General features: G+C 44.3%; 1 protein-coding gene and 1 long non-coding RNA gene across 3 annotated transcripts; one reads left to right on the top strand and one right to left on the bottom strand.

The window, feature by feature from the left end:
* The first annotated feature begins 21,912 nt into the window (after window positions 1–21,912).
* On the top strand, window positions 21,913–24,868 carry LOC112250629. The gene is made up of 2 exons (XR_002953549.2): window positions 21,913–22,013; window positions 24,628–24,868. It is a non-coding gene; the product is annotated as an uncharacterized LOC112250629 (long non-coding RNA).
* A 241-nt stretch (window positions 24,869–25,109) lies between these two features.
* On the bottom strand, window positions 25,110–58,546 carry ccdc50a (coiled-coil domain containing 50a). Of its 2 annotated transcripts, XM_024422517.2 has the most exons (12): window positions 58,195–58,546; window positions 50,283–50,345; window positions 43,339–43,468; window positions 39,748–39,838; window positions 38,943–39,045; window positions 34,715–35,698; window positions 33,838–33,998; window positions 33,306–33,350; window positions 31,692–31,829; window positions 31,302–31,381; window positions 28,083–28,192; window positions 25,110–27,700 (listed from the first exon to the last, which is right to left on the bottom strand). In XM_024422517.2, exons 1-12 carry the CDS (start codon window positions 58,241–58,243, stop codon window positions 27,681–27,683), a joined length of 1,974 nt encoding a protein of 657 aa, XP_024278285.2. In that variant the 5' UTR covers window positions 58,244–58,546; the 3' UTR covers window positions 25,110–27,680. The 2 variants fall into 2 exon arrangements, with proteins under 2 accessions (XP_024278285.2, XP_042177892.1); XM_042321958.1 differs by lacking the exon at window positions 34,715–35,698 and having other exon boundaries at window positions 58,195–58,518.
* Between the last annotated feature and the right edge of the window lie 12,304 nt (window positions 58,547–70,850).

Below are 70,850 nucleotides of genomic sequence, written 5' to 3'. Positions count from 1 at the left end.
GCTTGTTGGAAAGGTGGCATCCTATGACAGTGCCATGTTGAAAGTCAATGTGCTATTCAGTAAGACCATTCTACTGCTGTTTGTCTATGGAGATTGCATGGCTATGTGCTCGATTATATACACCTGTCAGCAACAGGTGTGGCTGAAATAGCAGAATCCAATCATTTGAAGGACTGTCCACATACCTTTGTATATATAGTGTATGAACTGTCCCTTGGGCTGGGCGATATACCATATTTGACAATAAATCAATTTTTTCATCAGCAGATGTCACACAGTGCTTATACAGAAACCCAGCCCAAAACCTCCAAAGAGCAAGCAATGCAGCTGTAGAAGCACAGTGGCTAGGAAACACTCCCTAGAAAGGAAAGAACCTAGGAAGAAACCTAGAGAGGAACCAGGTTCTGAGGCGTGGCCATTCCTCTTCTGACTGTGCCAGGTGGAGATTATAAGAGTACATTGTCATTAATAAGGCCAGAATGTTCTTTAAGATGTTCAAATGTTCATAGATGACCAGCAGGGTCAAAGAATAATCACAGTACTTGTAGAGGGTGCAACATGTCAGCACCTCAGGAGTAAATGTCATTTGGCTTTTCATAGCCGAGCATTCTGAGGTCGAGACAGCAGGTTCGGTAGAGAGGAAGCAGTGGCGACGCGATATTTTGCATGTTTTTTTGGAATTAATGTGTCACATATCAGTTTGCAAACAATGTAAAAAGTTAATAAAGCCGCCCGCATACCAACATGGTCTCTTTTTTGTTTTTCTTAAGTAAGGCAGCTTCAAAATGCAGGTGTTTCAGCCTATCTCAGTACTTCCTGTTTATGGTGGGGCAGCCAGCAGAAAATATGGAGCACAGGGGTTGGTAATGTTCTCTAGTTGCGCCGTGATTGGCTCAGTGTTCTGTCACTCGTGGGGACATGACATCACTGAAAAATCTACAGGAGAGCTCGAAAATTCAACCCCCTTGGGTGCTGCCATTGACTTACATCAGAAGTTGCCATCCAAGAAGGCTCAAGGTCATTGGCCACAGATAAAACAACGTCAAATCATATTATATCTACGTGGCTTTGATTGGACGAATCATGTCAACACCATACTTTCAAAATCTTAGCTAGCAAGGTAGACAAAGCAGTCATAATCATGCATCAGGTCGGCAATCTACTGGCAAATCCTTTTCGATATTTTTCATATGAAGATAAATTATAGATAAAATGTATCGGTGCTCATCGGCCATTGGACATAAACATTACATAACAAGATGAAAATCTCAAATTCAGCAATGAGTGCGAAGGTGCCACTTCAGTCCTGGGACATGTCCCCCCACATTCTTAAGTTGTACTTTTGTCCCCCCCAGTTTAGCATTGGAATGTGATACAAACCCAGGCAATGGTGTGCTTTAGGACCATGCGGATGCCTCAGAGCGGTCGATTAGGCTGTTTGGAGTGTTTATCTGACTGGATAAAAAAATATATATATAATAATTATGTCCCCCCCACTTCTAAAACCAAAGTTGCACCCTACCAAGATTACATGATTAAATCGCCACTGAGAGGGAGAAAGATTCGTCCCTCTCTCATTTCAATTTCAATTTAATTTCAATTTAAGGGGCTTTATTGGCATGGGATATGTTTACATTGCCAAAGCAAGTCAAATAGATAATAAACAAAAGTAAAATAAATAATAAACATTTACAGTAAACATTACACTCACAGAAGTTCCAAAAGAATAAAGACATTTCAAATGTCATAGTATGTCTATATACAGTGTTGTAAGGATGTGCAAATAGTTTTAGTACAAAAAGGAAAATAAATCAACATAAATATGGGGTTTGTTCTTCACTGGTTGCCCTTTTCTTGTGGCAACAGGTCACACATCTTGCTGCTGTGATGGCATACTGTGGTATTTCACCCAGTAGATATGGGAGTTTATCAAAATTAGGTTTGTTTTCAAACTCTTTGTGGATCTGTGTAATCTGATGGAAATATGTTTCTCTGATATGGTCATACATTTGGCAGGAGATTATGAAGTGCAGCTCAGTTTCCACCTCATTTTGTGGGCAGTGTGCACATAGCCTGTCTTCTCTTGAGAGCTAGTTCTGCCTACGACGGCCTTTCTCAATAGCAAGGCTATGCTCACTGAGTAGTCAAATCTTTCCTTAAGTTTGGGTCAGTCACAATGGTCAGGTATTCTGCCATAGTGTACTCTCTGTTTAGGGCCAAATAGCCTTATAGTTTGCTCAGTTTTTTTGTTAATTCTTTCCAATGTGTCAAGTAATTATCTTTTTGTTTTCACATGATTATGTTGGGTCTAATTGTGTTGCTGTCCTGGGGTTCTGTGGGGTCTGTTTGTGAACAGAGCCCCAGGACCAGCTTGCTTAGGGGACTATTCTCCAGGTTCTTCTCTCTGTAGGTGATGGCTTTGTTATGGAAGGTTTGGGAATTGCTTCCTTTTAGGTAGTTGTAGAATTGAATGTCTCTTTCTGAATTTTGATAATTAGCGGGTGTCGGCCTAATTCTGCTCTGCATGCATTATTTGGTGTTCTACATTGTACACAGCGGATATTTTTGCACAATTCTGCATGCAGAGTCTCAATTTGGTGTTTGTCCCATTTTGTGAATTCTTGGTTGGTGAGCTAATCTCAGACCTCACAACCATAAAGGGCATTGGGTTCCATAATTGATTCAAGTATTTTTATCCTTATCCTAATTGGTATGTCAAATTTTATGTTCCTTTTGATGACATAGAATGCCCTTCTTGCCTAGTCTTTCAGATCATTCACAGCTTTGTGGAAGTTACCTGTGGCGCTAATGTTTAGGCCGAGGTATGTATAGTTTTTTTGTGTGCTCTATGGCAATGGTGCCTACATGGAATTTTATTTGTGGTCCTGGCGACAGGACCTTTTTTGGAACACCATTATTTTTTGTCTTACTGAGATTTCCTGTCAGGGCCCAGGTCTGACAGAATCTGTGCAGAAGATCTAGGTGCTGCTGTAGGCCCTTCTTGGTTGGTGACAGAAGCACCAGATCATCAGCAAACAGAAGACATTTGATTTCAGATTCTAGTAGAGTGAGGCTGGGTGCTGCAGACTGTTCTAGTGCCCTCGCCAATTCGTTGATATAAAGGTTGAAGAGGGTGGGGCTTAAGCTTCCCTGTCTCACCCCACGACCCTGTGGAAAGAAATGTGTGTGTTTTTTGCCAATTTTAACCGCACACTTGCTGTTTGTGCACATGGATTTTATAATGTCGTATGTTTTTCCCCCAACAACCCTTTCCATCCATTTGTATAGCAGACCCTCATGCCAAATTGAGTTAAAGGCTTTTTTGAAATCAACAAAGCATGAGAACACTTTGCCTTTGTTTTGGTTTGTTTGTTTGTCAATTAGGGTGTGCAGGGTGAACATGTGATCTGTCATATGGTAATTTGGTAAAAAGCCAATTTTACATTTGCTCAGTACATTGTTTCCACTGAGGAAATGTACAAGTCTGCTGTTAGTGATAATGCAGAGGATTTTCCCAAGGTTGCTGTTGATGCATATCCCACTGTAGTTATTGGGGTCACATTTGTCTCCACTTTTGTGGATTGGGGTGATCAGGCCTTGGATCCAAATATTGGGGAAGATGCCAGAGCTAGGGATGATGTTAAAGAGCTTAAGTATAGCCAATTGGAATTTGTTGTCTGTATATTTTATTATTTCATTGAGGATACCATCAACACCACAGGCCTTTTTGGGTTGGAGGGTTTGTATTTTGTCCTGTAGTTCATTCAATGTAATTGGATAATCCAGTGGGTTCTGCTAGTCTTTAATAGTTGATTCTAAAATTTGTGTTTGATCATGTGTATGTGTTTGCTGTTTGTTCTTTGTGTAGGGCCAAAAAGATTGGAGAAGTGGTTTACCCATACATCTCCATTTTGGATAGATAACTCTTCGTGTTGTTGTTTGTTTAGTGTTTTCCAATTTTCCCAGAAGTGGTTAGAGTCTATGGATTCTTCAATTACACTGAGCTGATTTCAGATGTGCTGTTCCTTCTTTTTCCGTAGTGTATTTCTGTATTATTTTAGTGATTCACCATAGTGAAGGCATGGACTCAGGTTTTCTGGGTCACTATGTTTTAGGTTGGATAGGTTTCTCAAATTCATCAAACCATTTGTCAGTGTTGTTAATTTTCTTAGGTTTTCTGTTTGACCTTTTCAGATAAGATAGGGAGGCTGAGAGGTCAAATATACTGTTTAGGTTTTCTACTGCCAAGTTTACACCGTCACTATTACGGTGGAACGTTTTGTCCAGGAAGTTGTCTAAAAGGGATTGAATTTGTTGTTGCTAATTGTTTTTTTTTTGTGAGGTTTCCACACTGCATTCCTTCCATCTATAGCATTTCTTAATATTTTTCAATTCCTTTGGCTTTGATGCCTCATGATTGAGTATTGCTCTGTTCAGGTACACTGTGATTTTGCTGTGATCTGATAGGGGTGTCAGTGGGCTGACTCTGAACGCTCTAAGAGACTCTGGGTTGAGGTTAGTGACAAAGTAGTCTACAGTACTACTGCCAAGAGATGAGCTATAGGTATACCTACCATAGGAGTCCCCTTGTAGCCTACCATTGACTATGTACATACCCAGTGTGCGACAGAGCTGCAGGAGTTGTGACCCGGAGGTCTGGGAGAGTGTCTCGCTGGTCTGGTCGAGGTGTGTATTGATCTGTTGCTCCTGTGTGACTTGTTGGGGCTGCTTTTGAGGGCGATGCCCTTTAGGGTCCGGGCGAAGTTGGGCACTGCTGCCTTGTACAGGTGGACCTGGTCGTAAAGGCTGTTGAAGTCCAGGGTAGAACGGTGGGCCAGGTAAACATTTGGTTTTGAGGCACAGTCACGGGAAATACTTGCGTTTACCCGCTGCATGGTAGACGGGTGGAAGTCTTTTCGTGGTAACAAGGTGGAGATAACCGCTTGTAGAAGAAGCTCTTTCAATCACTCCCTTGAGTGCTGTGGCCACCCTTTCCCGCTGTGCTCTCAGGTCACTTGTGCCTGTGTGTATTATTATGTGGCTGGGTGACCCTACCTTGTCCATCAGACAGAAGATCTAGGTCGCGCTGGGTGTTTAGACACCAGAGTTTAGACACTGTGTGTTTGTGAAAAAGTGTATGTTCTTGTATATATTTCCCGTTTGAGTCCATAAGGAGTATCTCTCTCTCTCTCTCTCTCTCTCTCTCTCTCTCTCTCTCTCTACACGCCGCTTTCCACAGAGACCCGCCCCGCCCCCCTGTCACTCAAGGAGCTCATTTGGCTCGGTTCACGTAAAATAGCCGCATCATTTGGCTCCCAACCAGCTGTTCATTCAAAATGCTTGAAAATCTCCCGTGTAAAGCCCAGAAAGTAAGCTACCATTATGCTAGATTGTGATATACACGTTAAAAAAAAAGTACCTGATCAAATTATTAGAATGGCTGCCTAAGCTATAGCCCATGCTGATATTGTGTGTGTGGGGGTGGGTTCAGAATGTTCCCGCAGGAGAAGGACACAGTGTGGCATCTGTGCAGATCACCATGAACTTTATCTAGTTACACCAGCCAATACAGTGAGTTAACTCATTAACCTATTTCCCTGCTTACTGAAAGGCAGATGTAGAAAAAGCACAATGGTGAGGATGCTACATTAAATTGCTACAACCGTTGGCCTACTTTTCTGAATGCAAACCTAACACCTTTTCAGGGGGGCTGATGATCAGTGATATGGAGAAAGTCTGATATTACTTGATTACTGACCCCCCCCCCCCCCCACCGCTCTCTCTCCCTCTCTCTCATTCACAGTACCATTCACACATTCCAGTCACTCAGCCCTATCCAGAAGCTCTCAAGGTCCTACACTACTTCCTCCTACAACACCCTAATGAGAAGCAATACACCTGGCCCCGTGACTGTATGTTTGCATATCTCTCTAACTCTGCTGTAACCTACTGTGCTGAGACAATCTGACTCTGGAACAGTATTACACTATATTTTTTTATTGAATGCTCAACATTGATAATTCCTCTCTCTCTCTCTGCCATCCTCATAGTTCACTCACTCAGATGGTATGTAGGCCGGTTGATGGCACCTACAGGCCTGTTTGAGGGACAACTGGACAGAGCATATCGGAACGCTTGAACCTCAGCTGAGACCCTCCTCTCCTTCCCTTCCCATCTTTACAATTCCTGTTTGGCATGATGCTCTCAAGGTGTGTCTCTTTCTCATGTTGTGTGGTATCAATTATAGATGACTCCTTGACACTTTCACATAGTTTCCCGCTGAACTGGTGTCCACATCAGCCTATTTTCTTGTTTCCTGTGTGTTAGAGTACTCAATCCCCTTTCACATCATTTGAACGATCCCTCCACTGCGACCTGTTCTCTTTCTCTCCAGGTTACATTAGGGGAAGTTGTTTTGCTGTTGGCACCAATCCCACGCTGCCAGACAACATCGACGACTTTATCCCCTTCATCCTAAACTTTGCTAACTCTTTGTTCATCTTTGATTTAATCGGTTTAATTAAATGATTACGGTCGCTTCAAGTGCGATTTTTTTTTTTTTACTGAAAGTTGACAGATGACACTTGTATGGAGTTTGACATTTCAAAGGGTAACTTGAAGCACAAACCCCATTTTCCAGTTGGTTTTGGCTCAGTAAGACACATCAAATCCTGTCCTAATTTCAACAATGTGTACCACGTGGTATATCTGATATTTTTTGTAGTAAATTTAGCTCATTTTTGCCCTTAGACTGGAAAGTTCAGTATCCAAAATGTTCTGGCTGCTCCCATAGGATATAGTAATTCCAAAAGTGTACAAGGCTGAAAGTAGGGGTTAGGTATAATAGATCTAGTATGGTATTTGTCCTTAGAATTTAGATGGGCACTATGCTGGCCCAAAGGCTCCATGGCCACAAAAAAAAAGCTAGATTATGAATCAGAATGTGATGGGAATTTTCTACCACAATTCATTTGACCAGGATAACAGAGGACCTACTGCCTGACGCCTCTGGATCTGCAAATAGATACAGAGAGGATATTGGCTCAACACTCACCCTCCAATCGGTGTCGGCAACTCGATAGCATTGGAAATGACACCCTTCATGTACCGAGCAAATGTTAAAATTAACGAAATGCCCTTCATTTGCATGGCAAATGTTGCTTTGATGGTTGTGATCAACATTACGAATGTAAGAGTGGTAATGGAATGTGTTACAGTGGCAGTATTTTTATGATCCAGCAGATGGCAGTAATTCACCTTCAATAACTGAGCAGCCCAAATGAGTAAGGGCAGAGAGCAGGAGGTTTAGGCTTGAGATCCAAAGGCTTTGAGTTCACACAAAATGTGCCTATTATCCAGGGTTTCCCAAACTTGGTCCTCGGGACCCCAAGGGGTGCATGTTTTGGTTTTTGTCCTAATACTACACAGCTGATTCAAATAGTCAACTAATCATGTGGAAGACGATTGCATATGTAGCTTCTTCCAACTCACTGCAGTAAGCCAGTAAATGAGTCTAGGTTATATTTTGCTGGCATTGTTTCAAATCACTTTTAACCTGATTTGATGTTTAACTCTGTTACAGTAATAAACTGAGTCCAGCGTGATATGGAATAAGGGTTTATTCAACACATACATGATGTCACGTATACTCCCTCTCCGGCCTCTAGGTCATCAGGCTGCTGATTGTCAAGCACACCAGCGCCTCATCACCTGGACTCCATCACCTCCTTGATTATCTTCCCTATATCTCTCTCTCCCCTTGGTTCTTTCCTAAGGTGTCATTGACTCTGTTTCATATCGGCGCGTTGTTTATTTATTAAAACACTCACTCCCTGTACTTGCTTCCTGACTCTCAGCGCACTCATTACACATGAACACGTACAGTACCAGTCAAATGTTTGGACACACTTACTCATTGAAGGTTTTTTTTTTTTTAACTTTACTATTTTCTACATTGTAGAACAATAGTGAAAACATAAAAACTATAAAATAACACATATGGAACCATGTAGTAACCAAAAAAAAGTATTAAACAAATATTTGGGGGGACAAATATTTGGGGAATCTCAAATATATTTGAGATTCTTCAAAGTAGCCACCCTTTGCTTTGATGACAGTTTTGCACACTCTTGGATAGGAGCAGGAGGGCCGGGAGGTGGAAACGACAGGACCTGTTCCAAACACCTGCGGGCAGCCAGCAGGTTGTCAAGACGGATGGACATGTCGATGAGCTCATCCAGCGTGAGGGTGGTGTCCCGACACGCTAGCTCCCTGCGAACGTCCTCTCTGAGGCTACATCGGAAATGGTCTATCAAGGCCCTGTCTTTCCACCTCGCTCCTGCGGCCAAGGTCCTGAACTCCAGGGCAAAGTCCTGCGCGCTCCTCGTCTCCTGACGCAGGTGGAACAGCCGTTCACCCACCGCACGACCCTCTGGTGGGTGATCAAATACAGCTCGGAATCGGCGGGTGAACTCGGGGTAGTGATCCCTCGCCGAGTCTGGGCCATTCCACACTGCGTTTGCCCACTCTAGGGCTCGTCCAGTCAGACAGGAGACGAGGGCGCTCACGCTGTCCTCTCCGGAGGGAGTAGGATGAACGGTCGCCAGGTAAAGTTCAAGTTGTAGGAGGAACCCCTGACACCCAGCTGCCGTTCCATCATACTCCCGTGTGAACGCCAGCCGAAGAGCCCCGGAGCCAGATGCGGTAGCAGGGGCAGGAGGTGCTGGAGGAGGGGGTGCTGGAGATGAGGTGGGAAGGCCACTCCTCTCCCATCGATCCATCCTCTCCATTATTAGATCCATCGCTGAACCAATCCCGTGGAGAACACTAGTATGATGGAGGACCCTTTCCTCCATCGATGGGAGAGGAGGTGCGGCTGCTCCTGCTGATTCCATGTTGTTACGTGTGGGATTCTGTCACGCGGGACTAGGTGGGTGAAGGAATCAGGCACAGAGAGTTCCACTTGGGAAAAGTGCTCTTTAATATGGCACACAAAAATGACAAGCCCAACAACACAGGGCGCCGACAACAAAGTGACTACCCAAAAACACAGGGTGCCAAGTCCAGAAAATATAACCACCTCTACCTAAAACGCAAACATGTAACATAAAGACAATCCCGCACAAAACAAGGGCGGGTACACGTACTTAAAATAGGGAAGCTCATAAAGCCATACAATGGAACACAGGTGAAACGAATAAGACAAAACAAACAGACAAACGAAAAAGGGATCGGTGGCGGCTAGTAGGACGGTGACGACGACCGCCAAGCACCACCCGAACAGGCAGGGGAGCCAACTTCAGCGGAAGTCGTGACATCATTATTAGCTTACTTAGTCAATAAGCACCAGCCAGACATAAGATCTTGCTAGCTAAGTTACCTACAGAAAGTAATGTTTAAATCTCACCTTTCTCACCTTTCTGCAGCAGGTACTGTACCTACTGTACGCTTCATCTTAGCAGGTTGAGGGACTAACATTAACTTACTTCCACTAGCTAGTTAGCTTCTACTACTACTACTAATGTTACTAAACTCAGCAAAAAAAGAAACATCCCTTTTTCAGGACCCTGTCTTTCAAAGATAATTCATAAAAATCCAAATAACTTCACAGATCTTCATTGTAAAGGGTTTAACACTGTTTCCCATGCTTGTTCAATGAACCATAAGCAATTAATGAACATGCACCTGTGGAACGGTCGTTAAGACACTAACAGCTTACAGACAGTAGGCAATTAAGGTCACAGTTATGAAAACTTAGGACACTAAAGAGGCCTTTCTACTGACTCTGAAAAACACCAACAGAAAGATGCCCAGGGTCCCTGCTCATATGCGTGACCATGCCTTAGGCATGCTGCAAGGAGGCATGAGGACTGCAGATGTGGCCAAGGAAATAAATTGCAATGTCCGTACTGTGAGAAGCCTAAGACAGCGCTACAGGGAGACAGGATGGACAGCTGATCGTCCTCGCAGTGGCAGACCATGTGTAACAACACCTGCACAGGATCGGTACATCCAAACATCACACCTGCAGGACAGGTACAGGATGGCAACAACTGCCCGAGTTACACCAGGAACGCACAATCCCTCCATCATTGCTCAGACTGTCCGCAAATAGGCTGAGAGAGGCTGGACTGAGGGCTTGTAGGCTTGTTGTAGGGCAGGTCCTCACCAGACATCCCCAATAAAAATGTCGCCTATGGCACAAACCCACCGTCGCTGGACCAGACAGAACTGGCAAAAAGTGCTCTTCACTGATGAGTCGTGGTTTTGTCTCACCAGGGGTGATGGTCTTTTCCCCTTCATTCAGATTACAACCTTTCACTTTCGGTTATTTGAAAAGGAAATAATCTCCAAAATATCCCTATTTTTAAAACATCCAATAGAAAGATGCCGGCAATTTCAGTTTAATCCACCAGAAAAGACAGAACAAATATTAGAACAAATATTATGGTTAAACTCAAACTTACAAATTGACTAACTTTTTAAAATAAAAACAGTATAATCTTTGTAAATTATATCATAAATAGGACTGGTGGAGTTGTGTCACACATGCAGTTAACAAAAATGTAAAAGCAGACGTTAAACATGGTGAAGTTATTAATTACACTTTGGATGGTGTTTCAATACACCCAGTAACTACAAAGATGCAAGCGACGGAGAGAAAGGAAACCACTCAGGAATTTCACTATGAGGCCAATGTTGAGGCCAATGTTGACTTTAAAACTGTTCTGCCTGCGGCTATGGAACCCTGACCTGTTCACCGGACGTGCTACCTGTCCCAGACCTGTCCCAGACCTGCTGTTTTCAACTCTCTACAGACAGCAGGAGCGGTAGAGATACTCTGAATGATCGGCTATGAAAAGCCAACTGACATTTACTCCTGAGGTGCTGACCTGTAGCACCCTCGACAACGACTGTGATTATTATTATTTGACGCTGCTGGTCATCTATGAACATTTCAACATCTTGGCCATGTTCTGTTATAATCTCCACCCGGCACAGCCAGAAGAGGACTGGCCACCCCTCATAGCCTGGTTCCTCTCTAGGTTTCTTCCTAGGTTCTGGCCTTTCTTGGGAGTTTTTCCTAGCCACCGTGCTTCTACACCTGCATTGCTTGCTGTTTGGGGTTTAAGGCTGAATTTCTGTACAGCACTTTGAGATATCAGCTGATGTAAGAAGGGCTTTATAAATACATTTGATTTGATTTGATTTACAGAGTTTAATGGCTGTGATAGGAAAAACCAACATTGTAGTTACTCCACAATACTAACCTAACTGACAGAGTGAAAAGAAGGAAGCTTGTACAGAATAAAAATATTCCAAAACATCTATCCTGTTTGCAACAAGACACAAAAGTAATACTGCAAAAACATGTGGCAAATCAATTTACTTTTGTCCTGAATACAAAGTGTTATGTTTGGGGCAAATCCAACACATTACTGAGTACCACTCTCCATATTTTCAAGCCTAGTGGTGGCTGCATCATGTTATGGGTATGCTTGTATTCGTTAAGGACTGGGGAGTTTTTCAGGATAAAAAAATAAACGGAATGGAACTGACACAGACAACATTTTTAGGTAAACCTGGTTCAGTCTGCTTTCCACCAGGCACTGGGTGTCACACCCTGATTTTTTTCTCCTGTCTTGTGCTTGTCTTCAACCCTCCCACCAGGTGTATCCCATTTGTCTCCATTATCTCCTGTGTATTTATACCTGCGTTTTCTGTTTGTCTGTTACCAGGTCGTCTTGTCCCGTCAAGTCCTACCAGCATGTTCCGTGTTTCCTGTGCTCTAGTTTTAGTTTTTCTTAGTCTTCCAAGTTCTGACATTTCTGCCTGTCCTGACCCTGATCTCGCCTGCCATCCTATACCTGCCTGACTCTGATTTGGATTACGACTCTTTGCCTGCCTTGACTTACCTTTTGCCTGCCCCTTCAACTATAATAAACTTGGAGACTCATACCATCTGGCTCCTGTGTCTGCATCTGGGTCTTATCCTGAGTCCTGATAGTACGAACTGGACATGACTGACCCAGCAGACTCGGACCAGATCCGCAACGCCGTCTCCTCCCATAGAGCCACCATTGGAAGACACAAGGAGTTACTTCAAGGTCTTATGGAAGGATACCAGACCTTGGCGGAATGCCATGACCGTGCATTCAATACATTGCTGGAGCAATTCCGTGGATTGTCTGTTAGGCAGCCCGCCACTACAGTAACCCCCCAGACTTTCAGTTACCCCGCTATCAGTGGCTCTTCTCCCCAATCTACTTTGGCTTCCCAAGAACCCCGCTTACCTCCTCCGGAGCGCTATGCTGGAGATCCAGGATCCTGCTGGGCGTTTTTCTACCAGTGTTCTCTCATCTTTGAGCTGCAGCACTCTTCATTTCCCTCAGATCGCTCAAGAATAGCGTACTTGATAACGCTGATGTCTGGGATGGCTCTCGCCTGGGCTACGGCGGTGTGGAACTAACAATCCACCGTTTGCCTCAGTCTGGAGGAGTTTGTGGCATAGGTACCTAAAGTGTTAGATTCTCTGTTGTCCTGGAGAGAGGCGGCTTGTACGCTGCTCCAACTACGTCAGGACTCCCGTAGTGTGGCAGACTATGCAGTTGATTTACGCACGTTGGTGGCTGAGAGTGCCTGGAACCAGGAAGCCCAGTTCGATGTGTTTCTTCACGAATTAACGGAGGTGATTTGAAGACGAGCTCACAGCCCAGGAGTTGCCCATGGACCTCAACTCCCTCATAGCCTTGATCATCCGGATTGATGGGCGGCTACGGGAACGTAGGAGGGAGAGGGAGTCTGTTCCCTGTCGCCTTCGCTCATCCTCGATTTCCACCTCACCTCCGAAGAATCCTGGAAATCCCCGAAGTCCACATATTCGAGTGGATCCGATGTCACCCGAGTTCTCTCTGAAATCACAGAGGGCTGTCGAATCGTCTTCTCCGGAGCCCATGCAACTGGGAAGGGCTAGATTGTTTCCTGCAGAGTGCTTACGCAGACTAATCACCAAGAGTTCCCATTGAAAGACCAGGCTCATCAAGCAGGTATGAGTATGCTGGTGAGCCATACGGGGAGTTTCCCATCTTCCATTTCTCATACCCCTCTCCAAGCTATCCTGTTGTGGGGTGACCAGTCCAAATCTCTCCAAGTTCACATTGACTCTAGGACCGACAAGAGCTTTATGTACGATACACTGGTGTTGGAGCTGGAATCCCCACACAACCCGTCTCCATTCCCATGGACGTCAGAGCGCTGGATGGGCGCTCTATTGACAGTCACCCACACTACGTTTCCCATTAACCTAAGAGTGTCAGGTAATCACAGTGAGTCTTTGCAGTTCCTGTCCATTGAATCCCCTCATGCACCCGTGGTTTTGGGGTTTTCACATCTCCAGAGGCACAATCCTCTGATCGACTGGGCTAATGGGTCTATCATGGGTTGGAGCCCCTTCTGCCATGCGCATTGTCTGAAGTCAGCGCAGCCTGCCCTGGGACGTCTTCCTACGGGCTTGTGAGAAGTCTCAGATCTCTCCACCATTCCAGCGGAATACTTGGACCTCCGGGAGGTTTTCAATAAGGCCCACGCTACTGTACATATCTCCCTCGAGCATACAACTGCGCTGTCGACCTTCTCCCGGGTACTACATCACCTCGAGGGGCGGCTGTATTCCCTGTCAGGTCCGGAGACCAAGACCATGGAGAGGTACATTGAGGATTCTCTTGCTGCAAGGAGTATTCATCCATCTGCCTCCCCTCCCGAGGCAGGGTTCTTCAATGAGGAGAAGAAGGACAAAACCCTGCGTCTGTGTATCGACTACCGGAGCCTAAATTACATCACCGTTAAAAAACGTTACCCTACACCACTCATCTCCTCGGCTTTCGAGCCTCTCCAGGAGGCAAGGATCTTCTCAAAGTTGGGCCTTCAGAACGCCTACCATCTGGTTTGGATACGGGAAGGAGACGAATGGAATGGACAGCTTTTAACATGGCTAGCGGGCACTATGAGTACCTTGTAATGACATTCGGACTGACCAATGCGCCCGCAGTGTTCCAGGCCCTGGTCAACGATGTGCTCCGTGATATGTTGAATCGGTTCATGTTTGTCTACCTTGACAACATTTTTCCCGGTCAGCTCAAGAACACGTCCTCCACGTCTGACAGGTCCTTCAGCGTCTCCTGGAGAACCAGCTTTTTGTTAAAGCAAAATAATGTGAACTGCATCGCTCCACCATCTCCTTCCTAGGGTACGTCATTGCTGCTGGAAATATTCGGATGGACTCTGACAAGGTGAGAGTGGTGGTGGATTGGCCTCAACTCAAATCCAGAGTGCATTTTCAAAGCATCCTGGGGTTTGCTCATTTCTACCACAGCTTCATCCGGGGTTATAGCACCCTGGCTTCCCCCTCGCAGCAATCACCTCTCCCAAGTTTCCATTCTCGTGGTCTTCAGCAGCTGACCGGGCATTCTCGGACCTCAAGCATCGGTTCACCACAGCTCCCATCTTAGTCCATCCAGACCCTTCCCATCAGTTCGTGGTGGAGGTTGATGCCTCGGACGTTGGAATGGGGGCCGTCCTGTCCCAGCGTATAGAGAACCAGGGGGGGCCCGGCTAACCGGATGTTTGTCCCAGACTCTGCTCATTGCCCAGTCCTGGAATGGACTCGTTCCTCCAGACTTGCCTGCCATCCTGGCTCCCGTCACACCCTGGCCTTTGTACAACAACACTTTTGGTGGCCCACCATGGTTCCTGATGTCTCCGCGTTCGCCACCCCCTGCACTGTGTGTGCTCAGAATAAGACTCTGTGGTAAGCTCCGGCTGGCCTCCTTCAACCACTCCATGTTCCTCACTACCCCTGGTCTCATATATCCCTGGACTTCATCAATGGTCTCCCTCCATCAGATGGAAACACCACTATCCTTACGGTGGTGGATAGGTTTACCAAAGCCCCCCATTTCATTCCCCTTCATAAGTTACCCTCAGCCAAGGAGAATGCCCAGCTCATGGTGCAGCACGTCTTCCAGATCCATGGACCCAGCAACTTGGGTCTCCGATCGCGCTACTCAGTTCTCTTCCCGGTTCTGGAAGGCATTCTGCACCCTCATTGGGTCGTCAGCCAACCTATCCTCCACTGTTTCACCCCCAGTCCAACGGCCAGTCGGAGGGAGCCAATCAGGACCTGGAGACGGCTCTTCGTTGCCTCGTCTCCACCAAACTCCACCACCTGGAGCCAGCAACTCTTGTGGGTGGATTACGCCCGCAACACCCTTCCCTGCTCGGCCACTGGTCTCTTGACTTTCGAGTGTTCCATGGGATATCAGACTCACAGGAAACAGGAAACTATTGGCCACAACAGGACACAATCAGGCAAAGTCCTATCAAGCTGATATTTATAGAAACTTATTCTGCAATATAGTTTTAAGGTTCCAGTAACGTTCCTGCTTATTCCCTCCAGGCTGATTCTGGGATCTTTCAACCAGTATTTCTGGAAAACCTGGACATTTTGAGAGAGTTATAGAATGTTGCAAACCAACTCTGCAGCATTGTACTGTATATTGATAATGGTATATTATGAAATGGTAGACATTGGCAATATTAGTAGATTCCTTACTGAATGCACTTACTTACTTTAGGTTGAGAACACACATGGCAATGGTAGGTGCAAGACATCATGACCAGAGGCTGTTGCCAACCATCTTCACACATCCAAACACAATTCCTTACAAAAAATACTTTCAGGGGAGAACACCGACTTCCCAAATGAACTCTCACAATCATAACATAGTGTAAGCGAGTCACACACAGTTTCGTGCTTCAGTAATTACACGTATTCGGCTCTACTCCTCCATAGTTTTGAGTAGTAGGCTCTAGACATGGTGTAGCCCCTGAAACCTAGTCGGAGTTGGGCCTGGGGGACGGAGACTAGTTTGGAATGAGAGAAAGATGGAGCTGAGCACGAGCCCCGTGGACAACCCCCGGGGACACCTGTAGCACAGCAGAGATCCACCCACTACAGAGCAGAGGGCTGCACCCCAGCTCACCAGCACAACCAATTTCAAACCTGTCGGTTTAAAAAAAAAAAAAACACTGTGAGCACCACAGAGCAGCACCTACAGAGAAGAGTGATCTTAGCATATCTTACTAAACAGTATTAACAGCTTCTGCCACTCAAAATGGAATTGATCTGGCTACAGTATCAGCATTTACAGTTGCACAAGTGGCCTAAGGCAGCATTGCAGTTAGGCGATGGGACAGAGCTGAGTTGCGTTACGCCATTCAATAAAACTTTTGGCATTTCACTATGTATCATGCACTGTTCAGAGCTAAGTAGATTAAATGCAGGCGGTCACACAACAGCCGTTACTGATATGAAAAAGCCTACTGTACCTATGGTGATGAAGAGCACTTCTCCAGCAATGGCCACTTTCTCCTTCTCGTCCTCCTCCAGGCATCGGGTGCATCTCGGCATCGGGTGCATCTCACCCCCAGTGTAGGCACCAGTATCAAAATGGCTAAAAACAGGATACATAAGCACTCGGGTCGTCTGAATCTCCGCTACTCACATACACACACAAGGCAGAGGTCAAAAGTAAATTCATACTCCCCACACACTCACACATACCCAAATATTGAGTACGGCTACATTGAACACATCCATATCAAAGTCAGTCGTGTAAAACTGACTGAGAGAAGATATATACTTAAACTATTACTATTTGTAACAATAAATGGTTGCTGTCATCAGTTATATATCTCAAAATGTATAGTGTATTACTAAGCTGTGTCTTTTACATTGCAATAGGACATCAAGTAACTTACCGCACCATTAGATGCTATATCGTGAGTGGCCAATGACCTTAAGCCTTCCTGGATGGGCACTTCTATGTAAATCCATGGCAGCAACCAAGGGGGCTTGAACTTTCTAGCTCTCCCTGTAGATCTTTGCGGTGGATGTAGTGTCCCCATGAGTGACAGAACACTGAGCCAATCATGGCGCAACTAGAGAACATTACCAACCCCTAAGCTCCGTATTTTCCTCTGGCTGCCCCACCACCACCACAGAAATCACTGAACTAGGCTGAAACACCTGCATTTTGGAGCTGCCTCACTCAAGAAAGCATAAAAGAGAGCATGTTTGTATCCGGGTTTGTTAACTCAATGTTGTTGTTTTTTTTTTTACAATGTTTGCAAACTGATATGTGACACGTGTTACTGCCAGATTATATATATTATTTTAGCTAAACAGGTGGGGCTCAACAGAGGTGGGGCTCTGCTCCACTGGGGGGCAGACACGTAGGAAAACTTACCCGGCGGCTGAAAGAACAACCTGTAATTGGCGCACATCGTGTGTCTGGTGGCGTCGACAGGCATGTTTCCTTTGATGTTACCGGGTGCTCTCTTTGTAAAAGTCCATTCGCAGTCAATGAGCCACAGAGACCGATTAAAGCAAGAACATATCTGAGAAGCTGGTCATGGTATTCAGATGAGATGACAAGCTTCAGATAATAAAGGATAGGCCTACTAAAATGTGAGTTGATAAAAAACACAACAGAAGGACAATAGGAAAAAACGCTGACAGATTGATACAATATCCTTGACTAAATGTCTATTAAATCTCTTGAAGTAAACTCTATAGTAAAATTCCTGACAGGGTGTGGACCATTGTCTTGCGCTCTCTGCGTTGCACCTGTGTTCAGTGAGTTATGCACTTTTGGCTGGATTGAAACCATCTGTAGCACAGCTGACTTGAGCCTGCAGGTGGATATACATAGTTAGAAACTGGGTGATTCGAGCCCTGAATGCTGTTTGGCTGACAGCCTTGGTGTATCAGATCATATATACCACGAGTATGACAAAACATTACGTCTAATTACGTTGGTAGCCAGTTTATAATAGCAATATACCACAGGCTAAGGGCTGTATCCACGTTGCTTTGTGCATAAGAAGACATGGGAGTCACCGTAGACATGGTATGTTGGCCATATACCACACCCCCTTGGGACTTGCTTGAATATATTTTTGAATGAAAAGGTTGGCAATTTCTCAAAATGGGTGTGTTAGAAAGGGAAAGGCAACTCGTGAATTAATTTCTTAAGAGATCAATTCAAATTAACTCACTCACCACTATACAATTACAAAAAGTTGTAATACAGTACCAGTCAAAAGTTCGGACTTACCTACTCATACCAGGGTTTTTCTTTATTTTTACTATTTCTTACATTGTAGAATAATAGTGAAGACATCAAAACTATGAAATAACACTTATGGAATCATGTAGTAACCAAAACAAGTGTCAAACAAATCAAAAAATATATTTTATATTTGAGATTCTTCAAAGTAGCCACCCTTTGCCTTGATGATGGCTTTGCACACTCTTGGCATTCTCTCAACCAGCTTCACCTGTAACGTTTTTTCCAAAGGTCTTGAAGGAGTTCCCACATATGCTGAGCACTTGTTGGCTGCTTGTCCTTCACTCTGCGCTCCAACTGATCCCAAACCATCTCAATTGGGCTGAGGTCGGGTGATTGTGGAGGCCAGGTCATCTGATGCATCACATAGTCTGAACTATTCCATTCATTTTCTTAATAAACACAACTTTTTCTAACCCATATGAAATTCAAACCGAGGGATTTTGATCCTTATTTTGACACAAAATCTAAATTCTACCAATGTGGATTGTAGGCTTACACTATGGACTTGATTAACATTTCAGGATTGCCCATTTTGATGCAAATTGGTTGGAGATAAGCATTACATGTACGGTAGGCCTCCAGCTGTTAGAACTGGACAGCTTAACGAGGCCTAGTGACACATACCTAAAAGATTGTGTTAGTCTGAGGGAACTGAGGTCCTTTTCTTACACTATTTGTATGAGTTTGTATGAGGGTACATGGACATCGGAAACCTATTATTCATAAGGCCAGTCCTGAGATGGGGAAAAATATAATTATCCTACAATGTTCCTCGGTCTTGGAACGACCTGCAAAAGACCTTAAAACTGGAGAGGGTTGTTTTTAGTGTATTGTTCCTGTATGTTATTTTGTACTTTATCTACATGCTGAATACTTCCTGCTGACCTCTTGCCAGGTATCCCTCGCAAAAGAGGTTTCTGAACTCAAGGGTCTTTTGGTTAAATAAATAATCAAATATGTGGTAAAAAAAATGACAGCCAGAGAAAGGGTCAGTACACACAAACATATACTTGATTTTATTGACAAAAAAAGTGAGTCGTCTATTGATTTGAGACAATTACCATATAATATGGCAGTTAACTTTATGTACGTAGCCTACCTGTAAACTTGCAAAGCATAACCAATTAAAATAATGTTTAAAATGACGTACAATATTAACATGGGTGCATTTCAACAAAAATACATTTATTTTTAGCACTCAAAGACCATACGTTGCACCACAGAACTAGAATGGGATTCTATTTTAGGGTAGCACCGCCCTATCCTAAAAAAAACAGCATGATAACTACAATACTTAAAACAGACCTCTAATTTCTTATCATGTTACTTGGATACTGTCATCGCATCACAGGTTTGAGGCTGTCACCTTACAATCAATGAAATCAAGGCTACTCACTGTGTCAGGGAAGGTCATACTAGGTAAAACACAATAAGTGGTTAAAATTGTTTCCAGGTCAATTATTTTGCAGGTCATTTTGAATTATTGGGACTATCTGAACAATGGTGATTTAAAGTGATGGATAATTTCAGCCAGTTGTTTTGAAAATGGAGCCCACGAACCAGAAAAAACATAAATAATTCAAAATATTTCATAAAATATGTTAAGTCCTGCAAAAAAATTGAATTCCCAGATCCATAAGAGAAGCCAGTTTAGTGAGGGTCTATTGTATATTTACACATCTGTGGAGGAGGAGAGTGCTGTCCATTGTCATTCTATTGGGTTACGGTCGCCATCTAGTGGACTATCTAAGTAACACACCTAAGACACTACAAGTGACAAGTTGAGGTAAGATCTGTTAAAATGAATATCAGTCTATGTTAAGTTTATGTTCCCTTGGCTGTGTATTTCCTTTTTTGTATTGAGAAGGCTTTTTAGTCCAGGAAAGTATCTTATCTGCACTTACAGACTAGCTGAGTAAGTTTAACTACCTGGTGTAAGAGTGTTATGTCAGGTAAAATGATAATGAATTAAACACTGCCAGTAGATCAGTACAACAAAAAGTCCCTTTGTGGTAGAGTGACTTTAAACTATGCCTTAAAACAGATATGTGACTGAACACATGCAGACTGTCTTGGCATGTATTAGAGGTGACTCCCTCTTAGCACAGACACTAGGACTGCTGTTGTCAAACCAGTCCGATATCATTCCTGCATCAGGCACAGCACACAGTGCCCTGGGCCAAACAGCCTGTTGCCTATTTTTAACTAACACCCAATGATGGGAATGTTTGCATTTGATCTCTCTCTACCCGCATACCAGCATTCAGGGTGTCGATGCAGCTTAAATCACTATACAGGCAAATGTTTTATTTATTTAACTAGTCAAGTCAGTTAAGAACAATTCTTATTTACAATGACGGCCTGCCCAGGCCAAACCGCAAACCGGACGATGCTGGGCCAATTGTGCACCGCCCTATGGAACTCCCAATCAGTCAGATGTGATACAGCCTGGAATCGAACCAGGGTCTGTAGTGACGCCTCTAGCCCTGAGATGCAGTGCCTTAAACCGCTGCGCCACTCAGGAGCCCGAATAATAGGTTTCCGATCCACCACTTTTAGTGAGGGGATAGCCGAAATGAGATTACACTGTCAAATTGTTTTTGCAAATGGAAATCATAACACCAATGACAAATGTTTATTAGTCAAAGTCGTCGCCGTTTTTAATCTTGTCCTCATGCAGAAACCAAAAGGTGTGGCACCACACAACCACACAAGCTTTAGTTTAATGTAAAGGAATGTGACAACAGATTCAGAGAGAACTCTCAAGCCAACCTAATCAGAGGAAGGGGGAGGGGGACTCACATGGAACATGTTACTCAAGTTCCATAATCTTTCCCTCATTTCTGATCTCACTGTTATCAACTGAAAAAAATAATAACTTCACAATTTAGCATGACATCTAATATTCCCACTGACACTTCATGGCATACCGCATGAGATGAAATGCTACAATGAAATAAGTCATGTATCTTTCTTCGTAGCCTACACTCATGAGGTTCAGCTAGAAATGGACAAACATTAACAAAATGGCACTTAACTGTAGTATAGTAGAGAAAAGGTCAACAATGCATATGTGTCAATGCTAATTGTTAACCATAACGTTTTAAGGGGAAATAGGAGATTTAGGGAGAACTAATAACTAATTTCACACATTTTGAGTCAACACACAAAGGCTGGTTTAATTAGGTACAGAGGTGCTTGTCTGCCTGACACATCCTCTGCCTTTGACCACTGAAGATGTGCCCAAGGCATATTAACTTAAATTAAGAAAAAAGTGTAAACGGCATGAATTAAAGGATTTGGCATTTGGAATGGCAAATTCATTTGGTTAAAATTATATGTTGGTCTCGCCGTCAACAACACAAGCGCCATCCCCTTACAACAACAACAAAAAAAGATTGCAGTCTGAGTGAAGTATGAGGCAAATACTGCGTCCAAAATAAGTTTTTTTTTTACTGCAGTAATTTTGGTGTGCAACTGCAGTAGACTGCAGCTATTCTGCAAATACTGCGTCAAAAAATGCCACAGTCGACTGCAGTTACTGCACTTTCAAAACTCAATACAAAAAGTGTCTCGGGTGACTGTTTGAGTTGGCTGTCCTCTCCAATGATGAATGCGCGAAAGTTGCGCTGATTCAACTGGGCGTGTGTCTTTTCCATGTCTCGACAAGGCATGTTCTAGGTTCGGGACGGCTGCATTTACTTTCAATTCTCAGGTAAGGCAAGCCATACAACGAGTGACTGCTCTAGTTGACCAGCTCGACTTCATTATTTACATGATTATTAAAATGGAACATTTTCGACGACACCGAGGCCACCGCAGGTGAGTTAGCCCACGCACACCTTGAACTGTCAAGCATGTTATATTCATTGCCATACGTCGTGTTGTTCCTTGACAATTTTCTAGTGTTTTAATAGTAATTCTAAGTGTTTGACTCGTGACTAAAAGTTTAATCGGCACAGGTAAACATCTGAATAACCTGTCACTAACCTACACATGACTGAAGCAATGGCTCCTTCAAAACGCCAAACTGTCGTAAATGTTTGAGCCTAGACCGCCTCATGAGATTTGAGGAATTAAACAGGCTAAGATCCTTAATATATGTAACTAGTATAGTCATTGCATTGATCGTGCCACATGGAATTACTTACTGCTTCAAGAGAACGTTTAATACTGTAGGCCTACATGTATTTGATAACAGCAAAGAACCATGATATTGTTGTATTGCAATAGTGGCAACCACAGTGTGTGCACTAATGATACAAATATCCACCTAGGACTGTAATAAATGTACAACAGTAGTTTACCTCTCACAGAGTCCTTTCCAAGTGTTACATGTTGCCCACACAGCTAGAAACCTTGCCTGAGATGTGCCAACAGATTTCAGTCATTGTTTCTGGTAGTGTGCGTAGCAGGTCTATCAACAGGTGTCAAGGCCTCCGGTTTTAAGTTGGAGAATGGAGACAAAGTCCACATAACCTGAGGAGTTTGAGTGTGATTGAGCCGGTTACCCGGACACAGAATAAACCTAGTTCTAGACTAAAAAGCTTTGTCAATGGAGAATGTTTTAATCCATGACTAGGCTTTGTCTAGGAAACTGTCTTTTACTGTGTTTTTAAGACTCATACATACCTGTTGTAGCCAGGGGGCAGTAGCGTGTCTCAATCAAATAAAAATGTAAATAAAAAACTTTGACATAATGTGCAGTCTCAGTGGGAGAACCTCAATTGCATACTCTACACATCCTCTCCCCAAAACCCATTGGAGGGGGAAGGTCAGACAGATCTCTGTCTTCCTCATCCAATGAGTTTTGAGGAGCCAAGGAGAGAGGAAGCGAGAAGTACACAATTTACATTCTCCCACAGTAGGTTGCCAAGGGTTTGTTTCTCCCCTTGATGTTGCAACATGCAAGCAAACCATCACTACAGGATCATCTCAATTGCGTACTCCTCGTGTCCTCTCTCCTCGCTTCCTTCTCAAAACCCATTGGATTAGAGAGCCAGAGGTCCCTCCCCACTGACCTCTTCTAATGGGTTTTGAGGAGAGAGTATGCAATTGAGACAATTCCAATGTCTGGTATGTTGGTGAACCAGCTCTACTGAAGCACTCAACCCTCTTCCCTGTGAGTTTAATGAGGAAGGAGTTAAATGGGTTAATGTACTTTCCCTGATGACCGCAACCCAGCATGACTCACTTTTATATTTGATAAATTGCCATGAACTCATCACAAGGTTGCTCCCTCTCAACATTATCATGAAAACCAAATGAGTAAATACAACTTGAGACCGATTTTTAGGCTGTTAATCTGGAGATAGACAATGAAAGTTTTTTTTTTTAGCAAAAAAAAAAATGTATTTGGCTGACAATTTAGTGTAGGATACTGTAGAAAAAGATTAAGGACACCTGCTCTTTCCATGACATAGATTGTGTGTGCCATTCAGGAGGGTGAAAGATTTAAGTGCCTTTGAACAGGGTTTGGTAGTAGGTGCACCGGTTTGTGACAAGAACTGCCACGCTGCTGGGGTTTTTCCCGCACTCAAACAGTTCCTGTGTGAATCAAAAATGGTCCACCGCCCAAAGAACATCCATCCAACTTGACACAACTGTGGGAAGCATTTCAGGTCAACATGGGCCAGCATTCCTGTGGAGCGCTTGACACCTTGTCGAGTTCATGCCCCGTAAAAATGTAGGATGTTCTGAAGAAGAAAAAATGGAAGGGGGTGAAACTCAATATTAGAAGGTGTCCTTAAATTTTTTTTGGTACACCTTTCTCCTGCATTATCATGAATGTTGAAGGGGGAAAAAAAGTGAGCAAATTTCACTGTTCAAACAAGGAAAAATAATGTGCTAGTTTTTTAGTCATTTCAATCCATAATGATTTGAGTACCATTTCACCTCTGTGCCCAACAAGACTTTGTATACGCATAGCAGTTGCAGGCCCTACAGTGAAAACAGGTTACACTTGTAACGAACTGGTGATACTCATTTGGTACAGTTGCCTTGTAATGCAAATATTGATCAGGAGTCAAGCATGTCATTACTGGTAAATGTCTTATAACCGCTTAGTTAGAACAAACACACGTGTGAACAGAGATTACAATTAGACTAGGCCTACACAAGACGTGGCTTTGTAACATTTGCCACTTCCTGTTAACCTGGTCGGTGTTACAGGATTATGAGGGGCGCATTAAGCAGGGGCACAACATTGCGGAATGTTCAGATAGCCTTATGTTATTTAGAGCAAACAGAATCTTTTCTTCAACGTTTGCCTAGTGAACATGACCGAGGTCTTAACTTGTAGGCTAAAACATGGAATTGGCCCTTGGATAGTACTGTGTTGGAGACGGCCTTCGTCCATTCCACATTGTGGTGCAGGCAAAACCAGGGCATCAACAGACTGCTGCAATAAGTGTACACATGTCCTCTCTCTCTACAGGTAAGTGGGGGAATCCCACCCAGACCAACCCTTTTCCCTGACAAGAGACTGAAAAGATGGAATGCAGCACAACATGTTCTCAGTGTAGTGTATGGTTGACTTTACACTGTGTAGTGTATGGTTGACTTTACACTGACATATTTAATACTTGTGCTTTGATTGTCAACTCGTTCTGCAATACGATGTTCCAGTCACGTGTCGTACAATACCCGTAACTTGCTGAATAAACACTGTAAGCCAATTCCTAGGAGTCTGAATCTCGATTGATTCTTTGAGGGGAGCTACAGTAATAGCACCCAAATGCACCTCCAAAATATTTAGGCTAGTTGGGGGGGCCATACATAAACCATTCACTTGTGTGCCTTGCATCATGTTTTAGTCTCGATAGAAATGTGATATCGAACCCGGGCCTGAAGTTTAGGATACAAGTGACGCCACAGAATTGGACATATGTTTAATGAATAAAACAGATGCAAATATCGTTTTGAGATGGTAAAAGCAAAACGTTTATTCGGTTCATGATACAAGAGAGTCTCACAGTAAGCGCCAAAACACACACGTCTTTGATTTTGTAGGCCGCATACAGACCCTGGATCGCGAAACGGTTCAAACGTGACTCGATTTCAGTTCGTTTTGCGCTCACAGCATATAGCACAAATCAGTATACAGCAAATCACCAATATGCACCCACTATCTGTTCCGATGGTGTACGTGTTCTAATTTGTTATTCAATATGTTCACAAGGTGATCCTATTATCAGACAAAAGGATATATATACATCCCTTAGTTCTGGGAGTTTTTTTTTTTTTTTACACTGATCCTCCTCCACAGTCATTAATTTAAAGAGCAGGGATTCCCCGTTAATCGACAAGTCCCTGACAATAATCCTTAAAATGGCACAAATCTCATCCAGAACATTTTTACACGTCTCAAAATGTCTTGACGGGTATAGAAGAGTCTCCGGGGCAGGTGCCACCAACTCGGACAAAGCACGCCATCGGACTTGGATAAAGAAGCTCGGTCAATGGGGGAAAAATCTAAAATACGACAGGATCATAATTAAACATTTAATGTCGATCAAACTGGGAACAGTGTCTGATTTACTCTTTCCACCTGTGAAATAAACAATTATTAGCGCCATGTCCATTTGCGGCACAATGTGCAAGTCTCCCAAATGGCACCCTATTCCCTATATAGTGCACACATTTCCCCCCCAGCGCACTATGGGTCCTGGTCAAAAGTAGTGCACTACATAGGGAATAGGGTGCAATTTGGGAGGTGTGCTATATCCAAAAGTCCCTATGGTCTCCTGTAACCCCTTTTGATATATGCATCTCTATTACAGTAGGACAATAGACGTCTAAGTGTGTTCTCTATTCCCACTATTGTGATCTTTATTCAATATGATGAGAAAATGACTCAACTGGCCACAGAGCAGTGAACCCTATCAACACAGCTGTCTGAGTCAATAGGTCCCTTTTGAGTAGAATGAAATCATGTTCTCACTTTCCCTGTTAATTCCGTGGATGACTGAAACTTCCCTCCACACTCTCATGCATGTCTACCCTGGGAATGTTTACTCATGTGACACAACCCTCTCGGTCAGAGAGGAGTGGTGTGTGTGTGTGTGGGTGTGTGTGTGTGTGTGAGAGCGAGACAGAATGCATTTTTATTATGGAATGTACAGAAAACAAGATTTTGCAACGGAAAATGTTTTGCAACAAAAATCAGAGTTTCTATTTCTACGAATTCAGTTAGGTCCCTCCTTGTTTTGTCCTGTTTGGTTCCAAGTGAATACAGCCCTGCCAAGACCACCACAATCTTATGTTTGGCACAGAGGTGCAATATACATGCATTCAATTCTTACTGGTCAACTTGTCTTAGCGCTGAGAGCATGTAAACAGATGAGACTATCAAATACTGGATGGAAAATACAACCAAATATATTAGGGCAATATTTACAAAAAGCATTTTGATCATCCACAAAACAAAATGGATGGAGTTCAGTGGCTTGGGCTCTCGTTGACTCACGGAGTGTCAGAGTTTCGCAGAGAGGATAGAAATTCAGCCCACAAGAGAGCACAGTCAGTAAGCATGCACGTAAAACACTTAACCATGGCAGTATGTCCCATAAAACCCCACTTCCACCTCCCAAGTCTTCATTCCAAGTAGGGAAATGCCCCTTTAGAAAGACAGGGAAAAATACACACATATGGAAACAGCATACAGCCAGCAACAAGTCAGAAGTCCACATACGATCACCATCCACTTCTGGACTGGAAAGCATTAAAACACAAAGCCAAAAGACCCAGCGTCCTGATATAGTAGGTTCTTTTTTTCTCCCCCCTGTGAATAAAATCCTAAAATATGTCTTTTCAAAAGGAGTATTATATGCAGCGCAGCACATATGACTGGGCCTGTCACGTTGTTCATCCTAGATGCGCAGCACAATACGAGGACGGGAGAACTGGAGCCTGGGAGTGCAAAAAAAGCTGCGCCGCCGACATTTTTGCCTCAAACAAGCGTCGGCCATCTTGGCTCAAAGACGTACAATGGGAGGCCATTTCGGCTCCAAATACAGGCACATCCCATAGACAGCGATAGATAGACGGAGATTGCACAGTTATACAGTATATCCAGCAAAGGATTGATTCACCATGATGAGCATGATCCACAGACGGACGGAAACACCAGCAAACGACAACTACAGCAAAACAGAAACGCCTTCATCATCTTCAACAGTTAAAAGCCAGCAAGAGGATAAATATCACAAAGCATCTCCTTTGAGTCTTCTTGGCTGTTGCGCCAATAGAAAGAAGACAACCAAAATGGAAAAAAAAGGGAACGATAAAAGAGTATGCTCTCAGCCGCACGCTTTCCCGAACTCCCGGCCAACTGGACATGCTGGAGAATCCCACCGCCAACGACTAGGTGACATTGTCCCAAGGCTCTTGGTCAATATAAAGTGATGGGAGTTTTTACAAATACAGCAACGATGAGTAAAAAAGAAAAGGAACAACAAAGTCACGGATGGATAACTTAGGGAGCCTGGGTCACTGCCTGTAATAGGTACCTGGAAGAGACAGACATAAAAAAAAAAAAGACAGCAGACATAAGCTTAAACTTTTCATTGCAACCACAACTGTGTGTGTGTGTGTGTGTGTGTGTGTGTGTGTGTGTGTGTGTGTGTGTGTGTGTGTGTGTGTGTATGGTAGAGAATCCAAAACAGTGGGAGATCTCTGAGGATATTAACTAATCCGTTCAGCGCATGTCAACAACGTGGTATGCTGGATAGTTAGCTCCATTGGAAAGAGGGTTAAATCTGCACTAAAACGATCCAAGTGACAATGGAGTCCTACTGAACCAGTCTAACGTTGCACTCAATGTACACGCTGACCTAGTCGGGTAATGTAACTTAAAAACACAGCCGGGGGGTCTCCGGTAGCTGGACTGACCTTTGTAAGCAGACTCAGGTCTGGCTGGAGTGCGGGAAGAGTAGTGGCTCTCTGAGTAGCTGTAGCTGGTCTCCACATTCTCATAGTCATGTGGAAGAGGTTGAGGAGGTCTGAGAGACGAGAGAGAAAGAACAAATCATGTTGTAAGGGCATTATATTGGTGTAAAAAGAGTTTAATGTAACAAGGGGTGTATTTAATGTTGTACTAATAAGTGTTGCAATGTTGTACTAATAAGTGTTGCAATGTTGTAAGGGGGGGGGGGTAGATCAGCTTTAATACTGCATATATATACACACACATGATACCAGTCAGTTTGGACACACCTACTCATTCAAGGGTTTTTCTTTATTTTTTACTATTTTCTACATTGTAGAGTAATAGTGAAGACATCAAAACTAAGAAATAACACATATGGAATCATGTAATAAGCAAAAAAAAAAAGTGTTAAACAAATTAAATATTTTATGTGGGATTCTTCAAAGTAGCCACCTTTTGCCTTGACAGCTTTGCACACACTTGGCATTCTCTCAACCCGCTTCATGTGGTAGTCACCTGGAATGCATTTCAATTAACAGGTGCGCCTTGTTAAGTCAATTTGTGGAATTAATGCGTTTGAGCCAATCAGTTGTTGTGACATGGTAGGTGTAGTATACAGAAGATAGCCTTATTTGGTAAAAGCCCAAGTCCAAATTATGGCAAGAACAGCTCAAATAAGCAAAGAGAAATGACAGTCCATCATTACTTTAAGACACGAAGGTCAGTCAATATGTAAAATTCCAAAAACGTACATTTTATTAAAGTGCAGTCGTAAAAACCACCAAGCTCTATGATGAAACTGGCTCTCATGAGGACCGCCACAGGAAAGGAAGACCCAGAAAATAAGGACAAGTTCATCAGAGTAACCAGCCTCAGAAATTGCAGCCCAAATAAATGCTTCAGAGTTCAAGTAACAGATATCTGAACATCAATTGTTCAGAGGAGACTGCGTGAAACAGGCCTTCATGGTCAAATTGCTGCAAAGAAACCACTACTAAAGGAAACCAATAATAAGAAGAAACTTACTCAGGCAAAGAAACACGAGCAATGGATATTAGACCGGTGGAAATCTGTCCTTTGCTCTGATGAGTATGCGCTTAGTGGGACTATCATTTGTTTTTCAACAGGACAAAGACAAAAAACAAACCTCCAGGTTTTGTAAGGGCTATTTGACCAAGGAGAGTGATGGAGTGCTGAATCAGATGACCTGGCCTCCACAATCACCCGACCTCAACCCAATTGAGATGGTTTGAGATGAGTAGGACCGCAGAGTCTAGGAAAAGCAGCCAACAAGTGCTCAGCATATGTGGGAACTCCTTCAAGACGGTTGGAAAAGTATTCCTCATTAGCTGGTTGATAGAATGAAAGTGTGCAAAGCTGTCAAAGTAAAGGGTGGCTACTTTGAAGAATTAAAATCTACATGATTCCATAGTTTTGACATCTTCACTATTATTCTATAATGCAGAAAATAGTCAAAATAAAAACCCTTGAATGTGTAGGTATCCAAACTTTTGACTTGGACTCTATCTAGATACAGTGGGGCAAAAAAGTATTTAGTCAGCCACCAATTGTGCAAGTTCTCCCACTTAAAAAGATGAGGCCTGTCATTTTCATCATAGGTACACTTCAACTATGACAGACAAAATGAAAAAAAGAATCCAGAAAATCACATTGTAGGATTTTTAATGAATTTATTTGCAAATTATGGTGGAAAATAAGTATTTGGTCACCTACAAGCAAGATTTCTGGCTCTCACAGACCTGTAACTTCTTCTTTGAGGCTCCTCTGTCCTCCCCGAGTTACCTATATTAATGGCAGCTGTTTGAACTTGTTATCAGTATAAAAGACACCTGTCCACAACCTCAAACAGTCACACTCCAAACTCCACTATGGCCAAGACCAAAGAGCTGTCAAAGGACACCAGAAACAAAATTGTAGACCTGCACCAGGCTGGGAAGATTGAATCTGCAATAGGTAAGCAGCTTGGTTTGAAGAAATCAACTGTGGGAGCAATTATTAGGAAATGGAAGACATACAAGACCACTGATAATCTCCCTTGATCTGGGGCTCCAAGCAAGATCTCACCCCGTGGGGTCAAAATTATCACGAGAACGGTGAGCAAAAATCCCAGAACCACACGGGGGGACCTAGTGAATGACCTGCAGAGAGCTGGGACCAAAGTAACAAAGCCTACCGTCAGTAAGACACTACGCCGCCAGGGACTCAAATCCTGCCGTGCCAGACGTGTCCCTCTGCTTAAGCCAGTACATGTCCAGGCCCGTCTGAAGTTTGCTAGAGAGCATTTAGATGATCCAGAAGAAGATTGGGAGAATGTCATATGGTCAGATGAAACCAAAATAGAACTTTTGGTAAAAACTCAACTCGTCGTGTTTGGAGGACAACGAATGCTGAGTTGCATCCAAAGAACACCATATCTACTGTGAAGCATGGGGGTGGAAACATCATGCTTTGGGGCTGTTTTTCTGCAAAGGGACCAGGACGACTGATCCGTGTAAAGGAAAGAATGAATGGGGCCATGTATCGTGAGATTGAGTGAAAACCTCCTTCCATCAGCAAGGGCATTGAAGATGAAATGTGGCTGGGTCTTTCAGCATGACAATGATCCCAAACACATCGCCTGGGCAACGAAGGAGTGGCTTCGTAAGAAGCATTTCAAGGTTCTGGAGTGGCCTAGCCAGTCTCCAGATCTCAACCCCATAGAAAATCTTTGGAGGGAGTTGAAAGTCCGTGTTGCCCAGCAACAGCCCCAAAACATCACTGCTCTAGAGGAGATCTGCATGGAGGAATGGGCCAAAATACCAGCAACAGTGTGTGAAAACCTTGGAGACTTACAGAAAACATTTGACCTCTGTTATATACCCTTTGTTGGCAATGACAAAGTATTGAGAAACTTTTTATTGACCAAATGCTTATTTTCCACCATAATTTGCAAATAAATTCATTAAAAAAATCCTACAATGTGATTTTCTGGATTTTTTTTTCCATTTTGTCTGTCATAGTTGAAGTGTACCTATGATGAAAATTACAGACCTCATCTTTTTAAGTGGGAGAACTTGCACAATTGGTGGCTGACTAAATACTTTTTTGCCCCTCTAAATCGGAGCTACAACGTTGTAATAAGGTGTTCTACATTGTTGCAGCTAATAGAGTGAGACAAATACCTGGCAGGCTTTTGGTGGTTCCTGTGCCTCTGATACTCCTCCTCTCGGGACCTGGGACGCACTACCTCCTCTGAGTTGGGCTGGAACACACATACAGATAGACAGGTAAAACACTTTATCTGTGGTCTGGAATCCATTATCAACAAGTTGACAAAAAAAACAGGCACCCTAAACTGTGCCAATACACCGTGGCTCTCTTACTACAGAACTCCTATGTCAAAACCAGATCATAATCGGCACCAAAGTTAAAATACATGCATCCATACATTACAGTATTGAACACATACCATCTTGATGACTATCAAAATACTGTACATGTAGTGCTAAAGTCAGTGTTACTGATCATAAAGTCGTCTCGTCCAGAAAAACGATGCGAAGAAGACCAGTCACCTTGAAGTCTCCTCCCTCTGGCCGCCTCCTCTCTTCCAGCCTCATCCCCCTCTCTTCCGGCCTCATCCCCTGCTTCTCCTTCTCCCTGGACTTCTTGTACTCCTTCTTCTCCTGCTCCATCAGCAGCCGGGCTATCTCCTGACGGCGCCAATACAACCTGATTCACTACACAGCTCTAGTACAAGACAGACGCACTCCTTGTCCCAATGAATTAGAGCGCGGTGACACTTCTCCAGCCCCATCCCCCAGCGGTTTACCTAAACAAGTGGCTTGGTACCCACCGTTTTTCCAATCCCAGATGTAACTTTTCCAGCACAATATAGTAGTGCTGCTTCATATGTTATCTGGCAGTATACACTGATAGGTGCTATTACCCATGATGTGGTGAAATGTGATTAACCCTAGGTTAAAACCGACCAAAGAGAATAAATGGGACCAGGGTTATCATTTATTTAACAAAGGCAAACCACTGTCACACTCAATAGCTGGCTTTATTGATGGGGTGAAAGTCAAGACTTCAGTGACCGTGAGAGACCGGGCAAGACAGAGAGAGACAGCCAAGAGAAAGAGAGCTATAATGTGAACGAGAGAGAGACAGCCAAGAGAAAGAGAGCTATAAAGTGAACGAGAGAGAGACAGCCAAGAGAAAGAGAGAGAGACAGCCAAGAGAAAGAGAGCTATAATGTGAACGAGAGAGACAGCCAAGAGAAAGAGAGAGACAGCCAAGAGAAAGAGAGAGACAGCCAAGAGAAAGAGAGCTATAAAGTGAACGAGAGAGAGAGACAGCCAAGAGAAAGAGAGAAAGTGAACGAGAGAGAGAGACAGCCAAGAGAAAGAGAGAAAGTGAACGAGAGAGAGAGACAGCCAAGAGAAAGAGAGAAAGTGAACGAGAGAGAGAGACAGCCAAGAGAAAGAGAGAAAGTGAACGAGAGAGAGAGACAGCCAAGAGAAAGAGAGAAAGTGAACGAGAGAGAGAGACAGCCAAGAGAAAGAGAGAAAGTGAACGAGAGAGAGACAGCCAAGAGAAAGAGAGAAAGTGAACGAGAGAGAGACAGCCAAGAGAAAGAGAGAAAGTGAACGAGAGAGAGACAGCCAAGAGAAAGAGAAAAAGTGAACGAGAGAGAGACAGCCAAGAGAAAGAGAAAAAGTGAACGAGAGAGAGACAGCCAAGAGAAAGAGAGAAAGTGAACGAGAGAGAGACAGCCAAGAGAAAGAGAGAAAGTGAACGAGAGAGAGACAGCCAAGAGAGAGAGAAAGTGAACGAGAGAGACAGCCAAGAGAAAGAGAGAAAGTGAACGAGAGAGAGAGACAGCCAAGAGAAAGAGAAAGTGAACGAGAGAGAGAGACAGCCAAGAGAAAGTGAACGAGAGAGAGAGACAGCCAAGAGAAAGAGAAAGTGAACGAGAGAGAGACAGCCAAGAGAAAGAGAAAGTGAACGAGAGAGAGACAGCCAAGAGAAAAAGTGAACGAGAGAGAGACAGCCAAGAGAAAGAGAGAAAGTGAACGAGAGAGAGACAGCCAAGAGAAAGAGAGAAAGTGAACGAGAGCGACCTGCAGTGACACGTCAGTCTGTAAAGACAGTTTCCAGACCGAGAGAAGGGGCCACATCCTTACCTCATCCTGAGCCACTTGGGCTGCGCGCTTGTCCATCTTGCTCGCCTGGAACCCGAAAAAACAACAATTAGAAGCCAAGTTTGAGTCACATTCTCCCCCCCCGAGTACTGAACATTATTATCATAACATAGGAGGTGGCCATGTCGAGACGAAGACCTTCCTCAAAGACTTGAGACCTGAAGCTGCACGGCACAATACAAAGCTGAGATGTACTGAATGTAGACTCCGCTGTTCACACTGGTCAGGATATCGCCAATGCATAGATTCTGTTGTTAAATTCCCCAAGTTAAATTGACAATGAACCCCCAAAAACACAGCACAAATGACAACTATACATGTATCTATGATGCTGCTGTAACTAAATGCATCTAAAATAGGGGGCTAAGACAGAGGCCAACTGAATGGCGAGAGGGAGTATTACAGTACACGGTTGTGACATGGAAAGATCTTGAAAATAAAAGGGTGTTTAAAAAAAAAAAAAAATGTAGGGGGGGGGTCGGGTCGTCATTCACTCGCTGACCAGTCCTCTCACCTTGACCTCTTCCTCCTGTAGTTTCCGGGCCACCTCCATGTCCAGGATCTCCTGCTCCCTCAGGTCCAGCTGGGCGATGCCCTGGGTGGCCTCGCCCATCCCGTACTCCCCTCCTACCACCACTGCGCCGCGACCCCCTGGTCCCCCTTGCACGATACGACCTGCAGGGGGCGCCACATACAAGTTAATACAGCTGTATGTCGAGTCAATGATACAAACCACAGTATCCCCAACTCTGATTCCTCCAGGGCTTGTAGTGCAGTGTCTACTAGATTAAGTCACTGGCATTTTTTTAATTTATGGTCCGAGACAGTAGATAGGTGTTTGGACAAATCGATGGCAAATCAATGCCAGTACTCGATCAGTTGTGGAGAGTAGGGCTATGAACATTGCACACCGACGGAAGCCCGTGAGGACTAGAATTAGAAGGTTCAAGACAGAAATGTAATGTATACAAGCTGACAAATAATGGAATCATATCTGTTCTACACAGTACATTTCTATCTGGACCATCTGTCATGTTGCGTTTCCCGATGGAACGGGATCCACTGAGCTCAAATCATGACCCCCCCCCCACCCCCCCGCCATCAACCCCAGCAGCCGATTCACCACAGAGGCCTGTTTCCCACCCTGGGAATTGTATTGTGAACTACAGTGGAATCGTCACCATAACGATAAATCAGATACGGGAAGGAGAGAAACCCACCACACCAAGAAGAGGAAGAAGATGACGATGAAGAGGAAGATAAGGGTATGATTAGTAATTATTGTGTTAGGGAGCCAAAACCACCACCAGCAGCTCCCAGCAATGGGCCAATCAAGGCTGCACATGCACACACCACACACGGTTGACCATGGGCCCGGCGCTGCGCCGTACCTGGCTCCCTGGGAGCGGGGTGCGTGTAGGAGCGCTCCGTGCCTATGCTGGGCCCCTCCCCAGGGTCCCTGTGACCTCTCCTCTCCCCCCTCATCACGCCGGGGCGGGGGCTCCTTCTGGCCTCCTCCTCCTCCTCACACAGCTCACTGGGGCCAGAGTGGAGCCTGGCCATGGGCCCCCCTTCATCCCCAGGGCCCTCCACCCCACCAACAGTCCAGGCCCGGCTGCTGGGTATGGGCTCGTAATAGTCTTCATCAAGACCTCGCTCCCTGCTCTTGGTTCTCTCTCGGCGTCTGTCTTTTTCTCTGTGTTTGTCTCGGCCATGCTCTTGGTCTTGCGATCGCAGCCCATGTCTCTGTCCGCCTCGCGATCTCTCCTCGTGTCTTGGTGCGTCTCTCTCCCTCTCCTCGTCTCTCCTGGGTTCTCTTTGCCGGTCTTTCTCACACTCTCTTTTTCTCTCCCAAGCCTCGTCTCTCTCCACAGGGTTGTGGGACTGCGGGGGCGGCCGGCTGGGCCTCTCCTTCCTCCTCACCACCCGCTCTCCCTCATCCCCTCTCTCCTCTCTGTGTCTCCTGGGCTCACGGCTGTCTGGGTAGAAGGTGGACTGGGACCCCTGGGGGTCTCGGCCCCTCTGGTCCCTCTTCCCTTTACTTCTACCCTCGGTGGGGTGGTGGTAGTCTGGGTAACTGCCCTCACGTTTCCCCCTGTTATTGGAGAGGTGGTCCTCGGGGTATGGGTCTCCATGCTTGACCCTACTACCGCCTCCTCTACTCTCTAAATGGTGCTCAGGGGACCTGGAACGTCCACTGGTGCTAGGCTCCACAGAGTCGTATGGGGGGTATCTGGTCCTGCTAGGCTCAAAAGAAACGTACTCGGGGGAGAGGTCGCGTCGTGAGCCCGGGGTAAGGGGATGCGACTCGGGGGAGTGGGAGTTCGAACCAGGTCGCCTGGGTTTGTCATCCAGGTCCAGAGGGGCTCGGATGGCTGGGCCGAGGGGAGGGGGATGAGGATGAGGGGGGGGGTCGATGTGGAAGGAAGACATGGATGGGACAAGACAATGGCAGATGTGAGCAAACACTGGGTTGGTTAGTGAACACACAGGGTTAGTTAAGTCACAGCACCTGCATGTAAGGACCGTGAGGGACCATGTTTAAAATGTTGAGCCATGGATATTTCGTACCGTTTCAGCAAACTTAAGTGTGGTAATTAAACGGGTGCCATTTTGGCTCCAATTATTCCCAGACAATCGGATCCGAGTTAGAATGCAGAGTGGGATGTTATTATCATGGGAAGTTTGAAGCCAACACGGAGGGCTAGTTAGCCGATCCCCGTACATCTATAGCCGAGGTAAAAACCAAGCTACTGCTCCAAGCACCTCAGGCAGGGAGAAGAGATGACATGCAGGCATTCATGTTATGACAATCAGTGAGTGACATCCACGAGAAGGCAATGGAACAATATGGACATAGTAATACGTGGCATTTGACAGACAAACCTCTTGGAGTGCGTCGTACCGGAGAGATGCAAAAATCAATAGCTTCGTTCGTATTGAGCTGTGGTTGGAGGCACTTGAAATTGAACAGCTTTTTTAAAGCTATAAAAAATAAATCAGACGATTATTGGGTGGGGGGAGGTCATCTGATTTGAAAAAATATATAAATACAATTCATGCTTGGTTCAAAGAACCAGTAGCCGCCAGATGAGGTTGTAACAAGCAGATCGGTTTCTGTTTTCTTCCTACACGTGGCTATCTTCTGAACATTTTAAGCGACAAAATATTATGGCCCCATCACTGAAAGATAAGACCGTTTCCCCTCAAGCAGCGCAGGGCAGCACGGACAAGACCAGGCACGGATATCAGACAGGAGGGAAAAGAACAATCAACGACGCTGTTCTTTTCTACACGGAATATCACACAAAATGATTGCCTGATGACCTTCGGGAACTTCCCTTTCTGATGCCTTTCAGTCACTTCAAACCATACTTCCTTCAGATTGAAATACTGTCAAAAGTAGTCAGACCGATTTGTAATACAGTCATAGCCTGCCCCCCCCCCCAAAAAAAAGTCAACAACGGCCTTACGGATTACATCACTTTTTTATATGGTGGGGGTCGCCGGCCAAAAAAAGCCTGTCAGCTGAATGGAATGTCGGCCATCCTGCAGCTGTTGCTGAAGCTAATCTCGTCAACTGAAACGACTGTTTATGTTTAACATTTGACACGAGAGCGAGGCGAGGGAATGTACAAACCTACGTTAAAACACATTTTAAAGTCCTAATGTTTACTTCAAACGACACTGAAGTGAAGTCAGCGGTAAATTTTTTTTTTAAAGTTCCGCCCTCAGCCTGGGCTGCTCTCCAATGGTGGCTTGAGGATCGAGCCTACTTTGTGGTCACCATCATCTGCCGAAGATGTATTAGCCAACTAAGTCGGTACCGAGTATCCCGAAAAAGGTGAGCAGTTGTCATGCTCTAAAACGCAACATTTTGGAAATGATTCTCTAGCCTATTTCTGTGGCTTAATAAAAAAAAAAAAACGGAGGCAAAGCCTGGATATCTCGTCTTCCTTCCTTCCTTCCTTGGTCTCCTCTCCCTCCCTTCCCACTTCTCTCCCCTCCTCTCTTTCCAATGGCTTATCTGCGTAGAAGAGGCTGAGCGTTAAACCAACCGTTTCTCTCCCGATTTGGAGGATTAAGACAAACATGGCAGCGCCCCCTCCTTTCCTCACTTCCTGAGAGGGGCAGCCAATCACACGACCTGCCAGAGATAAGACATGGCAGAGTGTGTGTGTGTGTATGGATATTTGAGATTTAAAATGCTCAGCCAGACAGCATGTACACACACAGGGTAGTACTGCATATGAGGCTTTAGTTCTTGGCCCATACTCACAAAGCATCTCAGAGCAGGAGTGCTGATCTAGGATCAGGTCTCCCTCATGTCCGTGTAATCTAAATCAGAAAAAAAGATCAGCACGACAACTCTGAGACGGTTTGTGGATACAGGAAAGTAGAGATCCGTGTGGAAAGACGAGACAGCAGTGACCGTCCCTTCAACCCTGTTCATGTCAACACAGAGACGGAGGGAAAACTGTATGTGTGTGTCGTCCACACCTAACCTACATACTGTGACCACAGCCGTAGCTTTGTGTAGATTAGAACGAAATCCCTGACTATACTCTCTCTGTTCTTTTAAAAATAAAAATATAAAAATAAATCACTTTGAAGAGAAGATTTAATCCAATCGTTAGGTGAAATAGAGAGCGGTCCTGGGGAAATATTCCTCCTTGTCTTCTGTCTAAATAAAAGTAGCTAGGTGGGGCTGGGCTGCAGGAAAACCTCAGCCTACCAGACCCCACTGTGTGTATGTGCGCGCGCGCCAGCTGCGGAGGAAGGTGGGTTTTACAGGGTGTTGAAGAACATTAAAGAAACCAATTAAAAATACCTCCTGCACACACACACACACCTGTGCCTCTAGCTATGAGGCCTGAAAGAGCTTCCACCACTAAGGCCTCAGTGAATAAGGTAAAATACCCACAAACACTTCCCAATGAGACATATTAAAATGATTAATGACAAATGTCTTACTGTTTTTAAGGCAGGGGAATGAGGAGGCTGGAACCTACTATGACAAACATTAACTGCCAAAAAGACCCTTCAAGTCTCTTGATTATTCTGACAGCAAGCTTCTAACTGTTTAAAATGGAGCCTCATTGCTGCAGTCAAGTCAAAGCTGTTCTCGCAGCCCTGCAAAGCACTGTCTCGGCTCACTAAGGAGCAAAACCACTGGGTGTGTGTGTGTGTGCGCACGCAAGAGAGAGAAAGCGAGCGATGACAAACGACTCCTTTTTTTTCTCTCTACCTTAGTACCTACGCAGTACGCACCCTCAAGGTCAACTATGAAACAGCCCTCCTAAATCCTCGTCCGAAAGATCAACCCTACAGTAACTCACGCACCTCTCCACACACACCTCGTGCATCTCCATCCCTGACCAACACACACTGTATGACCTTTCCAATCCACCCCTCGCCATAATGACCCACCCTGACACACACGCATGTGTGAATGACTGCGTGTGTGCACGTACCCTAGCCACTCTCACCCCAACCGTATCCCGGCCACTCTCACCCCAACCGTATCCCGGCCACTCTCACCCCAACCGTATCCCTCCCTCCAACAACAGAGGAATAGAATCCTAGATCCCTGAAACAGACAGGGGGCGCTCGACCCACCTCCTTTATCCTCGTAGTACTCCTCCTCAAAGTTGGCCTCCAGCTGCTTCTGTCGCTTCCTCTCCTCCTTCATCTCCTTCTCCTGCAGCTTACGAGCGATGGCCTGGAAACACACACACACACACATAAAAACAAAACACCTTCAAAACTGCTGACACCTCGCTTGTTATTTTTATCCTGGATTTCTCACACAGATGAGCTGCTTTTCACTGAGGATTACAAATGAAAAGGTTTGAAGAAGTAGCCTATGAGGAATCCGTAGTATGGCCCTGTACCTGCACAGTGCCAGTCAGACCTGGATTCAAATACAGGCCTGTTTGCTTTAGCCTGCCGGGGCTAGCGCCGGATGGGCAGCGTGACGTTTTGGGACTATTCTATTGTTTCCATTGAAGCAGGTAAGCTAAAAATAAATCAAGCACATATGAAGTATTTCAAATGACTCAAAATAGTATTTGAACCCAGTTCGGGTGCCAAGGAGGTCACCATTAGGCTAGACATGCTTTACTAACAGTAAAGTGTAATAAACAAGTATAGGGTGTAACACCAGCAGTGGATTTGAATAGGCCAATCCGGTGACCCGCCTGTGGTGACCCGTCGATACTACAGTAGGGGTAGGGTGGAGGAGGTGCACCCATGTTGATTGGGTGCAGATTGACGCTTCCCCTAGACCCTGATCGTGGGTCGGTTTAGCATTTCCCCCACTAACGGTTAATGGTTAGGATTGGGGAAAGGGGGAAGCTGATCCTAGATCTGTACCTAGGGACACTTCACCCCAGAGCTGTTGATTGGGTGTTGTGTCACTTACCGCATCCTTCTCCTCCTGCTTGCGCTGCTGCTCCGCCTGTCGAACCAATTCCTCCTGTATCTCCTGGGCAATCTCATTGTCGCTGCGCTCTCTAGGTGTGTGTGTGTCGGAGACAAAGGAGAAAACAACATTAGAAGCAAATACAGAACAGTCAACTACCCCAAAACCTGTACCCTGCCCAAAGTTCTTGTATGGATAGTAGGGCTATTTGTATCTTGTCCACACTACCCCACTCCATAACACTAGTGGCAATAAGAGCTTTCACAGAACACAACAAGGACGCTAGTGCTTCTATATCTGCATTGCTTGCTGTCTGGGGTTTTAGGCCGGGTTTCTGTAGAAGCACTTTGACATTTGCGGATGTAAAAAAAAATACAAAAAATAAAACACAATCGATTTGATTGACTAATCAAGCGCGAACTCGATAGCGTCTCTCCGTTTCAGTCTTCCTCCTCTCGGCCTGTTCAGGATTACGAAAGACAGATTTATCCCGTGTTGTAAAGCGGTGAGGAGACCTGTCACAATGTGGCGGCGACAGCTAGGCTAACACAGTCGGGCTGCGATCGTTCACGAGTTGAACTGTAGCCGTGTTGGCTCAGGGTACCAGGGCAGACGACGACGGGTCCGAGATTAGGCAGATGGGACGTCTTCGCTACCGATCTGTCACGCATATAGCCTCCACCCCAATGACCTGCGTGTGTGTTCGTCAACTGAACCGATTCGGAAGCACAGCATCTGTGAGACTCTGGCGGCTCACACCCGAGCTGACTGATTATTCGGGAGAATATGCCAGTACTCAAATATGTAGGCTATTTTCTTTTCTGTTTTATAATGCCTGCTCCCTTTGAAAACAGTGGAGACTACCAATAACAGTATACGTGCATTACCAAAATTAATAGACTTCCATTTGAACTTCAGAAATGGCTCCTATTTCAATTTCAAATACCCTGCTTGAAATGCACATATTGGAAATAGATGCTATTAATTACACTGCCGAGGTGGCAGCCGGGCTGCGGGCCCCCCCAAAAAATGGTATTACCAGCACCTGTGGCGTGCTCTCCCCAGATCACCCTCTCGAAGCCAGCAGTGACGTTGAGAGGCCATCCCCTCACACACCCACAGCTAGCCGTGTGGCTAAAGGAGCTAAGCGAGGCATGGGGTAAAGAGAGCGAGCGAGACAATAGGCCTGGGAATTGCCAGGGACTTCACGATACGATATTATTGCGATACTTAAGATGCCGATATGATATGGATCGCGATTCTATATGCATTGTGATTCGCTACTGTGATTTTACTGCGATTCGACGTTCCAAACATGTTGCTCACCACGTGTCTGCTGCAGAGGGACAAGAGAGAGCCATGAGAACTCGTTTTGATTTGTTGTAGAAAAAGGGCTGATGAACTGAAAAATACTAGTATTGGTGCAGGTACAGCCAACTAGCGCAAAACACATTGCGTATAAAAATATGTTATGTAACTATCGATTTTATCCCACATCACTACAAAACAGCCTACAAAAAAAAGTGGGGGTGGGGCGAGAGAGAGGGACAGACAGACACACACACACACACTGGGCAAAGGCAGAGAAGATGGCAGCAGGAGCTCCCAGCATGCCAAGCAGCATTAGCTGGGCTGTATGTGCGGCAGAGCATCTGGCCTCTCTCTTGGGGGCGCTGCCCTGCTGCTAGTGAGCGTGTGAGGAAGACTCACTTCGGAGCACAACTTTCACTGCGGCATGAGCCAGCATATTTGGCAAAAAAAAAGAAAAGGGGAGCACTTTCTTCCACATCTGACACAATAAAATGTGGCTGTGGCAGGGTATTTAGCATCATGTAAACGGTGTGTATAATACGGTATGTGTGCGACTCATACGTACTGGTGGCGTCTAGGACTTAAGGGTTAATGTGTGGGTTAGATCATGGTTCTCTAGGAGTGTCTCTAGAACCTTGGGCTAGGTTAAGATAGCAGTAGTTTGTGTGGATGCGAGAGCGTTTTCCTACATTTGACACCCAAATGTCTGCTGCCGTATTATGGTCGTAGTAGAGTCCGTGGTCGAATGATATATAATTAAGCAATAAGGCCCGAGGGGGTGTGGCATATTTAAGCAGTAAAGCACGAGGTGTGGTATATGGCCAATGTACCACAGCTAAGGGCTGTTCTCAGGAACAACACAGAGGTGCTTGATTGCTATATAAACTGGTTACCAATGTAATTAGTGGTAAAAATAAATGTTTGGTCACACCGTTGGTATACGGTCTGATATACAGTGCATTAGGAAAGTATTCAGACCCCTTCGCCTTTTCCACATTTTGTGACGTTACAGCCCATTTCTAAAATGGATTAAAGAAAAACATGTCCTCATCAGTCTACACACAATACCGCATAATGACAAAGCAAAAACACATTTTTATAATTTTTTTGGAAATGTACTCCACCAATCATGCAGGGTAGCCTAGTGGTTAGAGCGTTGGACTAGTAACCGGAAGGTTGCAAGTTCAAATCCCCGAGCTGACAAGGTACAAATCTGTCGTTCTGACCCTGAATAGGCAGTTAACCCACTGTTCCTAGGCCGTCATTGAAAATAAGAATTTGTTCTTAACTGACTTGCCTAGTTAAATAAAGGTTAAACATTTTTTTTTTTAAATGCCTTTATGGTAGAGTAGCCAGACAGAAGCCACTCCTCAGTAAAAGGCATGACTTCCAACTTGGAGTTTGCCAAAAAGAACCTAAAGGACTCTGACCATGAGAAACAAGATTCTCTGGTCTGATGAAACCAAGATAGAACTATTTCATCTGGAAGGAACCTGGCACCATCCCTACAGTGAAGCATGGTGGTGGCAGCATCATGCTGTGGGGATGTTTTTCAGCGGCAGGGACTGAAAGACTAGTCAGGATTGAAGGAAAGATGTAAAGTACAGCAAGCTCTTTGACAAAAACCTGGTTCACCTTCCAACAGGACAATGACCCTAAGCACACAGCCAAGAAAATGCAGGAGTGGCTTCGGGACAAGTCCCAGAATGTCCTTGAGTGGCCCAGCCAGAGCCCGGACAAACCCGATCGAACATCTCTGGAGAGACCTGAAAATAGCTGTGCAGCGACGCTCCCCATCCAACCTGACAGAGCTTAAGAGGATCTGCAGAGAAGAATGGGAGAAACACCCCAAATACAAGTGTGCCAAGCGTCATACCCAAGAAGACTCAACGCTGTAATTGCTGTCAAAAGGTGCTTCAACAAAGTACTGAGTACAGGGTCTGAATACTTATGTAAATGTGATTTTTTTCTCCTCCATTTTATTATATACATTTACAAAAGAAATCAGAAACTTTTTGCTTTGTCATTATGGGATACTGTGTGTAGATTGATGGTAAAAAATGTAATCAATTTTAGAATAAGGCTGTAACGTAACAAAATGTGGAAAAATGTCAAGGGGTCTGAATACTTTCCGAATGCATGGTATACCATGGCTGTCAGCCAAATCAGCATTCAGGGCTGGAACCACCCAGTTTATAATGTCTGATATGCCACAGCTTTCAGCCAATCTACATCCAAGACCCAAACTACCCGGTTTATAATAGTATCTGTGTCACTCACATGTCCCGGTGTTGTCTCTTGGCCTTGGCCTGGGCCCTCCGGTCCTCCTCCTCCTGCAGCTGCTTGGCCAACGCTACGTCCTGCTGCACCAGACGGCTCTTGTGGACGTTGGATGCCAAGTGGCTCTCGACTGCAAGGACAAAAAATAAAACATAAAATCAACAAACACTGACTAGTACACAATCAAGGCATGAACACGAATTGCTCTCGCAATCTGCCTCCCCAAACAGCACCCTCTGGTCAAAGGTAGTGCACTACGTAGGGAATAAGGTGCCATTTGAGACCGACAGTCAGTTCATCTGGCCAAACTGCAACGCTGAGGAACAAGATGGACGACGTCAGTCACAAGCCTCGGGTTTATTTGTTTTGGTGCCTTTTAAACCGCAGGACTGGGACGCAAGTACTTGGAGTTTAGTGTGTTTATTTAGCGAACAGTTGACATACATTTTGAGGAGTAGAATGGCTGTTTTAGAGTTCACTCTGTGGATGAGACGAGAGGGAAAAAAAAAAACACTGACGCTTTGTGACTCACTGAGCTTGGCTATGACGAACTAGCCCGCTTGGATCAACTTGAGGAGCTGCCAATTCCAAGGCTGTGAGTGGCTGCACGTGACGAGACAGGGCCGTGGACTCGAACAGGGCAGGCTCTAAATCCTCATTGCCGACGCACTCCCAGCCCAAAACGCGTGAAGGAGCGTCGCTCACTCCTTTGCTACTCATTCAGCTCCACTGGACTGGCTATTGATCCACTCGTAGGCTTCATGTGAAAAAGACCAAATTCCGCCACTATTTACTAGAGGCTCCATAAAGTTGCTGCGGTGAGGTGACAAGATGGGAAGCAGTGAATCACCAGAGAAATAGACTGACATCGATTTTTAGAACAATGCTGATCGATTGTGTGGTGGGTTTACGGTGCCTCAATTTTTTAGGGCAAACACACGACAACAAAATATATTGTGACGTTCAATGCTATTTTTTCCTCCGGGGTAAAACTACAGTTTGCTGTTATCTTGAATTTCTAAGAACACAGGATAAAGGCTTCTTGTTAACTCAACTTGAGAGATCTGATATCCTCCTAATCAGTGGGCCACAATCTGGTCTAAGACACTACAACTAGCTTAAGTCTATGCACAGCGTAGCCTGGGTTTCTGTATGGGCTACTTCTACCAGTTCTCTGTGGCTGGCATCCAAGAGGACCAGGCAGCATTGGACAATGACAAAGAACGCATGGGACAGTGATGCTGGACAATGAAAAGGGGATTCATTCAGAGGCATAACAAAGCTTAAGTTTATAGGACTAATGTGATGGAGACCAAATGTCAGGCCTAGCTGGCCCATCTGGCTTCTGCCTGGGTTAAGAGGCATGACTGATGCTTTCAGAATGCAGCCTATTTATTATCTCAACCCAAGGCAATTCATGTCTTTTGGTGCATGACGGTTCTACCAGGGTTTTAAAGCAGTAGGCCCTATATCCTACCATGACAGCCATGCACTCAGCAGTTCTTCTGTTGAGTGAACCAAGCCTTGCGTGCAACAATCCCTCCTCGAGGCCTTCCGAGTCAAAATAACCGTTGTTCGAGATCCTCTCTCGCTGCAGATGCAAATATGCCAAATGTTTTGGTTAAGCAGAGCTGGTCATGGGGCAGTAGCCATCTGTTGGTTAGAGTGAGGATGACACTGTGCAATGTAGGGGACAGCCAGGCTGTGTAAGTGTAATTCCCAGTGACCTCCAGGACAAAGGAACACGCAGACGGACTGGCTGCTAAAACCAGAACGGTTGCTGTGGCAAAGAGGGGACCCGCCATGTCGTGACGCACTATAGCAGTGAAGGGCGGAGGACTGATACAAGGACCGACCCAAACAGAATCCATAGGCTCTTCACATTGAGGTATGGATGGATAACGGACGTCCGATCATCCAGTGTAGAATTTCTCTTACAAGATAAAGTTTGGGTTGAAAAGCCATTGATTTTTTTTGTTTGTTGCAACTTTACAGATTGAAAGACATTATTGCTGGAGTGCTACATTCTGTCCTCCTTGGGCACTGGGAAAGCAATGGGCTCCCAACTAAATAGTCAAGAGGTCCAGATCCATAGATCTTAAAATCTCCCTGGACTTTTCCTGGGAGTAGCTGTGGTTGAGGGATAGCGCTGGGACGATAAACCGAAAATGATTGACACCAACCATACAGATCACTCATCGCAGGCATTTTGCGGATATGGTTCATTACAATAGTCGATAGTCGAGAAATGTTCCGTTTGAAATAAAATAAGTTTGCTAATATGTGTGATTGTTAAATGGGGCAATTGATGGCTACAACCATCGTCGTCGGTTGTCGTCGTAGTAGTTTAAAAGGGGCCGGTCCTGGCCATACGGTCACTCTAAGCGAGACCAAAAATTGCCTGCCCCTACAAGAATAGTCCCCGTAAGCAAAATGGCGTTGAAAAGACGTCTAAAATGTGTATTTTTCCAAATGTTGAAGCTAGGTTCAATTTAGGTTCTGAAGAAACGGTGAAAATACGTATTTTCTGGACGTTTTAATGAAGTTAATTTTCTGTTCTGAATGAAAGTTGAAAATAAGTCATTTATAGATGTCCATGTTTGGGCCAAATCAAGGCTGGTCCAGACCAGACAATATGAACCAAAAATAATGTCTGACTGTTCCAGATTTGGTCTGGACTGGAAATCAAGGCTGGTCCGTCCCCCCCAAAAAAGGCCAGTCTAGATAAGACCCAAAAAGATGTCATTATCAGTCCGTGAGTACTGAGGTATAGCCTACAGCAGGGATAGGCAACTCCGGACCTCGGGGGCCTAAGTGGTGTAACTCCCCATCCCTAATCAACACAGCTGATTCAACTAATTGCATTCTAAACTGAAGATCATGATTAGTTAATTATTGGTGTCAGATGTGTTACCTGGGGCAAATATGTGACACCAATTAGGCCCGAGAGGACTGGAGTTGCCCCACAGTGTTGCCTGAAATGTAATTTTAGGAATGTCCATCTGTGGTAGGCCTAACCACACAGATAACAAAAAAAAAACATTGCCTACGGACCGTGCTTCCTGGGGTGTAGACTACCTTGTCAGCCTGTTATGGAATTTCCTGAATGCCGTTGTAAATGGCTTTATTAGTCCTGATTCCTGTAACTAATCAAATTGGCGGAACGTCAGCGACCCAACTTTATCAGGAGTTATCCTGCGCCTATTTGTAATGTGATTACATAGCGGGAAATGCAGAAGCGCTTTCTTTTTCGCTAAGATCAGCTTGTAAAACATTTGCAGATACAAACTAAATGACAATTTTAGCCCACGGGATGAAACGCATGGACAGCAGTTTTGAGTAGCCCGATTGTCCATTCCATATTGTACATTTTACTTTGCCCTGTCCTGTTTTTAGGATATGTTGTTTGTTAACATGTCAGCACATTTTTTGTTGTTGTTGATTGGGCACCATTTAGGTCAGGCTATTTGAGCGGAGAAACCTGCATGATGTAAAAAAAAATTTTTTAAAAAGTGTCCGTCTCATTACATTGTCATACAGGCTGGAGATAAATGTAGGCTGCAGAACAGGCCACATACTCTTTCTACCATATACGATATCTGCGGCCGCCTAATCCTGCCTAAATGAGCGGGCCGGCCATGAGTTTAAAGGATGTTATTATGTTTTAAACTGAGGTGCACATTGTTAGAAACGTACCGTAATCAAATCAATTCATCACAATATGGATTTTTGTCCATATTTCCCAGCTCTACTGAGGGACACGAGGGCTGTAATCCCCAGCCATCTGGGGGATAATGTTTATTTGTGGAAGTAAGTAGGAAGTAGTAGTTATGTCTGGCCTGGACTTTAATCTATTCTGGGAAGGGTGACTTTTTCAACTCAGGGCCTAATGAATACTGGGAGGCAGCCAATGACAGTGCTTACAGTCAGTTTCACTCAAAGCCTAGGTTTCTGTGTGAAAAAAAGGGCAACACTGAAAGATGAACGACACACATTCACAGCTTAATTATGATTAGACACACACAGACAAGTACACACCCAAGGGCAGACATAAAGAAACTGAAATGTCAAAGATGACACATTCATCTAAAAATCAAACACGCAGGCAAGAATTTAGTTTCTCAGGACAAGTTGAGTCTATGAGATTCAGTTTAATAGTCACATGTACAGGGTTGCAGGTGTGATTGCAGAGAACAGTGAAAATCTTAGGTTTCAACAACATGCAGTGCAAGTGAAATATAATAATGAAAATGGTAATAAAAACAAAATAGCACTGCATTCAGAAAGTATTCCGACCCCTTGAATTTTTCTACATTTTGTTACATTACAGCCTTACTCTAAATTGGATTAAAATTGTCCCCGTCCCCCCCTTCAATCTACACACAATACCCCATAATGACAAAGTGAAAACAGGTTTTTAGAAATGTTTGCAATTTTTATTTACATAAGTATTCAGACCCTTTGCTATGAGCTTCGAAATTGAGTTCAGGTGCATCCTGTTTCCATTGATCATCCTTGATCTTTCTACAGCTTGATTGGAGTCCACCTGTGGTAAATTAATTTGATTGGACATGATTTGGAAAAGCACACCTGTTTATACAAGGTCCCACAGTTGACAGTGCATGTCAGAGCAGAAACCAAGCAATGAGGTCGAAAGAACTGCCCGTAGAGCTCCGAGACAGGATTGTGTCGGAACAGATCTGGGGAAGGGTACCAAAAAAATGTCTGCAGCATTGAAGGTCCCCAAGAACACAGTGGCCTCCATTTTTAAATGGAAGAAGTTTGGTTGGAACCACCAAGACTCTTCCTAGAGCTGGCCGCTCTGCCAAACTGAGCAATTGGGGGAGAAGGGCCTTGGTCAGGGATGTGACCAAGAACCCGATGGTCACTCTGACATGGCTACAGAGTTCCTCTGTGGAGATGGGAGAACCTTCCAGAAGGACAACCATCTCTGCAGCACTCCACCTTACAGACCTTTATGGTTGTGGCCAGACAGAAACCACTCCTCAGTAAAGGGCACATGACAGCCTGTTTGGAGTTTGCCAAAAGGCACCTAAAGACTCTCAGACCATGAGAAACAAGATTCTCTGGTCTAATGAAACCAAGATTGAACTATTTGGCCTGATTCCCTACGGTGAAGCATGGTGGTGACAGCATCATGCTGTGGGGATGTTTTTCAGATGCAGGGACTGGGAGACTAGTCAGGATTGAGGCAAAGATGAACAGAGCAAAGTACAGAGAGATCCTTGATGAAAACCTGCTCCAGAGCATGCAGGACCTCAGACTGGGGCGAAGGTTCACCTTCCAACAGGACAACGACCCTGAGCACACAGTCAGGAGTGGCTTTGGGACAAGTCTCTGAATGTCCTCGAGTGGCCCAGCCAGAGCCCAGACTTGAACCCAATCTAATATCTCTGGAGAAACCTGAAAATAGTTGTGCAGGGACGCTCCCCATCCAACCTGACAGAGCTTGAGAGGATCTGAAGAGAGGAATGGGAGAGAAACTCCCCAAATACAGGTGTTCCAAGCTTTTAGCGTCATACCCAAGAAGACTCAAGGCTGTAATCCCTGCCGAAGGTGCTTCAACGAAGTACTGAGTAAAGGGTCTGAATACTTATGTAAACATAATATTTCTGTTTTATATTTGTATACATTTGCACAAATTTCTAAAAACCTGTTTTTGCCTTGTCATTATAGGGTAGTGTATGTAGAAAATAAACCATTTTAGAATAAGGCTGTAACGTAACAAAATGTGGGAAAAAGTCAAGGAGTCTGAATACTTTCCAAATGGACTGTACATAAACAACAACTGTGGCCGTGATGAATAAAAACAAATAAATAAAACATTTCCTTGTGGTAGAGTCAAGAATGTTGCAGGGCTGGAATGACTATAGGGGGAACATCAGTATAATCATTGAGTGAAGTAAAAAAAAATATACATATTAACAACTACAATAGTGATTGTCATTTGTGTGGGGGCGAGTTGACGGTGCGTGTGTGTGTTTTTGGGGGGGATGTCCGTGTTGGGGGAATGTCCATAGGGGGAGTAGCAGGGGGGAGAAGGTAGCCCAATGGTCTGAGGGTAGAAACTATTGGCCAGTCTTTCAGTTTTGCCATGATGCTCCTGCACTGCCCGCATCGGAGCGATTGAAGCGGATGAGGCGTTCCCCCCCGATGACATCACAATCCCTGCTAATCTGATTGTGCTGGCCTAACGTCCACCCAGACTAGACTGTGTTGTTGTCCTACAGTAGATGGGCATTAATGTGATCCAGACACAGTGTGCAAACATCAAGCCCACTAACGCACACCAAAGCCCCAAAGTGCTATTGTTGTGGTTGCAGCCTAGCAGGAGTCCTGCAGTGCCAAGCCTGCTGGGTGAAACACACTGTGGCTAGGCTTGTGTTTTATGGCTGCTTACTGCCTTGTTTCCACTGACGCTGCGCTTTACGCTGTCAGACGTGACAGATTTTCAGAGGGAAAACTTGTGGATTCATTAGACCTCTCTAAATTCTAAATATTTGGAAAAAATGTTTGATAGTCTGTATTCTCGTAAAGAAGACAAAAATGGGAGCTTGGAATACTTTATATAAAATACGCTGCAAAGGAAGCTCAAAGTGCTTTTTCTAGACCGGAGGAGCAGTTTGCATGAAATAGTTGCGGCTATTATGGATAATATATTGTAAATGGCTTTGACGTAAATGAGACTTCAAATGTGCATGAAGCCGACTGTCTGCATCCAGACTTAAAAGTCAAATAATGCCCAGCCCAGATCCCAGCCCAAAGCACTCCACCTTTACTTGGCACATTCAAAAATAGGAGTCTGTTCTCTGTTGCACTGAGAGCTCTGCTTTGGGAACAGCCAGGACAAGCTGAAACCATAAGGATTGGGCGGGAGAAGCAGATGTCCAGGTCAACCTGAAGTGTAGTGGTAGTATACTTACTTTCCTGCTCCTGGAGATTATGGGCCAGGCAGTGGTCCTCCAGCACAGCAAAGTCTCGACACACTGTAGACAGAGAGACAGGAACACAAGGTTAGGGAGCTCTTCTGAAGGTTTATAAAAAAATAAAAAAAAGTAAAACATTTATTTATTTTTTAAATCGGTAAACTTTAAAAATTAACTTTTGTAGTGAAAATGGACAACACATTCCTGCTGCAACAAAGGTTGTCTCTTGTTTTGCAATACAGCTGAAGGACTTACAGAAAAACGCACCAAAGGGCCTTTTGAAAAACAGTTTTTGGTGGTGTTCTATGACACAGAACATTTGAGACATTGTGCCCGCCTAAACATGATGTTCTACTACAGAAAACACTTAACAGTCGCCCCAATCAAGGGCTGGAAACTTGAACAGAGCACACAAGACTAAACAAGCTCCTTCAGTTTAACCTTAAGCTAATCAGATGGAGGCTATTGTGACTAAACTACAGCATGAAATGGAGCAGTGGCAAGGCCATTGGAAAGATCACACAATGCCGACAGAGAGGAAGTCCGTGTCTGCTTTGTGGCCAAAAAGGATGATTGCTGCACTACAAGCCTTATCTGCCAGATAAGAGCAAAAAAAAAAAAGACAAAATAAAAGCTAAACTAGACTGTCTCAAGCAGGGCCCCTGAAAGACAAGCGGTCTGTAAATAAAGAGAACAGCATGAAGTAGAACTGTGGTCGAGCAAGCGGCGGCACCAAGATTTTGGTTTGAGTCAACAGCGTAGCTCATTTTGAATTAGGCTCCGCGCATCCCTTTTCTGAGCCGTATAGCCTAAGCTTGCTGTGGTAAATCAATTTATTATTATTTTTTTTTTTTTTTTTTTTTTAACAATACATCAAAATACAGAGAAACGCACAGGAAAACCAGTACCAACTTATCAAATATTCTAAGAACATGAAAGTCACAGTAGCGAGACACTAATAGGCTCACATCCAATGCACAGCAGCATGGCAAAGTCAAAAGTGTCTTATGCTGAACCTTCCTACATGTCACTCAATCAGAATAGCAATGCTCTTGTTATTGGCAGTATCTGGCACACATTCAGCCGTTTTTGCTGAGGACATGCAAACAGTTTAAAATGAGCTTATGGGGAAGAGGGAAGCAGCAGCTTCCAAACAAATAGTCAGCGGAAGGCTAACAAAAACCATTCAGACCATCAGACTGAGGCAAAGCAGTTGTGAAACAGCAAAGTGAAACAGCAAAGTGCTACAGTTTAAGGCAAATCAGATGGAGAACAAGAAGAATCACAGGGGTAGAAAAGAGAGAGTGTGGAACTAATGGAGGAAATCTAGGGCTGCGTCCTGATTTGCACCGTACTCCCTATGTTAGTGCACTACTTATACATTATTATTTTTAAACGGGGCCCATGGGGCTCTGGTCAAAAGTAGTACACTATACGTAGGAAGACAAATAGATTCAGCTGCAGGACGATTTTTGTCTTGAGCGGATGGTCAGGGGACTGGAACATACTAAAATAATTTGTAGACTTCAAATTGACCCAAACATACAGTGCCTTCGGAAAGTATTCTGACTCCTTGACTTTTACCACATTGTTACATTTCTGCCTTATTCTAAAATTGAAGAAAAAAAGAACCCCTCAATCTACACACAATAGCCCATAATGACAAAGCACAAATATTTCTAAACTGTTTGCTCATTTACTAATATCACTTTTACACAAGTATTCAGTACTTTGGTGAAGCACCTTTGGCAGCGCCAAGTCTTCTTGGGCATGACGCGACAAGCTTGGCACACCTGTATTTGGGGAGTTTCTCCCATTCTTCTCTGCAGATCGTCTCAAGCTCTGTCAGGTTGGATGGGAAGCGTCGCTGCACAGCTATTTTCAGGTCTCTCCAGAGATGTTCGATCGGGTTCAAGTCCGGGCTCTGGCGGGACCACAAGGACATTCTGAGACTTGTCCCGCGAAGCCACTCCTGCGTTGTCTTGGCTGTGTGCTTAGGGTCGTTGTCCTGTTGGATGGTGAACCTTCGCCCCAGTCCAAGGCCCTGAGCACCCATCAAGGATCTCTGTACTTTGCTCCGTTCAGCTTTCCCTTGATCCTGACGAGTATCCCAGTCGCTGACACTGAAAAACATCCCCTCAGCATGATGCTGCCACCACGCTTCACTGTAGGGATGGTGCCAGGTTTCCTCCAGATGTGACGCTTGGCATTCAGGCCAACGAGTTCAATCTTGGTTTTATTAGACCAGAGAATCTTGTTTCTCATGGTCCTAGTCTTTAGGTGCCTTTTGGCAAACTCCAAGCGGGCTGTCCTGTGCCTTTTTACTGAGGAGTGGCTTCCGTCTAGCCACTACTATAGAAGGCCTAATTGGCGGAGTGCTGCAGATGGTTGTCCTGGAAGGTTCTCCCAACCCCACAAAGGAACTCTGGAGCTCTGTCAGAGTGACCATCGGGTTCTTGGTCACCTCCCTGACCAAGGCCCTTCCCCACCAATTGCTCAGTTTGGCTCTAGGAAGAGTCATGGGGTTTCCAAACTTATTCCATTTAAGAATGAAGAGGCCACTGTGTTCTCAGGGACCTCCAATGTTGCAGACATTTTTTAAGTACCCTTCCCCAGATCAGTGCCTCGACAAAATCCTGTCTCTGAGCTCTACGAACAATTCCTTCAACCCTCACGGCTTGGTTTTCGCTCTGACATGCCTATAGCGCTCCTAGCCTATAGCACGCCAACACCCCTGGGAATCTGGCGGATTATCTGCTTGAGCATCAAAGGACAGTTGGAAAGAAGGAAATGTAGAAATGTTAAAAATAATTAAGACTCAGCTAGCAAAATTGCTTATAAATCATTAGTAAACACTCCCGTTATTAGGTCAAGTTTATCTACGTGAAAAGGTCTACATTCATTTTAGGATAAAAAAATATATATATTTAAAATGGTTTTGACGGCTATTTTAAATTTTCGCGACGGTCTTCATCCATAACTGTCTGTTACACGTTATTCAATTACCATCACAGCCCTATTAAAATTACTTGGAGCTGATTTTCTGGTGTTTAAGTCTTATGTCCAACATAACATTTAAGGGCAGCGACAAATTAAAATGATGCACACGGGCCAGTTGGGGAACCCCGATGTAGGGAATAGGGTCCCATTTGAGACACATCCTAAATGTCTGACAGGTGGGTGTCTTTGGAAGACATGCACTGTAGCCTGTTTTCACTTGTGCAGGACTTGAACAAGAATTTGACTGATGGTCGCTAGTGTTATCAGTAATGCTGATATGGATATTCATATGATTACCGTCATTATTTTAAAATCATTGGGGGGGGGGAAATCAGACAGATTACGTAGGCTAACCCTAATCCCGAAAAGTCTGTCCTAGCAAACAAACAAACCATAATTGGCATTAGGCCTACTGAACAGCCAATCAACTGCATGGAACGTTCTAAATCCCTTTCATACAACTGTATGCACCAGCCAAATCAATCGACGTTCAGCAAGCAAATGATGATTCAAAACAGACGTGCTAATATCTTTTTGCATTTTAACTCCATGCGTCCAATAGACCTGTGCAGAGCCTTGCTACCGTAGGGTCTGTTTTGATCTCGAACATTCTCAGGGTGAAGCACAGCAAATGTTTGCTGAGGAACATTCGCATGTGTTTCATAAGTCGGGTAAACTGTACTTAAGCCCCTTCTGTTTATCTGTGGTGGACATCTTTTCTCCCTGCACTGTGACTATGTTAGAGGATACAAGTAAGCTGTGATTATAAATGTGTAATTAACTATGTTCCCATCTGCTACTGGCAGTGGGTGGCTGATGTCTAGCCTAATTTTATCACCAGATCATAAGTTCAGATGTTTTCTACACCGAAATGTGCAGAAGTTGCACGTCTAGCAGCAGTTAGGTCTAGTTTTGAAAGAAACTGTGTGGGCTAACTGAGGATGTAAATAAGTTATTTTTTCCCCCGTGAATATGAATCCTTGTCATCTATAAACCGAGAGATTAACCAATGGGGGTTGGGGGAGGGATGGAACCATCTCCGATGACCATAATGAATCACGTGGATGGTGCTATGGAGACGCAGAGCAGTGGAAAGGCACGTTCTCCCATAATGCACTTTTCTAGACCAGCATCTCAAATATTCCATGGAGTTGGATTGGAGCAGCTGTTTCGCACACGCAGAAAGAGTTCGTTACACTTCTCCATTCCGATCAGATTGAAAACATGCAGAGGAACAGGAAACGTGCATGAGATATCCAACCCGGGATCTGTCCAGTGGCCACACAGCAGCTGTAATGTACTATTGTTTTAGGGAAGAGGTAGTGCTTTCTGATTTCTCCACCACTCCATTTCTGAATAACATTTAGGCCATTTTGAGGAAACACTGGGATTGTTTTGCACACTGACATGGAATATTTCTGTCAACATACCACTATTAAAATAAATGAGAGATTTTCTCCATGAAGTAATTCAACAATGTGTATGCTGCCATCTTGTCTAGGCTAGTGTTAACCTGGGATCCTTCGGCCGTCCCTACCCTAAAACCTAACCCAGTGGTATTCAAAGTCAGGGTCATGATCTCGAAGGGTTGCGGGGGAACAAAAAAATTACAGATTGTATGAGACAACATGAGACTTTTTTTATAAAAACTATTTTGAAAAAAGTATTTATTGGCTTTTCATAAAAAATAATTTAAAAAAACATTTAAAAAAAAAACATTTTAACATGGGGTCAACAGAAATTCTGGTAGAAAACAAAATGGGGCCCTCGCTGAAAAAGTTTGAATAGCACTGCCCTAACCCTCAACCATAATTCTTAACCGTTTTAAATGTCAACTTCAACAGGGGTGATGGCAGAGTTGGGAGGTCCCAAGGATTCCATTTAGACTTGTCCATCTTCTCTATTTCAAATATTCTTAATGACTGAGACGGGTGGGATTTAGGTATATATACACAGTACCAGTCAAAAGTTTGGACACACCTACTCATTCAAGGGTTTTTCTTTATTTTTTAAATGTTTCTACATTGTAGAATAATAGTAAAGACATCAAAACTATGAAATAACACCTATGGAATCATGTAGTAACCAAAAAGCGTTAAACAAATCAAAATATATTTGAGATTTTTCCAAAGTAGCCACCCTTTACGCACTCTTGGCATTCTCTCAACCAGCTTCACCTGGAATGCTTTTCCAACAGTCTTGGAGTTCCCACACATGCTGAACACTTGTTCGCTGCTTTTCCTTCACTCTGCAGTCCAACTCATCCCAAATCATCTCAATTTGGGTGAGGTCAGGTGATTGTGGAGGCCAGGTCATCTGATGCAGCACTCCACTCTCCTTGGTCAAATAGCCCTTACACAGCCTGAAGGTGTGTTGGGTCATTGTCCTGTTGAAAAACAATTATAGTCCCACTAAGCGCAACCCAGATGGGATGGAGTATCGCTGTAGAATTCTTGGCCCAAGCAAGTCTCTTCTTATTGGTGTTCTTTAGTAGTGGTTTCTTTGCAGCATTTCTACCATGAAGGCCTGATTCACTCAGTCTCCTCTGAACAGTTGATGTGTCTGTTACTTGACCTCTGTGAAGCATTTATTTGGCCTGCAATTTCTGATGCTGGTAACTCGAATGAACTAATCCTTTGCTTCAGAGGTAACTCTGGGTCTTCCTTTCCTGTGGCAGTCCTCATGAGACCCAGTTTCATTATAGCGCTTGGCGGTTTTTGCGACTGAACTCGAATAAACTTTTGTAATGGTGCAAGGTTAGCATGTCTTGGTGGTATGATATTTGTGGGTCTGTTACTTTCGCACTCATTATTCATGATTAATTAACTCAGAATTATTGTGGTAGCATCCACATTAATGTAGACATTTTTAGAAACATTCTATTATTAGACTCAAATGATAATACATTATTTACCATTAATTTCTACTGGGCACAAAATACACAACCAAAACAAACAGCAAATGCATCCACCAAGTTTGTACAGTCACAAGCTTAATGTAGTCATTGCAGTGCTAGGAATAATATGTGAACAAATACTTAACTTGTTTATACTTTAATACACATGTGAATTTGTCCCAATACTTTTGGTCCCCTAAAAATCGGTTTACCCGATATGGATGAAAATACCCTCAAATTAAAGCGGAGTCTGCACTTTAACTTCACAGTCCTTGTATCGTTTAAAATCCAAAGTGCTGGAGTACAGAGTCAGAACAACAACAATGTGTCACTGTCCAAATACTTTGAGCTCACATTCACACAGTTTATTAGGTACACCCATCTGGTACCAGGGTCGGACCACCCTTTGGATCCAGAACAGCTACAGATATGCTGTAACGTTCAAACATTGCTCAATAGGTATCAAGGGACCTAACGTGTGCCAGGAAAACATTCCCCACACGTTGACACCACGCAGGATGGGGCCATAGACTCAAGCCGCTTACTCCACTTCCTGACTTTTTCATTAGCATGACGCAACAGGAACCCGGAATTCGTCAGACCAGGCCATGTTTTTCCCACTCCTCAATTGTTCAGTGTTGGTGATAGCGTGCCCACTGGAGCCTCTTCTTCTTTTTAACTGATAGGAGTGGAACCTCATGTGGCTGTCTGCTGCAACAGCCCATCGGTGACAAGGACAAACAAGTTATGCGTTCCAGGATGCTGTTTTGCACACCACTGTTGTACTGCGCGTTATTTGCCTGTGTGGCCCACCTGTTACCTTGCATGATTCTTGCCACTCTCCATCGACCTCTCTCATCAACAAGCTGTTTTCACCCACAGGACTGGATGTTTTTTGTTTGTTACACCATTCCCGGTAAACCGTAGACACCTGTGCATGAAAAGACCAGGAGGCCAGCCATTTCTGTGATACTGAAACTACTGCACCGGGCACTGACAATCATACCACGCTCAAAGTTCCTTAAGTCACTCGTTTTGCACACGCGAACGTTCAATCGAACAGTAACTGAATGCCTCGATGCCTGCTTTATATAGCAAGCCACAGCCACTTACGATCTGTAGGAGCAAACCATTTGTGTAAACTGGCCACTGAGTGTACATCAATGTAGAGCTAATGTAACCGTGATTGACCACACACTGCAGCACAGTAGGTGGCGGCATGTACCTTAAACGTTTGTTTGCGGACCGCCACCATAGAAAAAGAAAAAAAAGACAAAGGTGAGTCCACCCCAAACGCTGCATGTCATGGTGACACTCATCTGTCTACTCTACATCAACGAGAGAATATTTGAAATAGACAAGAGGACACATTGTTGTATTAGCTACTTAATGGAGAGATGAAAATCTCAATTTAAAAAAAAATCTATATTTTAACAGAACCTTTTCTAAATTCAAAAAACGAACCACCTGCAACTGGACATATGCATTTCAGAAGATACGTGTTTGGCCAAATCGAGAAGGAAGACACTTTCGCCAAGTTAATATGGTTGGTCGAAAATACACAGCGCTACGCCAAACAGTACCTATCTTGCCCTAATGGAGCGTCACATTAGCCCGCGTCACAATCTGCTAGCTAGGCTGGCTGCCAGGCAGGCAGCTAAAAGCTCACGCTAACAACGGGGGATACCTACAGTAGCTTTATAATAATCCCGGATACAGTAAAAAAAAAAAAAAAAATTCTGCACCAGCAAATAAAACATAACGAGCATTAGCTAGTTACACTGGCACGCATGGATTCGAACAGTAACATTACTGATGCCCTCATAACATCAGTACAGTACTAGTACTGTAAACGAGGTACTGTAACGTTATTACCTGGCTAACAAAACAAACAGATGCACGCACTTGACACCTGAAATGTGAAAAACAACCACCTGGTCATAAGTTGGTCTAAACACGAGGCTAGTTCTACAGATGAACGTTGAATAGATCACGCTCGCCAGCAAACGTTACCTTCTTTTACTCCAGGCAGTTTGTTTTGATCGATGGGAAACTCAGCCATGTTGTCAGCGACGTGTCAAAGCCGTTCCCGTTGAATTATGCTTCCGCGATGTGCCGAAGGTTACCAGAGCAGAGTCTGACCGTCTGTTGTCATAAAAACCATTGGTGATTCCGGTACTAACATTACGGGTGTCCCTTTGATTCTTATCGGCACTGTGGCTAGCCAGTCAGATTTGGTGAGCGAGCCTCCCGTCTTCCTCCGTTCTGCAGCTGTGGGTTTGATTAGCGAGCTAGCTAGCTGGGGGAAGGAAGAAATGAAGAGTCCAGCTACGGATAGCAGGCGGGCCAAATCATTCACGGTTAAATATGTAAGGGATGAAAGAGTATAGAGGAGATATTGCGTTCGCTCAACATACACACAATTACACAAGCATAGTCACTATTACATCCCTGGCTGTATATCAGGAGTAAAAGTCATGCGGTACGGTACGGGCAAAACGTAAGCCTATCACAATTATTACAACATGCCCCAAAAAACGATAGGTTATAACCACCATTATTTAACGTTGCTGGATGAAAAATGTGCCAATTGACAGGAAACCGGGTGGCATGTGCTCAAAATTGTTATGGTTTGAAGGGAACAATTACATTTGGTCAAGGCTGATAATTGAATGTATTTCTTTTAACCTTTATTTAACTAGGCAAACGTTTTAAGAACGCATTTTTATTTACAATCACGGCCTGCTCATTGTGGGATGGGGGCTGGGATTCAAAATAAAAGTATAGGACAAGACAGACACCACAACACTACATAACGATAGACCTAAGACGACAACATACCATGGCAGCAACGCATGACAACACAGCAAAGGTAGCAACACAACATGACAACATGGTAGAAACACAACATGGCAGCAGCACAACATGGTAGCAGCACAAAACATGGTACAAACATTATTGGGCCCAGACAACTGCACAAAGGGCAAGAAGGTAGAGACAACAATATATCACGTGAAGCAGCCACAACTGTCAGTAAGAGTGTCCATAATTGAGTATTTGGATGAAGCGATCGAGATAGAACTGTCCAGTTTGAGTGTTTCCTTGCAGCTCGTTCCAGTCGCTAGCTGCAGCGAACTGAAAAGAGAAGCAACATTACGTGTGTGCTTTGGGGACCTTTGACAGAATGTGACTGGCAGAACGGGTGTTGTATGTGGAGGATGAGGGCTGCTGTAGGTATCTCATATAGTGGAAGTGAGGCCTAAGAGGGTTTTATAAATATGCAACAATCAGTGGGTCTTGCGACAGGAATACAGAGATGACCAGTTTACAGAGAAGCTCCCGACAAGGGAGGATGAGTGGCCCAGACCGATGCGTGCGTGGACAACAATTTAGGCTACAAGTGTAGGCCTAATAACAATCGCATAATGTTATTGTTTGTGGGGTTGCCTGTTTCGCATGTTATTTTCGCATTAATACGTGTCTCACATCAGTTTGCAAACAATGTAAAAAATAATACAAATCATTGAGTTAATAAAGCTGCATACAAATATGGTCTCTTTTTTGTTTTTGCTTAGGACAGCTTTATGTAGGTCCTAACAGTTTGTGGGCACCGTTTGTCACCGTTATAGTGCAATTAATGTATTGTTTAGTGTTGTGTAGTGGCTTTACTGGAATGCATATAAAAACATTTTTGGGGAGTTTGCCCCACCAAGATGTACATACTAAAATTGCCACTGCGTAGGCAACTTGTCAATAAGACTAGGGGAAGATAAGCTTTCCCTAAAGTAAATTACATTACACTGAACAAAAATATAAAAGCAACATCTGAAGTGTTGGTCCCATGTTTCATGAGCTGAAATAAAAGATCCCAGAAATGTTGCATACTTATTTCTCTAAAATGTTTGTTTACATCCCTGTTAGTGAGCATTTCTCCTTTGCCAAGATGATCCATCCACCTGACAGATGTGGCACATCAAGAAGCTGATTCAACTATAATCATTACACAGGTGTGCCTTGTGCTGGGGACGATAAAAGGTCACTCAAATGTGCAGTTTTGTCACATAACACAATGCCACAGATGTCTCAAGTTTTTAGGGTGCGTGCAATTGGAAATCTGACTGCAGGAGCGTCCACCAGAGCTGTTGCCAGATAATTGAATGTTCAGTTCTCTACCATAAGCCGCCTTGGTAGAATTTGGCAGTACGTCCAACCGGCTTCACAACCGCAGACCACGTGTAACAGGATTGTCTGAGACCAGCCACCCGGACAGCTGTTGAATCTGTGGGTTTGCACAACCGCCTCAGGGAAAGCTCATCTGCAGCCATTAGGGTTCAGAGGTGGAAACTTTCAGTGGGAATTAACGGGAATATATGGGAATTAAATTAAATATATGTAAATTAATATTAATACCATTTAAATGTTGATGTTTTTTTGCATTGGATATATTTACAAATGTTAATATGGACATCAGACTCTGAGGCCTCATCTTCACTGTCCGTGCAATGACTACTGCTCTAGGTTTCAGGAGTTTAAGGCTGCTTACCACTTTCTCCCAAAATACCAGGAGGATCCTCTTGATGGGGCTGTCCATATCGGCAGACTGTGATATGGCTATTTCTTTGAGAGACTCCTTCCCCTCCAGGAGACTGTCAAACATGATGACAACACCACCCAAACAAACGGGTGTTGCTGGGCAGCGTCAATTCTTTTCACTTTGCTTGATGAGGTAGATTGCTGCTATAACTTGATGACCCTTCACATACCTAACCATTTCCTTGGCTCTCTTGTAGAGTGTATCCATTGTTTTCAGTGCCATGATGTCCTTGAAGAGGATATTCAATGCATGAGCAGCACTGCCAATGGGTGTGATGTGAGGGTAGGACTCCTATATTTTAGACCAAGCAGCCTTAATGTTCACAGCATTGTCTGTCACCAGTGCAAATAACTTCTATGGTCCAAGGTCCCTGATGCCTGCCTTCAGCTCATCTGCAATGTAGAGACTGGTGTGTCTGTTGTCCCTTGTGTCTGTGCTCTTGTAGAAAACTGGTTGAGGGGTGGAGATGATGTAGTTAATTATTCCTTGCACATGAACATTCGACCACCCATCAGAGATGATTGCAAAACAGTCTGCTTTCTCTATGATTTGCTTGATCTTCACTTGAACTCTGCCTCCAGCAAATTAGTAGATAAAGCATGTCTGGTTGGAGGGGTGCATGCTGGGCGAAGAACATTCAGAAATCTCTTCCAATACACATTGCCTGTGAGCATCAGATGTGAACCAGTTACATACACAGCTCGAGCAAGACATTCATCAGCATTTTTCTGACTACATTCCTCCATGAGTCAAAAAAACTTCTGATTCCAGGAGGACCATGAGCTGTTGCTATCGATAAGGTGTCTGATTCATAATTTTCACCTCGAATAGAAGTAGAGGGAATTTTGACTGAGGTTGCTTGTTGTGAGCGCTGAGGGAACTTTATGTACTTGGCCAGATGATTCTGCATCTTTGTTACATTCTTCACATATGATTTGCCACATTATTTGCAAATGTACACAGTGTTTTCTTCTACATTAGCTGCAGTGAAATGTCTCCACACATCAGATGGTGCCCGTGGCATTTTCCTCTAAAGATTAGAACAAAATCTGTACAAAAAACCCAAATACAATTCCTTGTACAGATAAATAGTTAAGCAGTTGGATTAAACAACTCCTTTGTAAGATAAATGTTTTAAAATGAAACCTGTATGGAAACAGGTTAATTAACAATCCTCAGTTAGCAGGCTCAAGCAAGATAAAACTCACATGGTAGCAAAAACTAACCAACAGAAATTGTTAACAAGTTAGAAATGATTTCAACACACTTTGCTGTAGGCTACTATTTACTAGTTAACAAAAAAATCACGTATGCAATAACAAATATATTCACCCCACCCAGTATTGTAATCAGAACTTACCAGAAAGCATGTAGTCCTTGGCTCAGACAGTGTAGTAGTGTGGGCTCAATAGCATCTCATTTGTGTGCAAGATCTTGAGAATCAGCTGTACGTGTGATGGAAGTGTACACTGCACATGTGATAGAAGACTGCACTGTGCATACAGAGGGTTGCAATTCCATTGTATTGGGGATAGTTTAACCAAAATATGCCACAAGACCTAGAATTGCCTTATGTGTATCCCACAAAAAAGGTTCACTGTTATAAGCTCACTTTTTTTGATGAAGTTAAGCAAAATTCCCCAAATTCCCAGGCTTAACTTCCCATGCAAAAGTTCTGGAACATTTCCGGAAATTCCCAGAAAGTTTCCGATCCTTTGCAACCCTAGCCGCCATCACCTTCATCTGCCGCCATCACCTCATGTTCCAGCATGATATTGCACGGCTCCATGTCACAAGGACCTGTAGACAATTTCTGGAACCTGAAAATGATTCCATGGCCTGCATACTCACCTGACATGTCACCCATCAAGCATGTTTGGGATGCTCTGGATTGACGTGTATGACAGCATGTTCCAGTTTCTGCCCATTTCCAGCAACTTCGCACAGCCATTGAAGATGAGTGGGACAACAATCCACAGGCCGCAGTCAACAGCCTGATCAACTCAATGTGAAGGAGATGTGTCGCGCTGCATGAGGCAAATGGAGGTCACACCAGATACTGATTGGTTTTCTGATCCATGCCCCTTGCCCCTTTTTTTAAAGGTATCTGTGACCAACAGACGCATACAATGGCAAGAAAAAGTATGTGAACCATTTGGAAATACCTGGATTTCTGCATAAATTGGTCATAAAATTTCATCTGACCTTCATCTAGCTCACAATAGACAAACACAGTCTGCTTAAACTACTAATACAAACAATCAAATCAAATTTTATTTGTCACATACACATGGTTAGCAGATGTTAATGCGAGTGTAGCGAAATGCTTGTGCTTCTAGTTCCGACAATGCAGTAATAACCAACAAGTAATCTAACTAACAATTCCAAAACTACTGTCTTATACACAGTGTAAGGGGATAAAGAATATGTACATAAGGATATATGAATGAGTGATGGTACAGAGCAGCATAGGCAAGATACAGTAGCTGATATCGAGTACAGTATATACATATGAGATGAGTATGTAAACAAAGTGGCATAGTTAAAGTGGCTAGTGATACATGTATTACATAAGGATGCAGTCGATGATATAGAGTACAGTATATACGTATGCATATGAGATGAATAATGTAGGGTATGTAAACATTATATAAGGTAGCATTGTTTAAAGTGGCTAGTGATATATTTACATCATTTCCCATCAATTCCCATTATTAAAGTGGCTGGAGTTGAGTCAGTGTCAGTGTCAGTGTGTTGGCAGCAGCCACTCAATGTTAGTGGTGGCTGTTTAACAGTCTGATGGCCTTGAGATTGAAGCTGTTTTTTAGTCTCTCGGTCCCAGCTTTGATGCACCTGTACTGACCTCGCCTTCTGGATGATAGCGGGGTGAACAGGCAGTGGCTCGGGTGGTTGATGTCCTTGATGATCTTTATGGCCTTCCTGTAACATCGGGTGGTGTAGGTGTCCTGGAGGGCAGGTAGTTTGCCCCCGGTGATGCGTTGTGCAGACCTCACTACCCTCTGGAGAGCCTTACGGTTGAGGGCGGAGCAGTTGCCGTACCAGGCGGTGATACAGCCCGCCAGGATGCTCTCGATTGTGCATCTGTAGAAGTTTGTGAGTGCTTTTGGTGACAAGCCGAATTTCTTCAGCCTCCTGAGGTTGAAGAGGCGCTGCTGCGCCTTCTTCACGATGCTGTCTGTGTGAGTGGACCAATTCAGTTTGTCTGTGATGTGTATGCCGAGGAACTTAACTTGCTACCCTCTCCACTACTGTTCCATCGATGTGGATAGGGGGGTGTTCCCTCTGCTGTTTCCTGAAGTCCACAATCATCTCCTTAGTTTTGTTGACGTTGAGTGTGAGGTTATTTTCCTGACACCACACTCCGAGGGCCCTCACCTCCTCCCTGTAGGCCGTCTCGTCGTTGTTGGTAATCAAGCCTACCACTGTTGTGTCGTCCGCAAACTTGATGATTGAGTTGGAGGCGTGCGTGGCCACGCAGTCGTGGGTGAACAGGGAGTACAGGAGAGGGCTCAGAACGCACCCTTGTGGGGCCCCAGTGTTGAGGATCAGCGGGGAGGAGATGTTGTTGCCTACCCTCACCACCTGGGGCGGCCCGTCAGGAAGTCCAGTACCCAGTTGCACAGGGCGGGGTAGAGACCCAGGGTCTCGAGCTTGATGACGAGCTTGGAGGGTACTATGGTGTTGAATGCCGAGCTGTAGTCGATGAACAGCATTCTCACATAGGTATTCCTCTTGTCCAGATGGGTTAGGGCAGTGTGCAGTGTGGTTGAGATTGCATCGTCTGTGGACCTATTTGGGCGGTAAGCAAATTGGAGTGGGTCTAGGGTGTCAGGTAGGGTGGAGGTGATATGGTCCTTGACTAGTCTCTCAAAGCACTTCATGATGACGGATGTGAGTGCTACGGGCGGTAGTCGTTTAGCTCAGTTACCTTAGCTTTCTTGGGAACAGGAACAATGGTGGCCCTCTTGAAGCATGTGGGAACAGCAGACTGGTATAGGGATTGATTGAATATGTCCGTAAACACACCGGCCAGCTGGTCTGCGCATGCTCTGAGGGCGCGGCTGGGGATGCCGTCTGGGCCTGCAGCCTTGCGAGGGTTAACACGTTTAAATGTCTTACTCACCTCGGCTGCAGTGAAGGAGAGACCGCATGTTTTCATTGCAGGCCGTGTCAGTGGCACTGTATTGTCCTCAAAGCGGGCAAAAAAGTTATTTAGTCTGCCTGGGAGCAAGACATCCTGGTCCGTGACTGGGCTGGATTTCTTCCTGTAGTCCGTGATTGACTGTAGACCCTGACACATGCCTCTTGTGTCTGAGCCGTTGAATTGAGATTCTACTTTGTCTCTGTACTGATGCTTAGCTTGTTTAATAGCCTTGCGGAGGGAATAGCTGCACTGTTTGTATTCAGTCATGTCACCAGACACCTTGCCCTGATTAAAAGCAGTGGTTCGCGCTTTCAGTTTCACACGAATGCTGCCATCAATCCACAGTTTCTGGTTAGGGAATGTTTTAATCGTTGCTATGGGAACGACATCTTCAACGCACGTTCTAATGAACTCGCACACCGAATCAGCGTATTCGTCAATGTTGTTGTCTGACGCAATACAAAACATCTCCCAGTCCACGTGATGGAAGCAGTCTTGGAGTGTGGAGTCAGCTTGGTCAGACCAGCGTTGAATAGACCTCAGCGTGGGAGCTTCTTGTTTTAGTTTCTGTCTGTAGGCAGGGATCAACAAAATGGAGTCGTGGTCAGCTTTTCCGAAAGGGGGCGGGGCAGGGCCTTATATGCGTCGCGGAAGTTAGAGTAACAATGATCCAAGGTCGTTCCACCCCTGGTTGCGCAATCGATATGCTGATAAAATTTAGGGAGTCTTGTTTTCAGATTAGCCTTGTTAAAATCCCCAGCTACAATGAATGCAGCCTCCGGATAAATCGTTTCCAGTTTGCAGAGAGTTAAATAAAGTTAGTTCAGAGCCATCGATGTGTCTGCTTGGGGGGATATATACGGCTGTGATTATAATCGAAGAGAATTCTCTTGGTAGATAATGCGGTCTACATTTGATTGTGAGGAATTCTAAATCAGGTGAACAGAAGGATTTGAGTTCCTGTATGTTTCTTTCATCACACCATGTCACGTTAGTCATAAGGCATACGCCCCCGCCCCTCTTCTTACCAGAAAGATGTTTGTTTCTGTCGGCGCGATGCGTGGAGAAACCCGTTGGCTGCACCACCTCGGATAGCGTCTCTCCAGTGAGCCATGTGTCCGTGAAGCATAGAACGTTACAGTCTCTGATGTCCCTCTGGAATGCTACCCTTGCTCGGATTTCATCAACCTTGTTGTCAAGAGACTGGACATTGGCAAGAAGAATGCTAGGGAGAGGTGCACGGTGTGCCCGTCTCCGGAGTCTGACCAGAAGACCGCCTCGTTTCCCTCTTTTTCGGAGTTGTTTTTTTGGGTCGCTGCATGGAATCCACTCCGTTGTCCTGTTTGTAAGGCAGAACACAGGATCCGCGTCGCGAAAAACATATTCTTGGTCGTACTGATGGTGAGTTGACGCTGATCTTATATTCAGTAGTTCTTCTCGACTGTATGTAATGAAACCTAAGATGACCTGGGGTACTAATGTAAGAAATAACACGTAAAAAAAACAAAAAACGACATAGTTTCCTAGGAACGCGAAGCGAGGCGGCCATCTCTGTCGGCGCCGGAAAGAAGAATTGACGTTTTATACGTTTTCATGTTTTTATTGAACACACCGTATAAACATTCACAGTGCAGGGTGGAAAAGGTATGTGAACCCTTGGATTTAATAACTGGCTGACCCTCCTTTGGCAGCAATAACCTCAACCATATGTTTTCTGTAGTTGCAGATCAGACCTGCACAACGGTCAGGAGGAATTTTGGACCATTCCTCTTTACAAAACTATTTCAGTTCAGCCATATTCTTAGGATGTCTGGTGTAAACTTCTCTCTTGAGGTCATGCCACAGCATCTCAATCGGGTTGAGGTCAGGACTCTGACTGGGACACTCCAGAAGGTGTATTTTCTTCTGTTGAAGCCATTCTGTTGTTGATTTTACTTCTGTGTTTTGGGTCGTTGTCCCGTTGCATCACCCAACTTCTGTAGAGCTTCAATTGGCGGACAGATAGCCTAACATTCTGGTGCAAAATGTCTTGATAAACTTGATTTATTTTTTTTAGGCGATGATAGCAAGCTGTCCAGGCCCCGAGGCAGCAAAGCAGGTCCAAACCATGCTGCTCCTTCCACCAAACTTTACAGTTTAGATCAGGTTTTGATATTGGTGTGCGGTACCTTTTTTTCTCCACACATAGTGTTGTGTGTTCCTTCCAAACAACTCAACTGTAGTTTATCTGTTCACGGAATATTTTGCCAGTAGTGCTGTGGAACATCCAGGTGCACTTTTGCAAACTTCAGACGTGCAGCAATGTTTTTTTTGGACAGCAGTGGCTTCTTCCGTGGTGTCCTCCCATGAACACCATTCTTGTTTACAGCTTTACGTATCGTAGAGACGTCAACAGAGATAGCATGTTCCAGAGATTTCTGTATGTCATTAGCTGACACTCTAGGATTCTTCTTAACCTCACTGAGCATTCTGCACTCTGCTCTTGCAGTCATCTTTGCAGGACGGCCACTCCTAGGGAGAGTAGCAACAGTGCTGAACTTTCTTCATTTATAGACAATTTGTCTTACCATGGACTGATGAACATCAAGGCTTTTAGAGATACTTTTGTAACCATTTCCAGCTTTATGCAAGTCAACAATTCTAAATCTTAGGTCTTCTGAGATCTCTTTTGTTCGAGGCATGGTTCACATCAGGCAATACTACTTGTGAATAGCAAACCCAAAATTTATAGGGCAAGGCAGCACTAACCAACATCTCAAATCTCATCTCATTGATTGGACTCCAGGTTACCTGACTCCTGACTCCCAGCGTCGTCCGGGTTAGGGAGGGTTTGGCCGGTAGGGAAATCCTTGTCTCATCACGCACCAGCGACTCCTGTGGCGGGCCGGGCGCAGTGCACGCTAACCAAGGTTGCCCGGTGCACGGTGTTTCCTCCGACACATTGGTGTGGCTGGCTTCCGGGTTGGATGCGCGCTGTGTTAAGAAGCAGTGCGGCTTGGTTGGGTTGTGTATCGGAGGACACATGACTTTCAACCTTAGTCTCTCCCGAGCCCATACGGGAGTTGTAGCGTTGAGACAAGATAGTAGCTACTAAACAATTGGATACCACGAAATTGGGGAGAAAAAGGGGTCAAATTAAAAATAAATTTTAAAAATACAAAAAAAAGAAAGAACAAAAATGAATTATTTAGGCTATATAATTATTATAATAAGCATTTCAACAACAAATCAACAACATGCCTATAAATTTCACATTTAGGAGGTATACAAACACATAAAAAAATATTGCTTAGAAATATATAATGAAATGGATGTTTCGGAGTCTATAGTCAGTGCCTATGAATTCACTTGTAATTAACACGAGTTTGGCCAGTCTTTGATTTCAGGATCCTGCATGCCTAGTTTGCTAATTTTGACTACATTCCTTAGATACCTATGCCTTAATCACAGCCAACATAAATATACTTTGAAACCAACAATATCATGGAATAGAATAAATTAAAAGATTATAGTTTCCCAAATGAAAAAAAGTTACATGCATTTAGGCCTAACTGATGATAAGAGGCTGCTGTGTTAAAAAAATAAATGTTTTTTTCTTGAATTCATTGATGATCAGATACTTCAGTTGTAACTGGTTCTGTTGCGCTCAATTTTTACAGTTGATAGACAACTTTAGGCCTGTTCCAAACTTAGACAATCCTCTTTTTTTAACAAAAGAATATAGATCAAAACATCTTGGGAGCTGCAACACTTCGCTCCAGCACGCACTCATTCATTGTCATCCTCCACTGTGGTATTACAAAATATTCTGCTTGTCTCCAGTAATGTAAAATTACACACATTACGTAAATTAAATGAGTTTATAAAATCTATATATTTTTTTCAGACCAAAAATAAAATGATAGATTCATGCAGTGCTTTTATTATTATGGAGATCTTTCCACGCCTACCCTTGTCTGCGGTGGTCTGCGAATCCACAACCTTCTGGCTACTTTTCCATGTAATGCTTACAAAGTGAAGAACAGTTTGTAAAACTGCATATCTAAGAATCTGGTCTGTCCTCAGAGTGAGAGGAAAATGTTAGGCATGTTCTCTGCTATCCACTTTGTTTTAATTATTATTTTATAAAAAACTTCCAGTCCCTTCGTCTTTGTCATTCCATGATCTGTTTCACCTGTCTTTGTGCTTGTCTCCACCCCCCTTGAGGTGTCGCCCATCTTCCCCATTATCCCCAGTGTACTTATCAAATCAAATTGTATTAGTCACATGCTCTGAATACAACAGGTGTAGACCTTACAGTGAAATGCTTACTTACGAGCCCCTAACCAACAATGCAGTTTAAAAAATACGAATAAGAAATAAAAGTAACAAGTAATTAAAGAACAGCAGTAAAATAACAATAGCGAGACTATATACAGGGGGGGTACCGATACAGGATTAATGTGCGTGGGCACCGGTTAGTTGAGGTAATATGTACATGTAGGTAGAGTTATTAAAGTGACTATGCATAGATGATAACAACAGAGTAGCAGTAGAGTAAAAGAGGAAGAGGGTGTTCAGCAGTCTAATGGCTTGGGGGTAGAAGCTGTTTAGAAGCCTCTTGGACCTAGACCTGGTGCTCCGGTACCACTTGCCATGCGGTAGCATAGAGAACAGTCTATGACTAGGGTGGCTGGAGTCTTTGACACTTTTTCCTCTGACACTGCCTGGTATAGAGGTCCTGGATGGCAGGGAGCTTGGCCCCAGTGAAGTACTGGGCCGTTCGCACTACCTTCTGTAGTGCCTTGCAGTCGGAGGCCGAGCAGTTGCCATACCAGGCAGTGATGCAACCAGTCAGGATGCTCTCAATGGTGCAGCTGTAGATCCTTTAGAGGATCTGAGAACCCATGCCAAATCTTTTCAGTCTCCTGAGGGGGAATAGGTTTTGTCGTGCCCTCTTCACAACTGCCTTGGTGTGCTTGGACCATGTTAGTTTGTTGGTGATGTGGACACCAAGGAACTTGAAGCTCTCAACCTGCTCCACTGCAGCTCCGTCGATGAGAATGGTGGCGTGCTCGATCCTCTTTTTCCTGAGGTCCACAATCATCTCCTTTATCTTGATCATGTTATGGGAGAGGTTGTTGTCCTGGCACCACACAGCCAGGTCTCTGACCTCCTCCCTATAGGCTGTCTTGTCGTTGTCGGTGATCAGGTCTACCACCGTTGTGTCGTCGGCAAACTTAATGATGGTGTTGGAGTCGTGCCTGGCCGTGCAGTCATGAGTGAACAGGGAGTACAGGAGGGGGCTGAGCCTGCACCCCTGAGGGGCCCCTGTGTTGAGGATCAGCGTGGCAGATGTGTTGCTACCTACCCTTACCACCTGAGGGTAGCCCGTCCGGAAGTCCGGGATCCAGTTGCAAAGGGAGGTGTTTAGTCCTAGGGTCCTTAGCTTATTGATGAGCTTTGAGGGCACTATGGTGTTGAACGCTGAGCTGTAGTCAATGAATAGCATTCTCACATAGGTGTTCCTTTTGTCCAGGTGGGAAAGGGCAGTGTGGAGTGCAATAGAGATTGCATCATCTGTGGATCTGTTGGGGCGGGCATGCAAATTGGAGTGAGTCTAGGGTTTCTGGGGTAATGGTGTTGTTGTGAGCCATGACCAGCCTTTCAAAGCACTTCATGGCTACAGACGTGAGTGCTACAGGTCTGTAGTCATTTAGGCAGGTTACCTTAGTGTTCTTGGACACAGAGACTATGGGGTCTGCTTAAAACGTGTTGGTCTGCTTACAGATTCGGACAGGGAGAGGTTGAAAGTGTCAGTGAAGACATTTGCCAGTTGGTCAGTGCATGCTCACAGTACACATCCTGGTAATCCGTCTGGCCATTGTGAATTTACCTCGAAGCGAGCATAGAAGTAGTTTAGCTCGTCTG

Source organism: Oncorhynchus tshawytscha, linkage group LG05 (assembly GCF_018296145.1).
Source record: "Oncorhynchus tshawytscha isolate Ot180627B linkage group LG05, Otsh_v2.0, whole genome shotgun sequence".
Lineage (NCBI taxonomy): Eukaryota > Metazoa > Chordata > Actinopteri > Salmoniformes > Salmonidae > Oncorhynchus > Oncorhynchus tshawytscha.
Note: the sequence above shows the minus strand (reverse complement) of the source record. Positions and strands in the feature narration are given on the sequence as shown.

What these genes read in the sequence shown, in the direction of transcription:
- ccdc50a (XM_024422517.2), bottom strand. Translation starts at nt 58,243, where the DNA reads ATGGCTGAGTTTCCCATCGATCAAAACAAACTGCCTGGAGTAAAAGAA. An exon ending in CCCAAGTGGCTCAGGATGAG is followed by an intron (nt 31,830 to 33,305) that starts GTAAGGATGTGG and finishes TGGCGCCGTCAG; the next exon opens with GAGATAGCCCGGCTGCTGAT. An exon ending in ACCTGAGTCTGCTTACAAAG is followed by an intron (nt 27,701 to 28,082) that starts GTCAGTCCAGCT and finishes TGTCTCTTCCAG; the next exon opens with GTACCTATTACAGGCAGTGA.